Source organism: Aquila chrysaetos, chromosome 1 (genome assembly GCF_900496995.4).
Source record: "Aquila chrysaetos chrysaetos chromosome 1, bAquChr1.4, whole genome shotgun sequence".
Lineage (NCBI taxonomy): Eukaryota > Metazoa > Chordata > Aves > Accipitriformes > Accipitridae > Aquila > Aquila chrysaetos.
In genome coordinates, this window is record NC_044004.1 from 65,904,165 (window position 1) to 65,969,877 (window position 65,713).

The window sequence follows — 65,713 nt, forward strand, 5'->3', positions numbered from 1 at the left end:
TAACATCAGTTATTGCAATAACTCAGTACTTGGAGTGAATAATTTTACAGTAATTTGCTGTTTTCTTCCCCCCAAATCCACACAAGACTGTTTCAAACTTTGGAGGAACACCACCAAGCACCAATAAACCTTTAGAGCAACTGGTTAGGCCTTACAGGCATCACTAAAATTTTCCTGCATGCATGCTACATAAACTGATTAGATACGTACTCACATTTATGCTGGAGTGAGCATCATGTGTCTTTTGAAGGTAATGCAAATAAACTGATAGAGAATTTATTAGCTATCATTTGATCAAAAATATATCTCAATTAAAAGGGCAAGGCATTAAGAGACATGCTTGGATAACCTCAAGTCATGTCAAATATTGCTTCTGCACTTGAGGGCAAATTATACGTTATTGTTAGAGTCAACTTAACATGTTCTCATGTTTCCAAAACCATTTGTGCCTTAAGCACTTGAGTATCAGTAACAAGATTCCCCTGCAGGCACTGAATCTAGCAGTGGAAATGAATCATGCTGCCTCTGAAAACTGCTGTTTTTAAATTCTTGACCTGGTTTAATACTGAATGCACTCCAGTATTTCACTTATCCAAACTTTGTAAGCCACTATGAAGTATCACAAGTATGATATCAGAGACATGTTTCTGCTAAGTGAAGGCTTATAAAGAATTAAATTGCTACCTATGATTTCTCTAATGCAACAACAAAATGAGCATTAAAATACTAACCTTTTCATCAGTTTTTCACCATAACCCCTTTCAAGTGTTCAACCTCTAGCAACACCACTGGATTTAAAAATATTCCTGTTTGTCTCTAGAATCCCAACACAATTAACCTAAGTTGAATAAAAAAAAAAAAGACAGCTTAAGTAAGGTTTATTTTACTTTTCCTTTACTGAGAAGGGACACCTGATTTTACATAGAAATGCCATATTTAAGTGTGCCAGTATACTGGCTGCCATGATTTAACCCAGCAGTCTGTCACAGCTTTCAAGTCTTTCTTAATGTGCAGTGCTCTAACATTGTCATGTACTACATACCAGCTTTGAAAAAGGAGTTTACTGTATCACAACTGGAGAAGTTGCAGGCATCTTCAAAACTACTTTCATGAAGCCTAAATTTTTGCTGGAGCAAATCTGGTTCAGATACCTTTTAAAGTCCTACCTAGTGTGACTGACACATGCCCATGGAGTCTCAGAACTTGATCTTGCTTTTCAAAAATCAGTTCTTTAACCCTTCGTCTGTATTAGTCTTCACATTTAAGCAAGAAATTTAAAAACGTTCAAAAAAAAAAGTAAACTTTCTGTTTGGAAGACTGCTACAGGAACATCCTGAAATAATTCTCTCAGGTAATTGCCAGAGGCTGAAGATGAATTTGATATTCACACCTTTTAACAAGTCTTAAACTAGGCATCATTTACAATTTCTTACGCAACTCTGGGACAACTTTTGTTATGAATTGCAATTCTGTTTCTCTCCTTCCATTAGCTACACCTAGAATACAGAGATTCCTGCAAGTAGGAATTTTGGAGCAGCTCACTCACATACATGTCCTAAAGGTAATATCCAATGTAAAGGCATTATTTAAGTCAGCTATCATCCTAAGCTCTAGACAGAAGTACACACCAGAGAGTTAGTCCAGTCCCCAAAGCACTCCTAGGGCTATGTCTAAAACCAGGAATGAATTAAGATTACATCTTTTGATTCTAGCCCATTGCTCAAGAAGTTCATAATCAAAAGCTTCAAATGAAGTCAACTTTCCAAGAAATTCTTAACTCAGAACTTGCACAAAATTGAGGTATAAAAAAAGACATTAAATATTTATTATAATTTTACATTACATACATTACATAATAATATTACAGCAGCTTTACACAGGAAAGTTAAAAATTAAAAAATATCCCAGTTTTTGGATTCATGATTTTTCTTTAGGACAGTTGGTCAGCAGGTCCCTGGGATATCTGCAGGCACCTTTAATAGTTCTTCAACTTCTTCTTGTAAAGCCTCAGCTTTTTCACTCAGCAGCATCTATAATGGAAAAAGAAAAACTATTAGAAAATGAATAGAGGCATTAGCTGTTTAACCTAATAGGTTAAAACACCAATATTTCTTTCCAAACTTGCATCTGATCTATAAAAAACTGCTGCTGCTGCTCACAGGACCACAGTACCTTTGCCTCAAAGGACTAACACCTACTACTACCAATACTTTTTACTGTTTAGTGTATACCCACATGAAAAACACTAACACAAAAATTTATACAGTACACAGCTTGTTTTCTCAGCTCTGCCATCACATAATACACAAAATTTAACAGAACATAAACAGTTTGTCTAGAACTTAACAAGAGCATTTTTAACCTTAAATATTTATTATTAAACATTTATTTTCTATGTCGGAATACACATTTGTAAGTTGTGCCTGCCAAGTTGCCAATTTCTTGCTTTATACAAAATTTCTTTCTACAGCATTTTACATCAGACATATAGGACCCCCAATATTAGCAACCGTTTAATCTACCTGAACTGTTTGCTGCTGGCAGTTGGAGTATAACAGTCCCCCAGCAGCATGTGTAACAACATGCAAGCATCCTTTTAACTTCCCAGTTAGGGAAAACTCCATCAGTTTAACATCTGAGCATGACAGCAAGCTAGGCTGCTGGATTTGGCACTGATGTAGATGAGGAATCTGCATATATCCCCTTCTTCTGGCTCACAGAGCAGCAAAAAAGCAGTAAGGAGCCTACAACAACATTAAACGGCCATGACCTTTTAAGTGCATAAACTCCAAAGTCAGTAGTTTTACTCCACGAGAATATACAAACCAAGACTTTTGTTATTGACTGCATAATTTTTATACCAACCACCTATTCATTTATTATAGGCATTCCGTCACTTTACTGAATGCTTTCTATTTTAGCAGAATCAAACATGAAGCTGATGCCATTGCAACAGCAGATTAATAAAGATTGAGGAGAGAAAATACTACTACTTGATAAATAAAATACTTTCCGTATTTTTTGTTTAGGCACAACTCAATGTTTATTACAGATCCTTTCCCTTGGATTATTTGTATGCTTAAGGTCCTAAGTGTGCCTTAGAGGCAGATATTAAGTGAAGGCCCTTCTCATGATGCATATTCAAAATGGAAAACAATTTGAAAGGAAAGAATAACAGGGCACAACAAAAGCAGCCTAAATAGGTGAGTTTAACCCTATACCTTGTTGGTTTCCATTTCTGCAGTCCTGAAAATCCTGTTCTGTAATCACAACTACCACTAGAATTTCTGTAAGGTAAGGTAAGTCCTGAGGTATTGGCAGAATTGAGCATTTTCAGTTACAATGACTCAGCACAGAGATCAAGGTAGTCATTTAATTCCCACATTTCATCAGACAAGCTGTCCAACATTTTTGCTCTTTGTTTCCTCTCTGAAAAAGAGCACAACTTCCCATTATCCTGTATGTAACAAATTGTTTTAAGAAAAGTTTAAGTTTGCCTGTCATTCAGGAGCATGAAGGTCAGCAATTGCTCAATTCATTACTCTTAACCATCTTAGATAAATGATATCATCAAGAAAATATTTCAATATATTCTTAATACCGACCAGTATTTGGATCACAAACATCCACTAATGCCTTCACTAGTAAACTGAATCCTTCACTTTTAATGTCATTCAAACATCCGCTTTTGACATATTGAAGTTCTGAAGTGGTTTTTATAACTTTGTTTCTAACTTACCTTCGCAGATGAAACAATTTGTTTGGCTTGACGTCGTGACAAGTGCTCAATCATCTTGACCAGAGTTTCTGGATTTGCATTAGCCAAGTGTGCTAAAGTTTTATACCCTGCATTATAAAGCTGTTTTGCTCGTGCCTGCAAGTTCAAAATTGTGTTAGATTATCAGAACAGGCAATAAGAATTACCATTAAGTGCCAATCTCTACACCAATATCAAACATTTCATCTTCGCATTATTAATCCAATTTTTTGACTTGTCTTTCTAAGAACATGAATACTGAGGATCTTTACTCCCCAAAAATAAAGCTTTACCGCTAAGATATACCTCCCCATACAACCTTACCCAGTATTTAGGAACCCATTCCTCATTATTTTCTGAGCCTAGATGATACTGACTCTGCCATCCTCTTTTGTTATCTTGTTTTCTGCATTCACTATCACTGACAGGAATGACTGTCTCACATTCTTTGGAGGTGTCTAAGTAAAAGAAGGGCTGAATTTATCCAATTGTTTTTTTCCCCCCACAATTTTCACAGAACAGAGCTTTTACAAAATTCCAGAGAAGACTGCACTTTGTTGTTTCAAGCTTATAATTTTTCCTTTAGTATCACAGTATCTTTTTTATTTCTCTAGTTTTGCATGAAGTCTTGGCTGTGAGCTCACATCACAGGAGAGATTCTCTGGAATTTGATTATCACCAATGTAAGGGGGTGTGTATTATCTGCTTCTCTTAACTTGGTTTGATCCTGTTGCTATGTGAGGTAGCCAAGCAGTATTTGCTTAACAGAGGGTCTCCAGGCAAATATTTCTTTTGCAAAACAAATACTGCTAGAACTTTACAAAGCTTAAATTAAAATGCATTTCTACAGTAGTTGTGGAATAATTTAGTATACCACAGGCTTTAGTATCTTGAGTTATGAAATAATACTCATTTGATGAACAAGTGTTACCCCTCCAAACATTTGGTCAATTACCTTTTGGTTTTTTCCCCTCATTTCTTGTAAAGACAAGGAATAGAAAGATATTTATTTGATGGCATATATGGGTTTTTTTTTTTTAGCATTCAACAGGTAACAGCTTACAATGTATTATCTTCCTCCATAGTAACTGAGGACTATGCATGTTCATTGACATGAAGTAAGTGTCATTAATTTCACCAGAAATAACCACTAACTACCAGCAAATATTTTCTGTGCTCCATTTGGCTGTTATATGCACAGTATGACCAATGATGCAGAATCTTTCCCCACTAATGACTTAAATCGCATGAAAAGGTTTTAGATTGCTCTTTGAAAACTGTGCAACTAAATGTGCAGAAAATAATTTTCTTTTGCTACAGTAACCTTAAGAGTGATTTTATCATTTCTTCCACAGAAATCTAAGCAAACCACACCTGTTCAAGATACAAGTCTACCTGCTTCAAATATCAGCTGTCAGTATAGTTTTAACTCCAGAGCAGAAGTACCTTGGTTATAGCAATAATTTTGAAGAATCATCTTTAAAATACAACTTCAGCAGAATCACGCTGTCTGGGCTGTTTTTGCCCTTCCACTAAAATGCTCCCATATGAAGTGAGCCATGAAAAAAAAAAACTGTTTACCTTTTACATCCAATTCAGAAGATTTGATATATACAAAAAAACCCCATTAGACTCCAAGTCTTCATCATTGTTTAGCTTGTCAGAATAAAACCTTACTGCCACTAAATTCAATGGTTTGCTGACAAACTGATTCTACAACAGGCTTGACAGGCAAGTTAAATCATCATGCAAAGAGGTCCAGTGATTACTTATAACCTTGCACTGAAGCCCCAAAAGATTTTCTACTTTAATAGGAGTCTTCCTCATCAGAGACCAGTTAAGTTTCATTTAAAATACATGCAGCACTGCAAGTGATTGTAAAACCTAAGTTCCCAATAGGACTTCACATATTTTTTGTGAGTGTCTTCTGACTTAAATACGTAAATTCTTTTTCTTCTTTACTCCCATGAACTGACGAATCCTTACCACAAAAGAAACTTGGACTCTGTTTTCCAACTGAATATACAGCTAAATTATTGTCCAAATACAGCATTTTCACTGTTGCTGTGGTAGCAGCCAAAAGGAAAACATTATTGGCTCCAGCTTACATTTCCTCAACCAACCACTTTTCCCTAACCTCCAGGACTGTTGGGGGATATCTGCACTATGCTGAATTCTCAATAAAAAAAACTAGCTTGGTCTTCCAGATATAATTGAAAGGCACAGCAACATTTAACATACAACTTGACATTGAAAAATCTCACAAAGCCAGGTTTACTAACCTCTAGAACCCCTGCTACCTCCATCAGAGGGATGAGTTCTGTCTTAACACAGTATGTCAACTTCTTGGTAAGTTCTGTCAGCAAGGCTTTATAAACCCAGAATTCTTCCAATTCCTGCAGAGACAAAGATCACTAAAAATCAGATCCTAAGTTCTGTATTTGGGGAGTATGACTGATAAGAGCTCTGCTACAGCAACAAGCATATATTTGGCATTTAGTCAGGGGAAGCACTATTATTTATAGTTTTTCTTTCAGCTAGTTGCAGAATTGCATTCAGCGCTCTTCAGCTGAACTGCCCAGAGTTGGGGCAGTTCTGAAGGATAAGCAGTGCATTATTTCAACAGAGGAAAAGAACAAGAGAACAAGCCAACTCAGCTATTTTCCCTGAGATGACATTCCACAACCAGATGGCCTTCTTTCCAAGAGAAAGGTAAAGTTGTCAATTATTTCACCAACAGTGCTGACACTGATCAATGGCCTGTACAGTTCATATATTTTCACATTCTTAGTGCATAAAGCTTAGTTTTAATATAAGAAATATAACTGTACAAGAATGCTTTTCTGAACAGGAAAAATAATTTTGCACAAGAAAGGTGAAATACAACACCTGTGTTCAGTTCTAACCTAAGAGAACAAAACTCCAGATTTTGCAAAATCAATCCCAAAGATTTTATTGAATTCATTTAAACACACTACCTCACTGAAATGTAGAACACAGGAGGCGAACGAGGCAGCAGAATTAAGGAGATTTTGCACATATCCTCGGGACATATTAAATTTCTCTGAAACACTCCATATATTGGTCTCTTTCAGTAGGGTATAAAGGACAAAAGACAGGTAGAGCCTGTTTACCACAGCACTGTCCACATTCTAGGAATAAAGCAAGTTAGAATTCAGAGCCAATATCACATTCAAGATATTCTGTTATTGCTATGAGGAAATTCTTGGCATCTGTACTCCTTCACATCTCTAAAACATGTCTATATTATACCCAAAGACATTAAACATTAAGAAAACCAACTGTCCTGGTTTCAGCTGGGATAGAGTTAACTGTCTTCCTAGTAGCTGGTACAGTGCTATGTTTTGAGTTCCGTATGCAAAGAATGTTGATAACACACCAATGTTTTCAGTTGTTGCTAAGTAGTGTTTAGTCTAAAGTCAAGGATTTTTCAGCTTCTCATGTCCAGCCAGCAAGAAAGCTGGAGGGGCACAAGAAGTTGGCACAGGACACAGCCAGGGCAGCCGACCCAAACTGGCCAACGGGGTATTCCATACCATGTGATGTCACATCTAGTATAGGAACTGGGGGGAGTTGGGTCAGGGGATCGCCACTCGGGGACTAACTGGGTGTCGATCGGCAGGTGATGAGCACTGTGCATCATTTGTACATTCCAATCCTTTTATTATTACTGTTGTCATTTTATTAGTGTTATCATTATCATTATTAGTTTCTTCTTTTCTGTTCTATTAAACCGTTCTTATCTCAACCCATGAGTTTTACTTCTTTTCCCGATTTTCTCCCCCATCCCACTGGGAGGGGGGGAGTGAGTGAGTGGCTGCATGGTGCTTAGTTGCTGGCTGGAGTTAAACCACGACACCAACCAATGAGGTTAAAAGAACCTTAATAAGTAGAACAGTAATAAAGAACACTAGCAGAAGAATAATCTAGAATTTGTAAATAATCAAATGAAATGACTAAACTGTCATCTTAGTTATGAGAAATCTCCAACCTACCTTTCTGATGGCTTGACCAGAAGCCTTTTTTGTAATAAAGCTTTCAGGTACTCCCACAATATCCACTACTTTTTGCTCTGCTGCACTTAGCTGATTGAACTAAAATAAGATTTTATAAATACTATATTCAGATATTTAGTTCTCTTAATGTTATAGAAAACACAAGTCTATTACTCAAAGCAAAACAATGTTTTTCAAGATCTCTATATAGTACTTAGTCACTAGACTAGTGCTATAGTCACTAGACAGATCTGCAGCTTCTTTGCCTACTTGTTTGAATTATCCGGAACTGTCCATCTCTGAATGCCACATTTTAACAAAACTAAATAGATTTTAGTGCTACCCCTAGTATACAACACTTTACAGAAAAGGGAGTAGTTGAATTATGGGTTGATCTTACAGAGTGTGCAAGACTAGGATAAAGGTTGTGCTGCTAAGGCTGACATAAGTATAGTAGTCTGTAGGAAGGTATTGGTCACAGTGTAATAGTTACAATCATGGCTGGAGTTAAGCATTAGACTCAGCAATCAAACAAAGATTAAGATTTGACATTCTCTAGCGGATTTTGCTCCAATCATTACCCCACCATCTACATTTCCTATCTGTATAAATTTATGTAAAATTTATTAAGCAGGATTACTATATGCCCCAATGCATGTTTGCTAGTAAATTCTCACCTGTTTCAAGTATATCATCCAATCTGGGCTACAGTTAGAAGTCATATCATATGGAGTTACCAGATATAGAAGATGAAGATTGCTCTCAAGAATCAGCCCTTCCAAACCTTTCTTCAGTTCTCTGTAAAGAAGATTGCAGTATGCCAAGTCTATAGACCCTATAATAAACACACAATTTTAAACATACAGAGTTAAGTATAATAGATTTTAACATAGAGTCAGTATTTCCTTCATTTTCCATAAAAGCTTGTTATGCCATCTGAATTGAAGAGAAATGACTGTAACCTGAATAATTGCTCCAACCTAACATGAGCAGTGAAACAGAACTGAGGAAAGGCAGTCACCTATTTCCATATATGTCCATTCTGCACGTGGTTTTGGAGTGTTTGTGAATTGCCTTGGCTTTAATGAAAGGCTGGAACAATCTTGTAGATTGAAGGAATTTTTCAGAGATTCATACTATTCCAATTGCATTCCATACCCTGTATCTTTATGCTATGACAGGAAAACAGAACTTCCTGATATACTCTGTTACATTTGATCTACACGTTATATACTTCCTTTCCCTCTTAAGCTTCCCTCTAGGTCAAGAAATCCCGCTGTTCACAATATCTGTTCATAACAATTATAAAACGAGGTCATGAGCCATTTTGATTACAATCACTAAATCAAATCTTTAAATCACTTTTTTGGTGGTATGTTTCTGGTTTCACTCCCATTGTGAACAATGTTATTACATTTAATTCCCATCATGTTCAGTCATGCATTACTTGTTCATTCCCATTTTCAGTCCAGCACATCATTTAGTAATTGAAACTGTCTCTCTACAACTTATTTTTCATTGCAGTTTCAGACTGAAGACAGGAAAACATATCAAACTGAGGTAAGGCTGAGATGAAAGGGTTTGTTGAAATAAAGATTATAATAAGAATAAAAAAATCTTACCTTTGTATGTAGCTTTACCCAATGGTGTGATTGTCAGTGTACATTTGGAATTGTGGTCCTTCTCACATATTCTTCCTTTTAGAAGTCCTTTTTCTATTAGATTTTCTAGCCCATCTTTAATTATCTCTGCAAGGCTCTTCTCCTTAGACAGCAGCTGCTGCTGAATACCCAGCAATGTACTGCACATAAAATTGTTGACTTCCTCATGGGTAACTGCTATCTGCATCAATTTTGCAAGTGATCAGCTTGTTTAAAGGTGTAATTTCACGTAACACATTTCATAAGCTATATGAAAAAAATTTACTGACTAGAGAAGCAGTTTGATATCCTGTTAATGTGTTCCTATAGAAATATATGAGAACAAATAGAATGATAGACAGTCTATGATGAATCTGATGGGACTACTCTCCATCTGTTCTATTATTCTAACTACTGCATCATGTTAATGTTTCCACTGTTTCTATTTGTATTTTGAATCAAGGATCAGAAATTGAAATATTATTAATACTGTAATTTATCATAAGGTAAATATAATTTTGACTTTTACACAGAATGAAATTATCATGTTATGTGATTACTTGATAGCTGAGTTAAATAAAAAGACTAATCAAATCTTTGTCCTTATCTGATTAGAAGCTGTTCTGAACTGTAAGCCAATCTGTTTAAAAAGTCTGTTTTTTCTATAGAATCAACAGATAAGTTTTTCTTTGCATTCCCAAGCACTTAAGTTACTCACAGAGAAGAGTTAACTGATACCTTCAGCCCAACCAAAGATAACAACAGGCTCTGCATTCCCTTGGTCAACTCCAGCAGAAGACTGCTGTAACAGTTCTCCAAAGGACTGTTAACTAAATCCTGAACCTAAAAAGAGCAAGAAATATATTAGTTCAGGGAAAATATTTATGGACTAGTTTTACACTTTTAAAAATACTGATATGCATGATTCAGCTTATAAAGAAAGTAAGTGTAGACATTTAAAGTTTACAGGTCACGTCTGAAAACAAACCACAAAAAGGTAGTTTATAGGTATTATTACATATGTCAAATACCTGAAAATTTAAGAAGCAAGTAAAAATTAAGCTAGGCAGCTCAGCTCCTCCTGGTTATCCCACCAGCCTAATCCAGAAATTTAAAATTACCAAAAGGTTTGTAAAAATTACCAAGTGTTTGTCTTTTTCTTGCACTATGAGAATACTTTCTCCAGCACTATCAATACCAGCTCGACCAGCTCTGCCAATCATTTGTTTATACTGGTTCTTCTTCAGGAAGTCATTAGCAACATAAGGAGCTCTGAGAATAACCCTGTAAAAAAGTTTTTAGTAAGTTATGCTTTATATTAAAATTATTAAAGTAGCAGTAAAATTTTACAAATGCATTCTTTATATATGCCCTTTCTTAGTAACTAATAAAAATCAAATGCACCTGTTTGAACAGATGTGTAAATCAACCAGGGAAACATTTAACAACTTAAAGTTTATTGAAAGATAAGCCATGTTTATTATGTTTTGCAGAACCTTTGGAACTACTCTTTACATCTGCTCAAAGGCCTGAATTTAAGAGTGAAAACCACTGAGATATAAAATAAACCTTTCTAAAGAACATAAGCAACACTGACCATACATCAGTTATGCTAGAAAGACAACATTTGTCTGTATGAATTTTTTTTCTCCCCTCAGGTGCATAATTCCAACATACATGGCACACAAAACTGGATTCTTAGCAAACAGTCTTTGGTCATACAGAGTATGGCAGCCATATCATCAGCACTTATAAGAAAAGATAACACATTTTTGTGTTAAAACATATTCAAACTATATCTCCTTAGAAGAGATTTATTTTATAGTTTAAACACTGTTCTTAGGAAAATATCTAAAGAAACCACCATGAATTCCTTATTATTCTGGATAACATTACTAAAATACTGAAGCATTTCCTCAATTTATTAAAATTTCCTTAATCCGTTTAGCTAAGTGCTCTTCAGCTATGCATTCTGAGGGACTTGCTACTGATTCACATTTCCTATGTAAAAACTTCGCAGTCTTGTGTCCTGAGTTGAACACAAAATCCCTTATGCTTCCAGTTTGCTAGTAATAAGAGAAACATACTTTAAATAGCAACAATATTTCCAACTTATTAAAGAAGTTTTTTTTACAAAGCAAAAAAATCAATGCAACAATGAAATATGTTTCAGTTACTAACCTTCTAGCTGGCAGGTTGACTCCAGCAGCTAAAGTAGCTGTGCAAGCAAGTAGACACAGGACACCTGTAGAATATGCTTCCTCTATACTTTTTCTTTCATCATTTGTAAGGCCACTATGGTGATAGGCAATACCAAAAGGGATTGTTTGCTTCAGAATAGGACAAACACTTCCATTTCCAATATTCTCTAGGTTCTTGATGAGATCTTGTTTCTCTTTCTCCCTGTGAGCTCTGAATTCTCTTGGAAGAGGAAAAGCATTTCTTTAGATTTTGATCAATCATTTAACTACTTAAAAAAAAATAAAAAAATCAAGAGACATGCTTACTATCTATTTCTGTTCATTATCCATTCCTTTCTTTAACATCTAGGTTGGAGAAATAGTTATTTCCAGTAACATTAAAATACCAATACACAGGAGATCGATTAAGTTGCAATAGAACTCTTTTCTTGTTTGTAAGCACAGGCACAGAAGGGATCAAATACTGACTGGGTGTGGGTATTGAGTGCACTGAAGAAAGGAAATAGGGCCAGTATCAGCTGGTAGTGAAGATTATAGGTACCTCAAAAATGGTTTCAATTTTGATAGCAAGGGAGGGTTTGTTTATTTTAAGATAATTTCTTCCTACATAAAATTTAACTTTGCCAGAGTTGATTGAATCACATTTAAATGAAACCAAATGTAAGTCTTACTTTTCTTCATTAACGAAGCCTGGTTTAGATTTTACAACTTATATTCACAAAGTAGGTATGGAACAGAGATACTCGATCAACTAGTAACATACATGACTAAATACCAGGCTATAGAGAAAATATTTGCTTTCTAAGCTTGCAGAGATCAGTGCCAAAGGGACACAAGGTTAGATTAATTTAGTATGCTTTTCCTTCTTTCTTTATTATTTGTCCTCTAATAACCATTTTTTTCAACTAGTTTGTTTAAAAAATAAGATTTTTTTTTGGTAAAACATTTGTTTAATGAGCCTTGAGCAGTTTACTATCATTTATGCAGTTAGCAACTTTACTTTGAATATGGAATCATGTATTTACTTCTGATCACCAGGTAAAGTCACTTGCAAACTAGTAAAGATAAATACTAAGTTCTGACCAATTATTCTATATATAATTAAAAAAACTCATAACAGAAACTTACTTTTTGAGGTACTTGCATAACATTGAAGCCACATTTTCACAGTTCTTTTTAGTGGGACAAAAGATGAGGCAGGAATATTTAGGAATAACTTCAGTAACCAGTGCAATGATGTGGTCAGGATCTGCCTTCTCCAGATTACTAGAATACTATCAAAAACACAGATTGACAAACATTTAAACTTAGAAATTAAGTCATAAACTAAGTATTCAATACTTGTCCTCAACCTTTGCTAGAATAATCCCATTTGCTTGAATCCCTACAAGGCAGTAATAAGCTGAGAAAAAACCAACAAAGATGTCTTCTTTCAGTATTGTCTAAGAGTGATCAACTGTTGAGAAAAATCTACCCAAACCCACAAACTATTGGGTATCTGGAATAATCAAATCCACTGCTCTTCACAGAAAGTACTCAAGAAATGTCTACCCTAAAGAGCAGTGAAGAAGCGAAAAATCAAATTAAGCGTTCAGCATTTTAAAGGCCCTTTTCCTCCCCAAAGCCTATAATTTTCCTTTCTCATAGGTATTACAAATGAACAGTCATATTTAAGTAATTTCTTTGGTAAAAGCTCTGTAAACAAATCAGTGTAAAATAATACATTTCATAACTATAGTTCAAAGAAACTGTAAGCATTTTGGTTTTACCTTGAAATTAAGGAGACGTGAAAAAGTAAAGCCATTTTCTGTTTTGCTGTCAACTGCATAAATGCTGTCTCGTATCTTCACGTATTCCTTTAATTCTACCTAGGGAGATACAAGCCATAAACAGAAACTTTAGTTAAATTACCAAGTCTTCTCTAAATATTAAACAATTATTGATGTACAGCTAATGTTTGTTTCTAAACCATTATTGATGTACAGCTAATGTTTTTTTCTAAGCATCAGATTTCATATACATACTTGCATGCATACAAGCACACATCCCACCCCATCAAGAATTTTTTAAAAAGTTAATTGTTTTAATTATCTGCCTTAAGAAAGTGTCTCATTATAATGAAGAACATGACAAATGTTGTATCCCATGAGCTATTCATAAACCATTGCCATGACAGCATTCAAGCACTAGTAGTACAGATTCTAGTTATATCAAATGAACTGTAATGATTGATCACAGTAGCTGTAATTTAGAAATTGGTTTAGCTGAAACGACACAAATGGCTTAACACAACAACATAAAGGTACTTGTCTTTGTGCATTTACAAGTGCATAGTGCTATTTATCGTATTGATAAAATTGCAAGCTGTAGCAGGCATTATATTACGTTACACCATGAAATTCAGCATAAAAGCTGTGATATGATCCTAAACAGATTTGCTATAATTTTAAAGCCAAATATCTTCTCTACTAGTTTATGGTATCTTGTATACAGACCGGTCTAAAATTATTAGTATAGTACTCCGCTTGTAGGAACTTCTGCAGGTCTCCAACATTATTTAAAGTTGCACTCATTCCAATGATTTGAGTGTTTTCTGTAAAACAGAAATTGAGATTAATTTACTTCACATTTGCAATTTTTAACACTTTTCCTCAGTATTTAATCCATAAGCCTGCTTCTTCATCATTAGTCTTTTTAAATGCCAAAGTAGCAGGTTTTAAGGGGGATGTAGATAAGAAATACTACCTGAGACATAAATATAAAAAAGGAATCCTTCTCTATAAAGCATTTAATTGGAATATCTAAGGGGCTCCTATGAAGAAATGGAAGACATTTGACAATACTCAAGATTTCTCAGAGAAGTATCAAAAAAGCTTCAAAGCCTCCCAGCCCATCATTACAGGGTGTCCTGGTTTCAGCTGAGATAGAGTTAATGTTCTTTCTAGTAGCTGGTATAGTGCTATGTTTTGGATTCAGCATGAAGATAATGTTGATAACACTGATGTTTTCAGTTGTTGCTAAGTAGTGTTTAGATTAAGTCAAGGATTTTTCAGCTTCTCATGCCTAGCCAGCAAGAAGGCTGGAGGGGCACAAGAAGTTGGGAGGGGACACAGCCAGGAGAGCTGACCCAAACTGGCCAAAGGGATATTCCATACCATGTGACATCATGTCCAGTATATAAACTGGGAGGAGTTGGCCTGGGGGGGATCACTGCTCGGTAACTAACTGGGCATTGGTTGGCAACTGGTGAGCAATTGCACCGTACATCACTTGTTTTGTATATTCCAATTCTTTTATTATTTTTATCATTATTATCATTATTAGTTTCTCCCTTTCTGTTTTATTAAACTGTTCTTATCTCAACCCATGAGGTTTACTTTTTCTTTTTTCCCCGATTCTCTCCCCCATCCCACTGGGTCGGGGGGAAGTGAGTGAGCAGCCGCATGGTACTTAGGCATCGGCTCAGGTTAAACCACGACACAGGCTCAACTGACTAACACTTAGATGGGTAAACACTGTTAATGCATGGAGTTACACCATGTTTTTCAAAAGCGGCCAGAACACCATAAATCGAGAAAGCAAAAGTGTGACTTCTTTCTAGAGATGCCATCACTACAATATTTTAACATTAACTGCAGTCATGACTTACTACTAGTATAAAGAATTTTTGCAAGAGTAATTTCCAGTGTTGCTCCACGACTTCCTTCACCAAGCATATGCAACTGTGCACAGAAGGGAAAAAGAAAACGTAAGAATATTATTGAGTTAAGAGTATTTCTACAAGAAAACCAAATTATGTAGTCAGAAACAAATATTACAGGAATGTCTTTGCTGGACTTCCTCATGATATCCCTCTGGTATATTTTGACTGCTAAGCTCCCTTCCAGAAGTATAGCCTCACTGAAACAACATTTAAGAACCACAGAAAAACTGACCCAAGAGCAAACATAGATAACAAGATTTACCTTCCAGTTAACTAGACCATAACTAACAGAAAGAGTTAACTCCTGACAGTAAACAGTGTGGAGTTCTTTGTATTCACCAGCCTAAAGCAATTTTAAACAAACTGTGTTTTAAGCAACACTTACCGTGGAAGTTCATATAAAAAAATTTCTAGCAGCCAGCTACTTCCAGAAAAAGAAGTTAATTCTTAAGCTGCCTTCTGTTTAGAAGCTACTGTGTTAAAGTAAGGTCAGTCAGCCTGAAGCATTCCATGAATTAAACATCCCTGTTAGGTGTTACAACACAATCAACCCTTAGCAGCACAACTCAGCCACACCACTAAAAAGCAGAATAAGGGGCAACTCTCAGTTAAATGTTACTTGATTTTTTTTTTTTAATGTTTCATTTAATCATTATTAATACCAAACACAAAGTCTCATGGTTTCACATTTAGGATTTCAGTTCTGGGATTGATAAGATACATGCCATATGATTAAAATTATTTATGTTTTTTCTAATCATTAGGGATGTCTAACTGACAAACAGTTATTAAGTAATTCACCATCAACCACTAATACAGCAGTTCTCTCAATATAGAAACTATTGTCCTGATATAACAACAAATGCTTCAGTTAAAGAAAAATAACTTTCAGTATTACAGAATTATGTACCCATGCAGAAAAAACTTAGTTAAGTAGTAATAATTTCATGATAAACACTCAAAGCAAAACCGAGTAATCAAAAAATATGCTCTTTGCTAATAATTGTGTATTATAGACACAAAAAATTGCATATTATAGATGAGTAAATCTTGTAGCATACCTCATCCACTACAACGAGACCAAGGTCATAAATTCTTTCTGTTTCAATTAAGGAATTCACTAGAGCATGTCCTTTTTCTATAGTAGCAATATAAAGAGACTTTTTTATTCTCCTCTTGATTGGTGGAAATCTTCCTTTACTTCCTGCATATTCTTCAACCAGGAAACCCAATTCTATCCCAAAACTCGATAAACCCCTAAACTGTAAAAAAAGAGATCAACTAGAGAACAAACTCATGCTCATTTTGGATTTCAGAGCTGCCTCAACAATTCAACATGCATATAATCAAACCACACCACAATCAACTGTTTGAATTGGTGAAAACATATTAGCTATGACTACCTTTTCCATTTGCAAAGCTGAAGTGTTTACAAATATTATCAAGCTTGGGTTACGTCTGTTCTCTAAAATTAACTTCTCCTTTACATCAAAAAAATACTAGCTTTTATTTCAAGACCATTTCTTTAGCAAGTCAGGCAGTACAGCTCTAAGACTGCAGAACTATACATAACATTGCAAAAAGCTATTATTTCAAAGTTCAGCACACTTTATAACTCAGCATCTTCAGCTCATAATTTAGGTCTGTTTTATTATGAAATTACTGACTCTCATAGCAGCATTTAGGAGAGAAGTCACTCACTTCCCACCATATATTTATAAAAATCATGGGCTTTGCTAAAATTAGTGTTAAAATCAGCCAAGTAACAAGGCATATCAGAAAAGATAAGCAGTATCAAAAACACTGTATCCAGACCTTTTCTTGAACAATGGCAACATACGGCAGGATCATCAGAACATCTTTCTGCCTGCAGAGTAATTCCTGGAGAATTATTATTTCAGCTACGAGTGTTTTCCCACCGCTGGTTGGCAATGAGTATATTAAATTCTTCCTTTGCTGTAGAGATTCTAACATTAAGCAATCATGCTGCCATTCTGCAAAATTAAAAAGCAATTATTAGCAACCCCCAGGGGCATGTTAATCAATATCAAAATGCCTATGTTTCATATAGAATACTTTAAGCCTAGTGTTTGAGAGCTTTTCTTTAATAAACCACTAAAAGCTTTCAGTGATTGAGCCTTCCAAAGTATTCTATAAGCCATATCAACCTCTCCCACCCATCCAAAAAACAACTTAATAAACAAAACAATCACTTTCCAACATGGTTTAAATTAATTATTACCTGGGCAACACTTTACTAGCAATTTTTTTTTTTTTCAACAAACCATTAGTTACATTACCATAAAGCGTTTCAATCCCTCGAAATTGTCTGAATAGATCTTTAACTTTGCTAGGTAATCCATAAAAAGGGCCTATATCAACAGAAGAAGATTCAATAGTTTTCCTAGCAACACAAATCTCTTCAGATAAAACAGCTTCTTTAAGCTGCTTGGTCTTAGAAACCTGCAGAGTCTGGGCTTTAGCATTTCCAGTCATAGCACTTTTCAGATGATCTTTAAGACTCTCAGTTTTAAATAAATCACACTTAGACTCTGAGGAAAAGTCAGTAGGTCTGTTCCTGTGTTCAGTATCAGGACAAAAAGATGGACTCCTGATTTTGTCCAAGGAAAAATTCACACATTTATTCCTCCTTTCTGAGACTGGAGATATTCTAGAACCAGAAGAAAGTTCACCAATTTTCTCAAAATACAAAAGTTGTGATGATGGCAAGTCATCTAAAATAGATTCAGTCAGTTCTTGATTGCTATCCACCGGGTCATTTTCATTCATTTGGAAAGCATCCTCTTTGTCAGCTTTAAGAACAACCATATTTTCTGAATTAGAAAAATTATCTTTTTTTTCCTGGTGAATTCCTGACTGATTCCCAATTATGATTTCTCCAGCTACTTTAATATTTGTATTTTTATCCTGCAGGTATTTCTTCTCTATATCATCAACTTCAGCTAGCAAAGAATCATTTCCATAAAAGCTGTCATGGTCACCAAACATATCTTCTTCGCTCTCATTACTACACTGTAAAAAAAATAACAAGAGTATTAATACTCCAAAGTAACAACAAAAAAGGCAGCATAACTTGTACAGCACACACATTAGATGCAAGTCATTTAAGTCTTCCCCAACTTAACAAGAAAGTTAAGTGTGTTTGTGAGGAAAATCTAGCTTGACTTCTAAAGGAACACATGCTTTAACTCAATGAAACTTAACCTACAAGTAGACCTGATGCCTGCATAGCTACTTAGTAGCGATGATTTTTTTTTTTTTTAAAGTTAAAGCCAAAATGCATCGCCCCCTCACACAAAGCAAGGCCTTTCCCGATCAACATCACGCAGGCTCAGTCTGGGGCCAAACCACCCTCCCAGACGGAGTCTCCCCACCTCGATACCCAGCCCCAGAAGCCTGCCCGCACCCCGCCACCGCCAACCCCGTACCGGGGTCTCTGCCGGGGGTCCCTCGCCACCGGAGCTCATTCTCTTGCGAGCCACCGGCGAGCAGACGGCGCTAGGCTGCACCGGGGCGCGGCTCCGCTTGCTGACAGAGCCAGGGCGGCTCTTCCTCCGCACCGCGAGACTGGGCTCGGCCATCACCGCTGCCCGTGGAGTTGGGGGGGGGGGGTTGAGTGACAGTCTCCGCCCTGAAACCGGGGCTGCGAGAAAGCGGTGCAGAGACCGTCACGGTCACGGTCACGGTCACGGTCACGGCCGCGGCAGGGTGCGGCGAGGGACGGCCGACCTGCTGGAGGAAGACGCGACTGCCATGAGGGAGCAGCGACCCAGCAACGCCACCTCCGTCAATGAGCCTCTAACGTACAGAAACCATAACCAGGCAGCAGCCAATCGCCTGCCTCAAGTAGGGCAGGCCGCGGCCCCATTGGCCAGCGAATGGCGTTTGTACCGGCGGTAGGGTCAGGGAGGCAGCTGTAGTCGGAAGGTAGAGATGCATAGGCGGAAGTGGCGTTGCTTGTAGGTGGCGTGCAATATGGCGGGGCAGGCCGTGGCGGCGCGAGGACCCTGGCGGAGGCTGGTGCCTGGTGCGTTCCTCCTACTTTCCCCTTTCCGGCAAGACGGCCGTGCTGGCGCGTGGGGCCGTCGCCTGGCCGGTCTCTTCTCCTCTATCGTCACTAATCCCGTCGCTTTTTCCCTTGCAGTGCCGCTGTGGGAGCAGCCGCGCCGTCTGCAGCATGAATGGCGGCCCAGCCCGTCCGACCAGGTGAGGCTGCCCCCGGGCGTAGCCCGCGGTGAGCTCTATGCTTCCTACTGCCTCTGGGGCCGCTGCCGCCCTTACTGGGAGGGGCTCCGGTCAGGCAGTGGGGGCGTCTGAGAACCCTTTGCTGGGGCCTTTACGTAGCTCGGGCTCCTGGAAAACCGGAATTCCGTTATGTGGCGTGTTGCAAGAGCAGGAAGGCAGCGCCGAAGGAGATGACCCGGTGTTGAAGTTAAGGCACTGTTGATGTACGGTATCTTAAGCGCTGTCACCTCAACCAGCCGTCTCAGCAGCTCGAATGTGGCGCAAAACCTTTGGCAGCGCTGACTGATTTCCTGTATATAGCTGAGAGAATGCACTAGGTCTGGTGGTTAGATCATAAAAATGTGTTGTCCGGCACCAGCAAAAACTTCTAAAAATAGTCTCTCTGCCCAAATTCTACCGATGTCTGCAAAAAGGAAACTTCTTCCACTTGTATCTTGCAATGATTTGGTGCAGGGTGTGTTCTGAAGCTTAAGGAGCCTTTCAGGGCTTGGGAGATATTTGGCAATCTCTCAGTTAAAGCCTGTGAGCAGACAGGAGCTCCCTCAGGCTACTTGCTTTGAAATTACTTTCAAAAAAGGTCTCTTGTGACTTATCAGACAACTGCCTTACTACCAGCTTTTGTAGATATTGCCTTCTAAGTAAAGGGTGTAAGCACTCTCTTCTTGATTGCTTTAAGTGACTTGTTATATTGTCATTAAGACATAAAGGCTGTGTAGCTGTGAGAAGTTTTTTAGATTGCTAGGTACCAATCTGTGTGTTAGAGAAACAGAGATAAGAAAGTTACTGAAAAACTTCAGTGATGTACCAAATACCTCTTTTGGCTTCAAGGCATATTTTGCCCAAAGGATAAAAGTAACAAACGTTCCCTATTTCTTGTGAAGATTACAGATGTTAATAATTCTCTAATTTCAGCCCATACAAATGGAGAACCCCTATAAAGAGCCTCCTAAAAAATGTGTCTTGTGTGGAATAAGTGTGGACTACAAGAACGTGCAGGTGAGTTGGAAAATTCCTGTCCTTAGATGAAGGTAACTGGTTTGCTATTTTTAAATGTGTGCGTAGGAAGTCCACAAGGATAAAAAATGAAAAAATCATTCACATGTTAGGGGCTTAAAACTTAAGAGTAAGAATGTGTGCAGGCAAGGGCCAAATAATGCAGTTGTGATAAGCTGTTCAATCTACTAGTCCTATGTGCAGGTGTTACAACTTTGTTATTTACCAAGTAGAGTCCTCAATTCTAATTCCACTGTCATACAGCTTAAATATTATGGCATATAAAATACTGTCTAACTCCAAGCTATACTTTTTCTTGTCTCCAGGTAGAACTGAGTTTTTTGTAAAAACAGACCAAAAAATGAAAAATAGAATGCAAGTAGTAAAATAAAGCTCTCTAAAAAGTTCTTAAACTGACTTTGGATTTCTTAAATAGCTTCTTTCCCAGTTTGTTTCTCCACATACTGGCTGCATTTATGGCCGGCATATAACAGGTATGTGAAGTATCAAATTAAATAATTTACTGGTTAATATTAATGTTCTTGTGAGTCCAAGTAAGTGTGTATGAGCTATCTTTCCAAAAGTAACTACTGCCAACTCTATACATTTTTGTAATAGTATTCCTCTGACTTAGTAGCCTTCATCAAGGAGTGAATATATCCCTTAATTATATGGCGTTTTTTTGTATTTAACAGTGTAACCAGACATGCATTTTTCTAGGAAGACTTAGACAAAGCTAGAGGGAATTGACAGTAATGGCACTTCTACCCTTTAATGATTTGGTTATTGTTGACTTAGGAGACTGAAAATGATTTCTCTCTTCAGGCTTGTGCAACAAGAAGCAGAAGGAAATTACAAAAGCCATTAAAAGAGCTCATGTATTTGGTAAGTATGATTATGCTTTTGAGTTTAAGTCAAGCCTACTTTCCTACTAAAAAAAACCCTCCATCTTATCTTTTTACAGGATTTATGCCAGTTATGTTTAAGGACCCATCGTTTCTCACAGACCCCAAGATATGTAATGTCAAGTATCCAGAGTAATATACTATGAAGAAATAAACAATAAAACTGCTTTTCATGTTTATATACTTGTTTACTGCAAGTGTGGTTGGCTAGCATAATGCATCACTGACTGAAGGGTGGATGTCAGTTGCTTTTTTATGGTCAAGTCTCTAAAATTGTGTGAAGGAAGTATGAAAGATGAAAGCAATAGTAGATATGGGCAACTGTATGGATCACTTCCTCTGCTCCCAGGTCTTGCTAAAGTTCAGGTGTCTGTTTTTGCTTTGCTGGGTTGGAAGGGGGGAACAAAGAAACAAGTTGATAGGTAAGGATAAATGGAAGTATTTAAACTGGCAATTTATGTAGACAGCTAATTCTGTTAAGCATGTTACTTGTGTTCGTTTGATGCTCCCTGCCTCAGCTTCTGCTGAGGAAAGGGTAGTGCTGCTTCTTCAACAGTACTACAACAGGAAGTTGCATTACTCTGAGGCAGTATGTGACGTGGTTATGACTGCTAACATCCTGCTAGCATAGTCTTTAAACCCTGAGAGAGCGAATACAGATTTAACTCTGGAAGGCAAAATGAGGGAATGTCATCTGGACTTGTCTCTATGCCAAACGGGATTCCTGCATTAAAACCCCCCAAAACTAAAAAACCCTAAACCTGTATGTCTTTCAAAAATGCACTGTTTTTTTATCCCTGCAGTGCTATAGATTGTTGTGTCACTTGAATATGCTGGCAGTAACTTTTGGTGCAAGGTCATCTGGACAAATTGCTAACAGATCAGAAAGTAGGAGAGTGTGGGTATTCATTTGTGTCTCTAATTTTTTCCAACACGTCCTCATCTGTTTCAGTGCTACTCAGCATAAGCTTCCTTTCCTGGTCACTGTTGTCTTGGTCTTGAAGTAATTTTTGGTGAAGCTGCAGTGATCTGGATTTCTTGAATGACTTTGATCCTGTTGTGGTCCCTCTGACTTTACGCTTGGTTAGGTGTCTTGTTTCAGCTTCAGTGAAGTCTCTTTCCTCTACCATGAGAGTCAGTTTGTCCATAACATTAATATTATGGTCAATGTTACAGCAGTTCTTGGATATCTGTTGGCCTTTGAAGGAAACAATACATGTCTGAAGTCCAGAATTGGGGAAGAATGTTTGCATTGCCTGGCAAAGGAGAACATTCTCCTTTGGCTCTTCTGTGTAGTCTCTGTCTTCTGGAAAAAAAAAAAAAAAAGCTAGAGTTGTAGTCCCTCTTGCACACTTCTACCACTACTGTTTTGGCTGCCTCAAGTTCAGAAGTGTTTTGTGCTTCTGCCAAGTCAATCAACTTTGGAAGTCAGTAAGACTGGCATTGCATTTATTTAACTTACCCGAACAACTTTGTTGCTTTTTCCTCTTTATTTCTTCTTTTAATTGGCTCACCTCTGCTAAAAGCTTCTCTACAGATCGTTCACTGGCTTCTACTGTAGAGCATATTTTCTGCAAGGAAAAGAACATTTGATGGGATTAACAGTATTTACAGAAGCTGACTTTAACCTTGTTACAAAATCCTTAAAGTTACTCATGACTTTTAAAGTTGGACACAAAGTATTAAAATGCTTAAGTAATGAGGTTGAGGTAGATTTTAGAGATAACTTCAACCTTGTGTTGAATGAGGTGTAAAATGCAAATTTATCAGTGGAATTCAGGATTTATCAGTGTATTTTTTTTATCAAATAGAAACTTAAGTCTTCACCTTGAGAACTTAGTGTACAGCTATGAACAGTAAATGGAACTCCCTGATCTTTCAACATGTGCTTCCAAGGCACAGCTTTGTTTCTTATTTAGTGCAAGATGGTGTACCCTTTACTCAACTTGGTTTTGTAGTACTGCTGAAAGTAACTGTATCGGCAGGTATGCCTGACTTACCTTCAGTTCCTCCTGCAAGGTGGCATACATCTCATTTATCTTATGAACCTCTTGTAAGGATCCATCTTCGTAAAAGAATTCTGACCTGTCAACCAAGAATATAATTGCAAGTTAATGATCCCAGTGCTTACTTAGTAGGAGTATAGTGCGTAAAGAAGCATTCTAAGCTTCAACACCAGGTGCCTATGTTGAGAGAGACAGCTGCTCTCATGGCAAAGTATGGGACTTCACTAATTTCTGAGTACCTTGGAAAGGTAAATAGTTGTAGGAGACAGGTCAACAAGTGGGCAGGGTATGGCTGTAGCATTTGCAAAAGCACTTAAAAAGTTTTATAGAAAGATAACTATACTTAACTGAAAGCTAGAGCTATCAGGAAATATGGCATGTATTGTACCTGTGTTGTCTTACTGCTCTCACAAAACCGGAAGATATGCAGGAACCGGACACTGTTCTGTAACCTTGCTGTTCTGCCATGCCCAAGTTGGTAACAACCAAAGGAACTTTCTGGAAAAGACTTAAAAAGCAGAAGTATGAGAACTGATTTATTAACATCCAAAGGCCTCTCTTTAGTTAAAGGTTCTTGACCATTAAGCATCCCAGATGGAGGTTTACAGTATAGTTAGTTCTTGCTAAATGTATCCTATCACCCATAGACAACTTCTTATGGCTAAAGGCAAACTGCAAGAGCAAAAAGACTGAGCAATGCCTCTAGTATTTTCCCACTTCTGAGTATGAGTTGCAATAAATCAATACCTGCTTGTTATGCCTAGCCTATGGGCAGCATGTCTCTGAAGATAACTGAAAATTACCACCAATTTAAGTATTTCTATATGTGAAGATGAACACCATGCATAGTTGAAGTCCTAGACACAAACCCAACTTGATCAAGAACAGCTTATGTGCATAAATGAACTGACAGTGTCTGCCTGTTGATGCTGGCACTAAAGATAGTTATAAAGGCAAATTCCCTGAACAGAATTCCAGGGTAAGATTGCAACGAGGCTCCAGCAATATAAGAAATGATCTTATTTAATGTGTAAGTTTCAAGGGTAAAATACGCAGTGTCAACAATAGTTCAATTGCAACAAAAAAACCCCAAACTGTTCCAACTTACAGCACATGCTATGCTATTGCTTTATTAAAAGTAGAGAACAAACCAATTACCCTTCTTGTGGCCGATGTAAGGCGTGCTCCAGTCTGTAAGTAGAACAACTTTCTGTCATCACACTAGAGGTTAACAAAAGGAATACAAGGCCCTGATTTGATAGGTGAGACTGTAAATTCTTATGAAGAAGTCTTTCCCGGAATGTCATGGTCTGGTCTGTGTTACGCCTGAATTTGTACCATCCTATTACACTCTGCAGGCAGAAGAAAATTCATTATTACTTTTGATTCATGCTGTCCCTGTGTGTCATATTGAAGCAAGCTAGAGGATTTCAGTACAAAGTCATGAATCTGAATTGTTCAGTAATGTGTACATATTCAAGTAGTTAGTTAACTTGAAACCCTTAAAGCATCTAAGTCTAATTCGAGTATGATGACTTCTCTCTTTCCTTCAAAACCATGTGTTGAACTGGCCCGTTTTCTGATGTTGTGCTCAAGGTGAAACTCTGCAAACTTGGTGCTGCCATTTTGCTGGTTGGCTCTTTCCAGCGTCTACTTCCCCTTGTGAAACTTTCTTCTGTGGAGAAGACTGTAAGTTTTTTTGGTCAAGTGGCACTTAACCACTTGAGTGAGCTGACATCAACTGATCTTAAGCTAGAAATCAGTAGAATCCCTTGGGGATATTTGAACTGTTTGGCTGAGAAATGAATAAGAAAAAATAAAGTTGTGACATATATGTAGGGAAACCCAGTCAAAAATAACGTAAACTGTTCTTTCAGGGGGAGAAGATGATGCAGCTGCCTTGACCGGCAGTGTGAGGAACTAGATAAAAGATAAAAAAAGATGAAAGAGAATCTGAGTGAGCTCCTTGGTATGGTTTAGGTTTGAAAATAAAGTACCTTCTTACAGCCTGATAGTATTTTCTTCAAGGCAAGTTCATTCAGTTCTCCTGCAGAATTATAAAAGCTAGAAGAAAATTAGGACAATTAGAGGAAAAAAAAATGCTACTGTAGAAATAACTATTCCCTAGTAGTCTGGCAGTCATCCCACTTTAATAGCTATTTTTCCCCCTGGTAAGCATAAAGATATGCTGATACAGCTGCTCTGCTAGGACAGTGCAGATAATTTCATTACTCAAATAGATATGTAGGTGGTCTTGTACAGCTCAGATGCTGTTCTGGCATCAGTGCTATTGGGACACAAGTTAAAGGTAGCATCTATATCCTTTTGACTACAAAATAGAAAGATGCCTTCAATTTGATATGAAATGCCTTTCTAATAACATCTGGGTTTATTAGTTTTCAGAACATTTTGAGAAGGAAATTTATGTTGTGATTCTCCCCTTCTCGGGGTACAAACCCGTGCAGCTGTGTTCCCGTCTATGATGGAACTCTAAATGCTAGTCCTTGAAATTACTCCTGCCATGAGGCTAACAAGTGTTTGTGACCCACTTAGAAGCCTATGGCCGATACTACCTTTTTATTTCTTTCTTTTTTTTTGAGGGTGAGGGGTTGGGATGTATGCTTTAAAAAAGCAATGTTGTTTGTTCAGTATGTTGACATTATTCTGTAGTTCATATGGTATCATAGCTCATCAGAAGGTACAGTATGCCATATTTCTATTTTTATATACACAGACAAACACTAAAAAAGGACATGAAGAACCAAAATAGGAATAACATAAGGCATTTTGTATCTGTTATTCCAAGGGGTTGATATGGCTGCTGTAGTTACAGCCAGGTGATTTTCTCAGTAATGTAATATAAGCTTAACTCTTGAAGAGTTCAAGTTAGGGTTAATTTTAACTTCTTCATATCTGTTTACATAAGATTCTTACCTGAACAACTGGTAGCATGGAACATGCTTCTGTATATCTGGAAAGAGAAGGTAATATTACTCTGGGTTCATCAGTTCAATATGTATATTCTTCTGTCTGCTATGATCAGAATTAAACTGGTAGAAGAACTGAGAAGGAATTCTAAAAATCAAATGCATTAACATCTAATTAAATAAGATTAAGAAAGGAAATATTTTTTAAAAAAGATTCTAATTCATTTTTCAAATGTAAAGGGAACCACTGATATAAACTATTTTTTACACATTTTTCTGTTTTGTCAAGTGAAAAATCAAATTGGACACTTAATTTTTCCCTCCCTTCTGTTGAGTACAGGAGTACTATGTAATATGAAAGACTTCACTTGAGTTACTCTGCAGCAAGGCATGGATCCTGTTAGAAAGATGAGGCTGGAGAACAGAAACACATAGGGTAGTAGATGATGAGAGCTGGAAGACTGACTACTAGAAAAAAAACTGTAGGTGATCTAATGGCATTCTACATCCTTTTTTTTTCCCCCTAAATTCTTCACTACTTTAATTTTCACAAGTTAACTAAAAAAAACCACCCCAAACTTTGGAGCAACTAACTCTGCCTATAAGCATGTGATGACAAGACTGGGTAACTTGATCGCCACCACAAAAAATGCCTCATATTTTTGGTTCAGCTGTGAGACTCAGTGGAGGAAAGTGTTACACCTTAACTGTATCCTAGAGTAAAACTAGAAAATGGGATGCAATTTCTCCCTACCATATTGTCAGGAAGATTGGAAAGAAGACACATACTGGATTATCTTCTTTCTTTTTGTGTAACTGCATTTTAAAGGGAGTTAAATGTGTGTGCATGTGCACATATACATATGTTCCTGTTAAGGGCTAGTATAAAATGCACATCCACTTCAATCCCATGAAGACTATAAAGAAAAATACATCTGGCATCTGCTCAATGAAATACATAAATAGCTTGCAGCCTTCACACACTGTATTTTATAAGCTCCAAATTAGGTAATAGATGCTAACACGTTAGTGTTAGTTCACATCACTGAAATAGGCCAAGTTTTTCCAGCACAACTCTAGTCCAGGAGAGTTTGTGACGTGGCCGAGACAAAGGAGTCTAAGCCCTAAATTACCTTTAATGTGACAAAATACTTGGCAAAGAGGAGCTATTCAAGGAACTAAGAACTAGTATTTCTGTTAAATTATTATATTTTCTACAGTAAAACTGTAATTTTTTAAATCAATTAAAATGTTACAAAATAACCCTTCCATGTGGTGGGTTTTGGTTTTTTTTTTTACACCAAGGTGGTCCCCAGGATCTAGCAGCTTTGATCTTGCTGTAAGGTGTTGACCGCCCTCATTCAAAACTGTAAGCAGTTGTATATTGCCTGAAACCAAGCATGGTATTAAAAACGTGGATAGACTAACCGATTGTATAAACAACTTCAACATCATCCATTTGTGAGTCAGTAATGCTGTTCTTGGCTTCACCTTTCACATCTCCAAGGAGAAAACCTTCCTTTATGGGGGAAGAGAAAAAAAGAAGTTCACATTAACAGCAGCATTGAACAAGACTTTGTCCAATATTAACAGTGTAAATGCTGTCTTCAGGAGAGGAAAGAGGTGTCAAAATGAACTTTTTTTTTTTTAAACAGAGTAGGTTCTCACTGATTTTTCAATACCTGTCTATTTAAGGAAAAAAGAAGTTGGAATGTGTACACAGCTGTTTTCCATTCCTCATGTTTTCATTCACAAGTGGACAGTTTGTGGCTGTACAGGTGATGCTCACCTCCAAGGCTTAGGCCAGAAGGCCTGACCAGCATTTTGGTCAGTCCTTGGCAGGCACGGTGCTGCTGTTGCCACACCAGGCGTTCGGTAGCCCACACATCCTCGTTTTAAAAGAAAAAACCCACAATTTCCCGCCATTAGTGAGCACGGAAAGAAACTACTATTGCAGCAGGGTGCAGCGGGGAGGGAATGCACTGCAAAACCGTGCTCCAGCACAGCACGCAGTCAGGCCCTGGATGTGCGTGGGGCCCTCCCCGGCAGCGGGGTGCCGGCGGGCCTGCGGTGGGAGGCAGCGCGCCCTCCTGACGGGGCCGGGGGGCAGCGGCGGCGGGCTCCGCCATGGCGGTGGCTGGCTGCCCGCGCGACCAACGGCCGCCCCTCCCTCCCTCCGCTTCTCCCGCTCCCCCCGCCCGTTCCCTCCGCCCCGCCCCGCCCCGTCCCGTCCCGTCCCGTCCCCTCCCGGCGGCGGGGCCCGCGGCACCCACCGTGTCCGAGTCGGTGCTGAGGTGCTGGAAGGCGAGGGCGCCGAAGACGAAGCCCGAGAGCAGAGCCGACGTGCTCTCGCCCTCCATGCCCTCGACAATGGCGGGCCGCGCCGCGGCGGCGGGAGCCCCCAGCGGCCGCCGACGGCAGGGCAGGGCAGGGCCCGGTCGGGCACATGGCCTTCCCGTGAGGAAGCAGCGGGGGAGAGAGGAGGAGGCGTCTGGGGCCCGGGCAGCGGCCTGTCCCGTCTCTTCAGCCGCCTGTCCTCCTCGCGCTGCGTCAGCCCTCGCCCCCTCCGCGCCCGCTTCAATCCTCCCTCGCTCTCCAGGCCTCTTCCCGCCTCCTGCCCGGCGAGGCTCAGTCCAAAACCAGCCCTTTTGGTTTGCCTTTAATGGTGTAATTCTTAAGTCTAAATCCCTATTTTGTTTTTAGCTTTAAGGTGAAACAATGCTCCGATTTAGGAAGGCTGTTCGGGTCCCCCACATCTCATGGGTGGCTTCTGGAGCAAAGGACTGCAGGTCCCACAGCAAGGGCTTGTTCCCGAGGGCAAGGTGAGATGTCCTGGCCTCAGTGATGCCTGCCTGCGCGGTTTGGGACCTGACATAGCTCCAGGCCAAAAGTCAGGATTTGTGCTTATAGAAGCACCTCATTGATCGTACTAAGAGCTTTAGTAAAGCATCAAAACAGCATTTGAACCGAGCTGGCTGGCCCACATCATCCAGCTAGCAGTGTGGGTGGAGCAAGCTGTATTCATGTCTTCGGAGTGGGAGGGGTGTGTCATGCCAGCCTGCAATGTGAAAAGGCAGAGGGCGCTGGCTGAGCTCCGATGTATAACAAGGTTGTACCTTTTGAAACAGGACGTGCAGCTGTGAGTATGTCTGGACCTGCACTGTACTGTTTAGGATCGTGGTGAGAATCTTCTGAGTTAATAACGTAATAAATTGTGATAAGGAAGTAATAAAATGATAATGCTAAACAGTGATCTGACAGTAGTTTTACCACGTCTTCCTAAGCTATAGACTGAGTTTGCGGAATGTATGTTTTGTCTTTTTCAGTAGTCACATATTACTTCTTTTAAATATTTGTAGTAACATATTTTTTCACATTCTAACAGTGTTCCTCACCATATCAGCCAGAAGAACGCTCTAGAAAAAAATTTCAGGAAGGGAGAGTTAAAAGTGACAGCATTCTTTGAAATGTGGTCAGTGATCCGGTCTAAAGGCCACAGGAGTTTTTCCCCTTCACTTCAGGAGAGCAAATGTTTGATTTCATCCCTCACCAGCACTATAGGTAAGCGTATTTTTAGCCTTAGACATTAATTTCCTGACGCTTGAAATAGGATCTATGCTCCTGTGGTCTTTCAAGAGGTGTTTCCATGATTTTGGGATCTCACACATATATTTTTAGGTTGCATATAAAATTAACGTTTTTAGTGCAATTTCTTTTTCCTTAAAACTTGTTGGCAAGATTTAGAAGGAGAATTGTTAGTTCTGACATATTTAAATAAAATTCCTTATGGATTATTTAAAATATGTGAATGGTGCCAATATTTAGAAGAGGAAGATTGTTGTGATTCTTACCTGTTGTCACAGTGGAGAGAGGGAGCAGCTAAGACTTTTATTTCTCAACACACTCATAAATAATCTAGATCTCTCAATAAGGGGGTGACAAGTCTCCAGATGATACAGAATGATTGACAAGATTAATGGGAAAGAGGTAGTATGCATTTCTTGCAATGCAGGCCACATGGTACTACACGCATGAGTAGTAAGTACAACACAACTGAAGTGATACATTGCAACAAATTGCTCCATATGGACCACCTTGCCATGGTGGAGGCAACAAGAACAAATGGATATGACCAGCTTCCATAGCTGTTTGTGGAGAAAATTATGAAAGCAGACATGAGTACTGACATCTTTCAGAAATTCCCCCAAAGGACCCAGTGCTGTGATTGCAGTCACTCCTAAGCCAGAACTGTGAGAAAATTTTATGCATTTAATCAATGCAATAAATGTTGGGCATTGACAAATTATTCTATTGCATTCAGCATTGATGACACGCAAACCATATACAAGATTTATATTGACAATATATGAGATATGTATTGACAGTCATGTAATGTGTACACATCTGATGGGTATCTATACATTGGTGAGGCAAAAAAATGTAGTCAGAACGTATAGTGGACTTCCTGCTTTTGTGATACAAAGACACAAGCCTGTTGTAAGCTACAGGATATGATAAATAAGGTTCTGTAATTGTTGTATTTATCTTGTGTGGAAACAACAGTGCTTGTGTGGTCAGAGCTAAATGTGTTACAGTTATCCTAATGAGGGATACAATACTTAAACGTGCTTCTGCAATGTTTTCATAATTCAACTGTTGATGGCCAAAGATAAACTCTAAATAGGAAAATCTTACTGCGGTCAGATATAAACACAGATCTGTTTAGTCAAGTAGATGGAATCTGTGGAGACCTAAAGAGCGGCAGACAGATCAGTTAGCGTATGAATGCAGAGAAGTGGATATTTGCACTTTAGTGCATAAAGACAGTGTGGTTTCCATAAATAAATATTGCACCTGACATTGCTTACCATGCAATAGGTTATCTTTAAGGTTATTCTGGCCTTTGGAGGATTTTTCACAAATGAAGCGTGAACCTCGGTCTTGATAAAAATTGAAACAAAACTACCAGAGATTATTTCACCCTTGAGTAGCAATCAGGTGAGGACTTTGCTGAATGTGAGGTTGAGAATTGAGAAGATATAAGCAAAAAGCAAAAGGGCGCTTTTTTGGTTATAGCTGGCAAAAGTTTAATTGAAAAAGAGGTATTCTTAGTAGTTTTCATGTGTGAGTGCACACATCAGAATTACTGGAGTGCAGAATGCTCTGGTCAGTCCTGTTTGAAAGACTTTCTTATCCTGCAAAACATAATCCCGGTACCCCTGGATGTTAAGAGATGCTGGGAAATCAGCCCAGGTTTGCTCTCTTGATTTTGTGTTATTGACTTTTCTAAGTAGAACAGTCTGTTTTGCTGTCTTTGTAGCATGGCAAAACTTGCATAGAAATACCAGGGAGCCCTACAACTGGAGTCAGAGGAACAATTCTAGCAATAGTAACACCTTCATGTGCCTAGTGACAATGCTAGGGTGTGCTTCTAGATGTAAGCAGCTTTTGAGCATGTTGCAGCTCAAAACAGGTAAACAATGTACCCTGTATATTTATTGTAAAAAAGAAGATCAACTGATAGAAGATTGACCATGATTGATAGTCATGGAGCCTCCTGTCATTTGCCTCAGGTAGAAATAACTCTTTGTTAACTTGGAGGGAACGTATTCAACATCTGAAGCACCACCAGGCTGAAGTTGATGTGTCAGTGCTCTTTTGGAACAGTATCTGCTAGGGACATATGATGTTCTGGTAGTCTGATAAGAAAGATGTTACAAGAAAGGCAGGCCGGTATTGGCTGCAAACTCTCCTCTATGACATCCCTCTAGGTATGTTTTGGAGTCACTGGAATAGTTAGTATTGGACAGGAAGGAGGCTGTCCTGGTTTCAGCTGGGATAGAGTTAACTGTCTTCCTAGTAGCTGGTACAGTGCTATGTTTTGAGTTCAGTATGTGAAGAATGTTGATAACACTGATGTTTTCAGTTGTTGCTAAGTAGTGTTTAGACTAAAGTCAAGGATTTTTCAGCTTCTCATGCCCAGCCAGCGAGAAAGCTGGAGGGGCACAAGAAGCTGGCACAGGACACAGCCAGGGCACCTGACCCAAACTGGTCAACAGGGTATTCCATACCATGCGACGTCCCATTTAGTATAGGAACTGGGAAGTGGGGGCGGGGAATCGCCGCTCGGGGACTAGCTGGGTGCCGGTCGGCGGGTGGTGAGCAATTGCACTGCGCATCATTTGTACATTCCAATCCTTTTATTATTGCTGTTGTCATTTTATTAGTGTTATCATTATCATTATTAGTTTCTTCTTTTCTGTTCTATTAAACCATTCTTATCTCAACCCACGAGTTTTACTTTTCCCGATTTTCTCCTCCATCCCACTTGGTGGGGGGGCAGTGAGTGAGTGGCTGCATGGTGCTTAGTTGCTGGCTGGGGTTAAACCACGACAGAGGCATACCTGGAAAGAATGGTTCCCAAAATTTCTGCATGATTCCTTCTCTTTAGAGGCCATACAAATTGTTCTTTCTAGTCTATGTCCATGGTAGGTAATATATCAAAGGGAGGGCAAAACCACAGTGGTGCTCTTTGAAAGCTGTTATGTGCTATTGCAATTTTTATCTGTTCACAGTGTATATGCATCTGCTTGAAAGATGACTGCTGTATAGCCACTCCTGTGCAGGAAAAGGCTGTTTATACCTGATTTGATCCTTCCATATAAGGTGCTACAGGTAGGCAGAAGTCAGTGATCTGCTTGCTTCTCCTTGCAGTGAAAAAACAAATAGGTCATAATCCCGGTTCCCTCAGGCAATTGCAAAACTTTACCTAATAATAAGAAATTAGTAGAATGACCATAAGGATCGAGAGCCAAGAGTAGGCAGCTGACAGCCACTCCATCTCCTTCTCATTTCCCCTAGAAGACCAGGAATATCTTCATTGTTTCAAGTGAATTTCTTATGCTTGCAGGTGTCAATTTGAGATTTGTTGCATTAAAGAGAGCTTAGCCTTTGAATTCCTTGTGTGTCACCAGCATGCCTTTCTTCTAAGTTGGATTTCATTCTTCCAAATGAAGAGAGAGTTTTGCACATTAAGTGTCTTGCAACTTTTCCTGACATGTAGGGTACTTCATCATAAGAAAGTGCTTGTAGTTATTTGGTATAAATTCATCAGCTGTTATTTACTGGACCTTACAAATGAGTGAAACTACATTCTATTGCTGCATGTTTATTTGAATTATTTGCAATACCTTCACACTTCTGGATAAAGTATCTCTTCCAGCTTCAAAATAGACATGATTGCAGCAGACTTGATATTGGTAAGAGGGATAAACACGAGAAGGGCAGAGGAATGACATGCAGAAGCTCTGTTTAGTCGGTGGATGGCAGAGCTAATTCTTAAAGAAATTGTTGTGCCAAGGAATTTTGTGTAGCCCCATCACAAACTGTAGTTATTCAGCTCATAGTGTTGGATGCATGGCTATTCATACTGGAATTTGACAAACATGTACATTTCAGTGGTTCTTTTGAAATAATTAAAAAAAACAATTATTGTGATGGGAGTGTAATAAGCTATGCCAACTTTCTGATTGGAAAATAGGAAGCTGTGTTATGAATTGCCTGGAGAAATACAGAATTTCCTTTCTTCTTCACATCACGAGCAAGTGCATCACCTACATACAGGGCAGAGATACAACTGAAGTCCAGATTTACTCCTATAGCAATTTTGAGTTAAGAAGTAGACCTGCTTTGACCACCATGTCTCAGCTGTTTCCATGTTCATGATCCCAAGAACAGAAAGATGCTTTAGAAGCTTTGCTAGCCACTTTTGGCAGAAAATTAACCAACACTGAACTCCTTGGTCATGATTGGACCAATTCCATTACTCAAGCTCATTCTTTAGTGCTTTTTGGGACAATTTTCCATTGCATTAGAATTTTTATTCCATGCTGTTAATAGGTAGACATAGATGCTCTTCTTCATTTTGGTGTTGTTCCCAGTTTGGGTGTTTTGGTGTTTGGTTTGTGGTTTGTTTTTTTTACCTTCCAACCATGTGATGTTAAAGGTTTGCAGTGGAATGGTAAGAACACTGAAATGTTTTGCAACATTTCAGGAGGTACAAACCAGATAAAGCAAAGAATAAAGATAAGAAGAGACCTGGCCATATGGATCTTGTAGTGCCTTTAGGCTAGATAGTTTGACCACCTCAATAGAGGGGCTACTATCAACTCTTCCTCTTCTTTCACTTTATGTGGGAATGCCATCCCTATGGCCTCCCCTTTCACAACCCTGCAAGGGGCTGGGGCTCCCAGGCTGGCCCATGAATTCAAGGTGATGCTTTTACCACAGTGGGTTGTTGTAGTGCTGCGTGTCCAGGAGAAAACTGGGTGGAATGTGTATAGTAATTGTCTTTTGCTGTGTGGCAAATGTGACATGTTGGGAGAAAAGCAATAGACTGCCAGAGCCTCTCTGTTTCATTTGTTCCCCCTCCAAACCTGTTCTGCTTTTTTTGGCATATGCCTGTGATAGCTCTCAGCAGCCCCCAGAAAATGTCAGATATCTTGGACTGACTAGTTTGCCAGGGAAAATTATAGCTGACGAAGGGCTGCAGTCCCATCATTCAGCATGATGGAGGGGTTCACTCGCTCTCTGTTTTTTTAGAAGGTGGCAGGGAAGAATTACAGTGTCTGCCTGTGCTCCTAGAGTGGCAGGCAATATGACTTTGTAAGGGTTAGACAGGCAGTGCAAATGACAAGGTCTTGCAGGATGGAAAACAATTCTCCCTCATTCAGGAGAGGAAACCTCTTCTTAGTCCCCCTAGGGTAGGGAAGTCTGTCTTTCCCTCTCTTCTTTTAAGAAATGATTCCTCTTCTATGTGCCTAGGCTTATTGCTGTGGCATCCTATTAAAAGAGTCACCACACCTTCCTGTTACTTCCTGGTGTGCTATCAATACTTCATTTGGCCCACCTTTCCTGCCTCAAATCAGGTCCCAGAAACTACCTCCGCCCTCCTGCCCACAAAGTTTTTAGCACCCAGATGACATGCATGCCAATCCCCTGTGCCAAGGCTGAAGGCAACTGTTCAGACATGTGCTGCATTGTGCCAGAGGATCAATGACTGCTCATCCAGCTGCCTACCATATGCCACCTTAGGGAACGTGTATTAGCAGGGCAAGCCATTCAAGGAAGAGACCAGAAATGAGAACGTAAGGAACAGTAGTTAAATAGAAATGGGTGAGCAAAGCTGTTTTACAAACAATGAAACATTATTCCTGGAGAAGCCTAGAGCAAGAGCCTTTTGGTGAGGCAGGTGAGAAATAGTGGGTAATGGTGTGCCTGGCAGCAGCAGCGTAATGAGGGAGTGAGGGGGCTTGAGGCTGCCATTGAAAGAAAGAGTAATGGGAAAGCAGAAACAATTAAAAAACAAACCAGCAAGGCTTTGTAGAAGGCACAGAAGGCTCAGAAAGAGCAAGGGGAGAGAAGGTAAAGCAGGTAAATAATGAAAAGAAGGTGCAAAAGAAAAGTTAGATTGCTGAAGAAGATGCGATATAGTTACAAAGGCCTGAGGGATGGCATTCAGCAGTAAATCTGAAGATACAAAAGCTACTTGACTCATGGCACAATAAGCATGTCATGGTGTCACATGAGTGTTATGGATGCACGACTAACCAAATCCAACAGGAGTTAACACTCAGATTTATTCTTCAGCAAAAGTTAGTTAGAAGTCCGGTAACATTTTATAAAACCACAGGCTCAATGATGTAAAGAGAATTAATACTACACGGCCGACTTAAGAATCCCCAAGATTTAAAGTGATGGCTCAAAATGTGCATATCACTCACCTAAAAGCTGAGGGCTCTCTCCCTCAAGGAGTTACCTCGGGCGGTGCCCCGACCCGAGGGGGAGTCCCCGACTGCAGACCCGCTGCTCCGAGGAGGACTGCCCACGTGTCCTCTGGCAGGACCCCGTTTATAGCCCTGTCGAATCTGACCTGTGGGCATTTAATTCTATTGGCTAGGAGGGTCACCTCAGTGTACCTGGCGCATCTCAATTGGCCAGTTCAAATTTCAACCTGCAGCCTCCAGGGTTTCCTTCCCCTTCTCCCTTCCTGGAGAAGTTTTTTTTCCTGCTGGCAGGAGGAGGAGGGGGGAATGCACTGTCACAATCCACCCCGTGACCACAGTTATGATTTGACTGGTTTCTTTGGAGTGGTGGTACAGTCACCTCTTGCCTCCAAAGTTAAAAGGGGGTGCAGTCTGGTGAGTTTGATGCTCATTGTGGGTCATCATTCCCTTCTGGTCTAGAATTGAAGTGGAATATCGAACACAGGAATATTCAGTGTATGGACAGTTTTAAGGGAGTATACTTAATCGTTAGTACAGGCTTCACTACCAAGCGTTTGATAGAACTTATTGCAATATAGATTACAGTAATCATAACTACAAGCATTATTAAAGATTGGAGAAGGCTGGTTGCCGACCCCATGAAAGAAAATCCAAACATACCAAAACTTTTCTCAACCAGTTGGTCTCTGGTGCAGAAGCAATTGCCTCCGGGTCTCTTGCCGTATTCTCTTGTTGATTTAGTCTTGAAGCCACATTGACACATTTGGAGTGAACACAGCAGTTGTCTATTGACATGTTCAAAACTTTACATATACCCTTCTCTTTCTTTGGCATTTAATCCAATACAGCCCAATTTTTGGTAGTCATTTTACCAATATGTTATAACCGATTGTTTGAGAGTCCCCAAATTGTTAGACATAGCGTTGGCTAAGGTTGATAGCTGTAAACTCAGCTCTAGGGTGCTCTATCGATGTTCCTCGAGTACGATACACAGTTGCCCCCATGGAATTTCAGGGCATAGCGTAGTACCATTCCAACTCCACCCCATGATCCCATGGGTTAGTTGGAGGATATAGTCACATCTGGTGTTTCATACTGAGCTAGCATTTACTGCACCTGGTGACCAACTATAAACAACATGAGTATAACCTCCTCCCCCATCCAATCTGAACCTCCAACTATAATTGTTACATTGCTCTCATGCGAGCTCAAGGAGTCGCGATATATTAATGTCCATCATTTTGCCACGACATTATCATCCAGATCTTCACCATCCACGCCTGTCACCGTCATCACTGTCAGCAAAAGAACTGGAATGACTCGTTCCTTCATGGTCCTGTAAAAAAGCACAAACTAGGCCTCGGTCTTAAAACTGGGTCACAGGGTTAGAAGTCTGGTATTATCCACCGGGCACTGATGTGGTGAGTCTTTCCACTCCTGTGAGATGGTCTCAGAAGACCAAAGTCAACCTGCCATGTGCTCCAAAGAGCCTTGCCTTGTCTGATATGCTGGGCCGGAGCTTGGTTTGGGTGATTAGCTTTAAGCCTTATTCAGCATTGCGGGCAAGCTGTAAGAATTGCTTCACAGGTTTTCATAGACACTGGCCAACCCCAAGATCGGCATTCATAATAGAGATCTGCTTTCCCTGAGTGGCTTCGTTTGGTATGCAACCATTCTGCTAGTCTGTCCGAATCTTCCTTCTCACTGGTGACCATCCTGATTTGGGCCAGGTGGTCCACCTGCTGATTCCATTTCGCAGCTGGGGTTCCATCCCGAGCATGTCCCTTCACCCATCCCACCTTTAAAGGTCGGGATCTCCCTATTGCTAGGAGACGCTGCCAGTCCTCTGTCCTCCACACTTTCGCATGACCTACTTCCCACTTACTAGATTCCCACTGACATATCCACTCTGTAGCACCCTTAAAGGTTGCGTAAGAGTCAGTATAGACGATGGTAGCACCATCCTCTACGGCCAGTAATAAAGCCTGTAGTTCTCCTACTTGTGCACTACCTTCACCCTCTTCTTCGACTTTCTTCCCAGTACCAATCTCCAATGCCACTGCTTTATATTGCCATTTTGATCCCACTCGATGGGCAGATGCATCTGTGAACCACACTCCTTGCATATCTGAGCCTGCCATGAATTCAGGTGCCTCCTCAATCAGAGAAGGTTGACCCAGCAAGGTTGGGTCAGGGTTTACAGGTTGCCGTAGTTTGAAAACCTTAGTCGGACCCTTCCTTAGTGGGAGCAGTTGGCTTATTCCTTCTAGCTATGCATACCATTTCCTAACTGTGGCCTTTTGGGCTACTCCCTCCGGAGGAGGTGACCCACTGAGGACTGAATTTAAGAGAGGGAAAGGACCCTGTACTCTAACATCCTGTGAGGTATGCAGCTTTTCAGCCTCTTTAACTGCTCTAGTGAGGGAAAGAGTCCCCTTCTCCCAATCTGAATATTTGCCTCTGTCTCTTGAAGCTTGCTGGATTCTGCACTACAGATGAGCATATATTCTCAGAAAGGCAGTGGGTTGGCATTTTGAAGGAGCAAGCATGGAAGAAAATAGAGAGGGCTCTGGCATTGCAGAGGGCAATATTTTGTCTATCTGGACAATTTCGTTTGTGGTGTTAGTTTTGTTGCCTTCAATGTTTAGAGTGTCATTGGGGATTTCTCATTTCTATGTGAAAATTGTAATAAAAATGTTAGAGGTAAGTTGAGAATTGGATTAAAAAGGTATGTGTTTATTACAGGATGTGTTTAATAAAAATCTGTGCGTTTGATATAGATGCCATAAAAGTCAGCAGAAAAAATTCCATTAACTTGGATGTGTTGTTCGCAGCTTTAACTTACGTGATAGTTCTTTTGAATGGTGTATTTAATGATCCCTAGTTATGTGCTGGGTTATAGTCTGGTACCAGTTTGAGGTTTTCTTGGGTTAAAGTAGAGATTCCATGATTTATTGCTTCTAGTTCAAGATGGTTAGAATACTTCATGCTATATTTGTGACAAGTCAATATAAATAAAAAGATGTACTAGTTTATGGGGGTTGGTAACTAACAAGAACGTGTATTTTAGATGTACATAAGTTTCAGTGGTTTTATTTGGATTATTTTAATTACATGTTATTAATGAGTACTGTTCTAGGTAAGAATACTGACTCTATGTGTTTGCTTCTTCCACTTGTGAATCTGGGAGCTCCAGCAGTCACAAGTTCTGCCATACGAGACTTGAGGAATCCATGCGACCTTCTAAAAGTGTAATTTTTCTAGAGATGAACAGGTCATAGCTAAGATCCCAATTCTGCTGATATCAATAAAAGTTTTCTGGGGCTTTTAATAAGCCAGAATTGCATTTAATTTTTCAGGTCTGACTTTTCATATCCATCAGTGGCCAAAAGTAGGTGCTGTGAATTCATCATATTGAACAGTGAAGCATTTCCGTTTTCCACTAGATTAACTTTGTCTTTCTGGCATAAACCTGCTTTTCATTAATATACTTTCTTCTTGTGGCAGAGACCTTATTACTAGTATCGTTACTATTGTTATTATTAAGCTGTTAGAGTCATCTATTTGTGCAGTAGAACATGTCCGTAACAATGTGATACAGTTAATATAACCATCTTACCTTGCTAATTCTGTCTTATTTCTGTCTTATAATTCTTCTGTTTCTCTCTCTCTCTCTCTCTCTTTTTTTTTTTTTTTTTTTTTTGAGTACTGATTAGGAGCTCTTGGGCAGGGACTGTCTTCAGCGGTATGAACATCATTTAGCATAGTGGACATGACTGCAAACTTTAGGGGTTACGTTTTTTTCAGATACTGATGTCAATGGGAAATGACTGCCTGCAGTGGCTACATGTAATATTAGCTTTTATATGTGATACTTTTTTTTTTTTATCAGCCAGTGGTATGCTAATTAAATTCTTATTGGTACCCTAAGAGGCTTGTGGCACTTGTATGTGGAATTGATTTCATCAGGCTCTCTCATATCAGACACAAACCTGAGGAGGTCTTTGGACAGCTTTGCTGCTGTAGTTGGCAGACATTAAAACAATTTCTGAATTTTTTTTTCCCCTGTGCATTTCCCAACTTTGAAGGACATTTGACCCACTCAGTGGGTGCTTAATATAGGAAGGTACTTCTCTTTTGAAAAGCACGTTAAATGTTTTTCTTTCCACAGTTTTCGTAACAGGTTATGAGCATGACAATTTTGTGTTCACAATGTGGCAGATTAATTTATCAAAAAAGAAGTAATTAAGTTACTGCAATCAGATATAGCCTTTTATGTCTAGTTCCCCATTGCCATGGCAGCTAATAACAGGAAGAGCACAGCTCCAGGTACTGAAGTTTGGGCTAGCTTGTTTTGTTCTTTAGTTGAAAGTTGTTCCCTAACTGTCCTGTGGGCAAAAAAGGAGTTTCCTCTCTTTTCATCTTATGATTAATTTCAGCTGTTTTCTTTGAAGTATTGTTCAAATGCTTCTCATCGTGCCAAAAGAGTAACTAAAAGCTGTCTTGGCGGGAAATGGGAGGGATAGAGGATGGAAGGAATGTTAGGTTCCCTTTGCTTGAGCTGTGGCTCACTTGGCTCTTCGGAAGTAAGGATAGGGCTGGGAAATGCTGGATTAAAGCTTGTGCATGCAATTGCTGGGCCTCTTCTGGGAGTCCTGGGGCTCAATCACCAGAATATGGCTGAAATTGCTGCTTGGAATACAGTTAGCTTTAAGGCAGGCTTATGTGCCCTACGTTCAAAAAAGTGAACAGCTTGACATTGATAGCCTACTGAAGTGTTGATTTGTTTCTAGCCGTGACATTATCTACCTGAGATCTTGCTAACAGGATAACGCACAAAGACCATCCTTGGTTCCTGTTGCTAGCCTGAACAGTGAAATAGGATGCCTTACCAGACAGCTATGCTGAAAATGCTAAGAGCAAATGCTTAGTCATGTATTAGCACAATACTGACCATGTTGCAGGAATATCAGCACTCTAGGAAGTACCAAACTGGTTGATGTTTCACCAAAAATCCAACCTTGAGCGCTATGATTGGATTCTCCATTGTGTTGCATTTGATTTAGTCTGTTATGTAGACCAGCAAAATTAATAGAAAAATTCTCACCTGAAAACAGTTTATATTTGCTTCTTACAGCTTTAAATGACTACGCAAATTGGGAGGCAGAGAGAAAACATGTTTTATTTTCCTCCATGTTTTGTCAATTTGAGAAAAATAAGAGTAGACACTGAAATCAAGGACTTTAAAGTCAAAAGATATTTTTTTCAAAGTTGTGTTTTCAAAGAAAGCATATCTGTAGCCCTTACTGAATTTGCTGGGAGCTCTAGGTGTTTTAGGATAAAGCCCAAGTTTGCAGATCTATTACTAAGTAATGAGTAATGGTGGCATATGATGAGAGAAGTAATTTTGTTTTCCTGACTTCACTGAAGTGTTTTAGCAGTGTGAACAGTGACCGGAACAAATGGGCAAGATGTAATCTATGTATGGAAGGAATTCATACCCTTTGCTGCTTCTCCATCAAGGAATTTAGATACTTGTTTTTTAGAAATAAAACAAACCTTTTTACAAAAGCGAGATTCAAGGTTTGAAAATTTTTGTGGGATTCTTTTTGTTTGTGGCTTTTTTGGTTTTTTGTTTTTTGTTTTTGTTTTCTTGTTTTGGTGGTTTTTGGTGTGGTGTGATTTTTTGAGGGGGTGGGGGTTTGAGGCCATCTGGATAGTATAATAGTAAAAGATCTCCGAGGCAGTAATTTCTCAGTTGCATAACTGTTAGCCCATAATGGCTATTATTACCATTAATTTATCATTAAAATATTTCTAGAAATGATAAAGATTAATTTGGTTTGGTTTCTGATAGGGTTGTTCTTTCCCATGTGCTTGTAAGTTTTTATTTATGAGAAAATGTGTTTTCTCTAAGCTTTGTATTTGCTTGTCTGTAATAGGGTTTGATGGAAATGACAATACTAGCAAAGCAGTGCTAGGGATGTTATTCCAGCTCTTCAGTGTTGCAGCTGCAAAAGAAAATGCATTTGCTAGAATGAAATCTACACCATGCTCTCGCAGGCCTGTGGAGAGTCAAATAAACATGTTAAACAACTGTAGCTCCATTTGCCAAGAATCTTCTGGAATTTTACAAGATCTGAGTTTCTGAATGAAATTGGAGTGTTGTTGTTTCTTGAGGAATACTCGCGTGTAGGAAAGACATCAGCCAGCTAATAATCATGGATATTTTTTGAATTGATAGCTCACTTGTACATTGAGGTAGCTAATATGCTGTAAACTCCCACTGGAGTGTGGGCAGATGTTGCAGACACTTAAGCTAGTGGAAGAAGCTCACTGCTGTGCTTTCAAATATATCGTTATCCTGAGCTAGCCACTGCATCAAAAAACAAAGAAATTATACTTGCGCTTTTATCCCAAACAAATGTTTGGGACCCTTCTCAACCTATTTCATCTGCCCTCACTAGAGCAGCCAGGAGATTTGTGACTGCTTTTCACCATCCAATTGTGGACAGTCACTTCTTGCACATCCTCTCAGACATGCAATATAATACACAGATCATTTGATCTGGGTTCTTGTTTGGGACGTGAAAGGGGAAATGAAGCCAAACAGAAAGGACTGTTGGATGAAAAGGTCATAGGTGCTTGATCTTAGATGGTGATTCTTAGCTTGCACTAAAAACCTACTGACCTTCTCTTTGTAATTGTATCAGAAGACTTTACATGGAGTAATTGCCCCAAGGCCTTTGTCACATATGAGAATGAAGCCAAGAAGAGGATCGAAAAAAGCCAGTGTAATGAGTGATTAGAAAAGGCTTTTGTGAGAACATGAGAGATGAGGTAGTACAGAAAAATGGAGTACTGAACAACACACCAAGCTGTACTTAAAGGAAAAAGGGAGGAAAAACCAAAAGTAGTGAGATTTTTAAAAATGAACGTTCCATATTGTATAGCTTTTCATGTCATGTACTGTGAAGAAAGTAGTTAATATAATGAAGTATTAGGCACCCTTATTTTGTTCAGATGTAATTATATGAAGCTTTAAACAAATGAGCTGTTGGAGTTAAGCTGTCAAGTCTTCAGTCTTCCAGATGGGATCACCTGCTGGATGTTTGGAGTCCTTGTGTTCTCATCACTTCAGAAATGGGAGGGAGGAAAGCACAGCACCTGAGTTCTCATTCAGTCAGCAAACTTAGCAATGAAGTTGATCCATTTAAAACTTAAATTCTGTGTTAGTTGCAACATCTGTGTTTTTGTAAGGTATTTAATACATCCTTTCATTACTGTTTTGCAACAAAGACCAGCATGACAGCTCTGTCTCAATACTGTGCAAAACAAAGGTGATCACAAAGCCTTATTTCATATTTTAAAAACAAATTAAACATACAGATGCCACCAAATGCAGAAGAACATAGAAACTACTCTGCTGGGTCCATCCAGAGTTTGACCTAGACAGGTAGCCTGGCTTTGACAGTCGTCAACTCAATTGTTTGATGAAAAACCTAAGAGCTGGGTGATCGTATGGCTGTATTGCCAGGAATATCCTCCCAGCTGCTTGTTGCTTCAGCCTTCCATGCTGACTCCTGAGTTAGGAAAGTTTTGTGTCCCATGATGATTTTCATTCATGTTTTTATGTAACTGCTCCCATTTCAGTTAATCTCTGGCAATATGTCCTGGACAATGAACTCTACAACTTAACTATGTTTTATGGAAATGTATTACCTTTTTCTTGCTCATACACGCTGCCCAACACTTTCATATGATGCTTCCCAGTTCTTGTATTAGAAGAGAAAATAGATAACTGTTCCTTATGCACCAGCTCTGTCCAGACTTTGTCGACCTCTGTCATCCACTGTCTCAGCCAGCTCTTTTCCAAGTTAACAAGCCCTGTGTAACCATTTGCCTATTGAAAGCTCTTCCTCATCTGCCTTGTCCTCTGCCTTTGTAGCCTTGGCTGACTATTTAATTACAGGCTGCCACTTTTGTCCCACTGTTTCTCTGTGCTATGAGGCACTAGGTAATAGCCTGGCAGGACTTTATACTTTACTAGTCAACTTTATGAATTGTTTTGCTCGTTTGAACTAGTTAACTTTTTTGTGAGTCAGGTTGGTCAGTGAATATCGCCCTTTTTCTACCTGGGATTCAAAAGCCAGCCTCCCTGAGGTATTCCAAATCCCTCAAGACAGTATGAGCAAGCTCATTTCTGATCGTGCTTGACAATTGGCAGGTGCCTGTTCATGTAGGAGGACAGTGATGGGCAAGATAAGGGTGGTAGGCAGGAAAGCAGAGAGTAAGGCAAAGGGCTTTATTTGCCAAGCTAGGTGACACTTATTTTTTTTCCTCCCTCATGCCATACAACTATCCTAAAGGATATTGGGGAAAAGGTGAGGACCAGCAGTGCATTATAAAGAGGTTAGGTTTGGCACATGTCTGCATTTACTCTCTTTTGCAAGATTCTTGCTCCTGTGCTGTATATTCTTTCATTTCTCAGTGTGTGGACTGCTATTTTCATGACATCCCTGGGCTCCCCACTTCTGAAGGACTCTCCATGTATTGCAAAAGATTGAGACAGATGAGGTACCAGTCTACCTTTCCTAGGGAATAACTGGAAAGTATAGACAAGGTGAAGGTCTGTATTTTTTTTCGTGGTATTATAACAGATAGTTTGCATGGAGTTTAAAATATCACATCACTGTCAATTCTGCTTTTTTCCTTTTTCGTTTCTTTCCTTTTAAGATGGCTGGTAAAAAAAGTCAACTAAGGGTAACTAAAATATCCTAACTATGCTATGATAAATTGTCCCTTTTTTGTTAGTGACTTAAACTTCAATAGCTACAGAAGGAGCTGGTAGAGAGAATGCAAAACTTAAGGATGGCAAAAAGCTAGTCAATGTTGCTGGCACTTGCAACATGTTGTAACGTGGTGAAGACTATTTGAGATCAAGCATCGAGGTGACTTAAATGGCCGTATGTGTCAGTAAGAGGGAAATAAGCTGTTTAGCAAGAGTTTATCCTGAAGCAGAAGGATGTATCCTTATCCATTGTAGGTGGGAAGCCTTAATAGGAGGTGAGGGCCTAAGTTGAGTGGGTCACTGATTCCTTAATAATAAGCAGACCCTACATCCAAGCATCCTGTGTCCTTTGTTAGGGCAGATATCTTGATGTAAATAAGGGAAGATCTAGTCCTCATGAGAGCTATTATTTATATGTCTATATATATGTATGATGAAAACATTAAAAAACATGAAAACTTAAAAAATTAGGCATATTGGTATATTTGGTTTTGCTAATGGAGGAGTTTTATGTTGCTCTGCACAGGGAGGAGAAACTTCGTTTAGCTCAAAAAGGTAAAGACAGGGAAGGGTGAAAGCTTATTACCAAAACTACTACTTCCAAAATGCCATAGATATGAAACAGTCCCTCCTCTGTCTTCTTTTAACAAAAACTGCATGAATGCCCTAAAGCTGAGGTAATCTCTTATTCTTTAAAATCCATTTCAGATCTATCTTTTTCTAGCATGTCTCTAATGTCAGTGATAGTATTTTGAATCATTCTGTTGTCTGAAGCTAACTGGGGAAGAGAGAGCTTTGGACCCATGGACCTTATAGAGTCTCTTAGGTAGCTCAGTAATTTGTGGGGGTCTGGGGTGGGGGTTGTTTGTTTTTAAAAAAACAAACAAACAAGCAAACAAACAAACAACCAAAGCAACAAAAAGCCCCAGGAAAAAACCAACTGCCTGTGTCCTGAAAAGAAGTTTGAGCCAAACTATTTTTCCTGACAATGGCAAAAGGTAATCTGTGTAACAAATGAAACAGGCATGCGGGACAGCATTCAGGCTGAATTTGAAAAATTAAAATCTAAGACCTGGCTTCAATAAAAGAGGCTCAGACAGTTCACCTAAGATGATTACAGAATCCCTGGAAATGACAAAATGAAAACCATCAACATCTACTTTTCTTGTTTTGGGAACAGTGGGCAACCCTGCAGATTGAGGAGGGAGTAAAAACACAGAAGGTAATATCCACTGGTAAAATCTCTGAATGAAGGTGACACAGCACTATTTGTCTTGTAAAAAGGCAACTGTTTTAATATCTTATCTAGAAAAGAGTAAACAGAAACATAAATTGCATCTGATGTTAAGAAAACCAGAATGGCCAAAATGGAGTTTGATAGGCAAATAACTGCTGAAGTTACAAACCTGCAAAAGAGACCTTAAGTATGTTATAAGCAAGATAATCTGTGAATGATTGAGTCTTCTGAATAAAAGGTGTTAGAGACTAGTGTGGGTAGAGAATGACATAGCTGATAAGCATTTGGCAAACTGTCCCTCTTTTAATGAATATTTTGTACTTTCTGACTCCATTAGCTCTCTCTTCACAAGATAAAGAGGAATGAGTATTCTTTGCCCTTCACATTGGTCTGTATGGAATCTCTCTTGCTTCTTGTAACTCCTAGCATGCAAAAAGCCAGGGTCTCTCAAGTAAAGGAGCTACACCATCCCATTGATCACAGTTACAATTTGGACTCTTCTCTAGGCATGGGGATAAAATGTGAAAGATTAATTTTTTTTTTTTCTCTTCCCAACTATTTTTCCTTTCTTCTTTGACCAAAAGGTGTTGTGGGAACATTTTTAGCTAACGGTCACAAGAGCATTCCAGACGCCTTTAGAAGGCCTTGAACAGAATAAACAGAAGACAAAAATAAGAAAGATACCAATTAGAAAAACACAGGTGCGCATTCCACGATAAAGAGAACTTGGCACAAACAACCTCAATTCGGCAGTTTATGTTGACCAATTAGACTGAGACAAGTCTCGTATGTTTTAGTTAGTATAACCAATTATGTTTTATGTTTATGCGCCTGTACAGTGTTGATATAACCAATCATTAAGTGTAACTGGACGCGTGGACAGTGCGTGAATAATGTGTGTAACCAATAGTAAAATAGCTAAACGCATGTACAGATGTAACCAATGTATAAAATGATGTCTGATGCTCTAGTAAAGGGGGCTTCACCTGATCACATTGGTCTGTGTGTGTTGTCCTGTGCCTCCGCAAGAAGGGACTGGGTTAAGTTCTCATAATAATCCTTTTATTTGTAGTGTGATTTTTAGTCATTAGTCATATAGACTGTTTGGTTTGTCAGCTAATGAATTTCAGGTCTGTTGATCTCCTGGACATTGAAGGCTTGACTGAAGTGCAGCTGTTGTCCCACAAATGGGGTCGTTTACCCGGTGTGTGAAATGCCAATATACACACAGAGCAGAGGTATTTTATTCCAATTCATGTTTGCGCAAGGATGGGGGCTAGGTGGTAATCCACAAAGTTAGCACACCTCACGCCTAAATGGGCAAGCAGTTTATACAGTTCAGTTATACATATTCAATTTCCAAAGTTCTTCCCCCAAACTATTACTGGTAGTCGCTTATCTAGTACAGTTTCTATTGGGTTAAAGTTTCCCTGCTTCGAATTAAAGGTACAGTGTTCTTTTATTCTACAGCGCATGCTCAAGGAGAGTAGGGGGGTAAGTCTTTTGGTCTTGAATTGAGTCGGTGGTTGTGATCTCCCCCTGCCGCCTTTACCTTTCCTCCGGTTATCAAAGATTTTTGCTGACTTCATGCCTATTAGCAATTTTTCAACTTTTCGGTGCCTCCTGGGGTAGGATGTTCCCTTCTTATCAGTCTTTTATTTCTTCTTGAGGGGCACAGTCGTTAGCAAGGCATGCCTTGTGTATAACAAAGGATATCTTATTTCACAAGACCTTTGTGGTCTTCTTAAGTACATCATTCCTTAAGTACATCACAGCTAGAGGAAAGTTTTGTGATTTTGCTCAGGGGGTAGTATGTTGGTTAAGATTAAATATGCATTATTAAAAATATGTTTAATTTATGTTATCCAATACCTGCCCTCATGTGTCGTTCTCCACTCCCCCCCCCCCCCCAAAAAAAAAGGCAAACAAAAAGCCAAGTGTTAGCTGGTATGAATCAATACAATTTTAGTCACTGTAAACAGCCAGATAAGAATCTGGTCTCAGAGTGACTTCAGCAGACATCACTGAGACTTGCTGTGTGGCCGTCCTATGAGGCGTAATTTTACAGGTAGGGAGCATGAATGTGTTGTCATTCTTCCTGCACAATGCTTCTGTGTTATGCTATGTATATCTCAGGGAAAAATCTAGACACTTTGAAGTTTCTTGGTAGTGAAGTGACCCTTAAATGAGAAGGGATCGGGGAAGAGAGAAGAGTCTGAGAAAAAATACCAGAGGAAGGTGTTCGTTACAGCTGGGAAAAAGTAAAACTAATCAACAGCAGCAAGAACAACAACTATACAAACACTGCCTCAATTTGAGTCAAGGCACCAGGAGGGGTCTGCAATCTTGGCAGTGCACTGTTGACTTTTCTAGGTGTGTGTACATATGTTGTTTGGTAAATGACAATGAAGGAGGTGTTGTGCTCAAGGTTTTATTTGCAACTTACTCTGAATGCTTTTCTCCTTTCTTCAACAATTTAGTGGTGTTATATGGCAAAGGGTTAGAGAAATAACTTGTGGAACTAAATGCCAGTACGTAAATGAGGCATAACAATGTAATTATGGTGCTTGGAGTAGGAGGAGAGCTATTTCTAAAAAGCATGTGTATTTTACTCTTTTTGGAATCCATATTGTCCATTCCACTCTGTGGAAGGAAGACTCATTTCCTCCTGCAGGGATCATCCAGAGAGAGAAAACCTCCATGGAAGAGGACATTGCTGACTAGTGCTGGGGACGCGTCAACCTTGCTGATGTTATGTACTTCTCCAAGAAGGGATGTGAGGCAGTTGCAGAAGACGAAGTCACCCAATGGTTCTCCTCTGAGGAGCTGGTGTCGGAATTCTCACCAGAACCAATGCCAACTTGCACCATGTCAGCTGGCAACTGAGCGTTGTGTGGGTCATTGGGATCCTAATTTGGTATTGTCTCCTGATGCCTTTTCGGTGAGCCAGAAGTAATTTGCTGGGATCAGTTTTTCATATTACTTTTTAGAAAAGATGTGAAATAATATGCTATTGACTAGTACAGCAAGGAGAGCCTGGCATGACTTTGTTTTATAAGTGTCATGTCCCAATTTCTCAGGATGATGACTCAGGTGTGCCAATTCCCAGGTCAGGATTAAGATGAAATGACACCAGGGATCCTTTAATTCACAAAACTCAATTTTTATTTGCTCACAAGAATTGGCATGCTCACCACCAAAATTGGTATGCTCACAACAAAAACTGGCATGAAACTATATCAGTAAACAGTGCAACATGTGCTAACCATACATCACCAAACATATACTACAGGCCTTGCTTATTTGGGGATCAGTTCAGGGAAGACAATAAGGAGAGCCCTCCCATTGAGTCACGAGGTTCAGAGTGGACCCCCTTGCTTTCGAGACTTCTTCTCAGTGAGGAGCCTAGGGGTGGCTGAATCCACTCCTAGTCCCAGACTTGGTCAACAGTTTATGTCTAAAGGGATGAGGTGCAGGGATTACGGAAAAGGGAAAGAGAGACAGAGAAAAGAGAAAGATGTCACCGGCTCTGGATCTAGCATTGGTTCAGTCAGCCAAGGGGTCCGGTTCCAGTGGGCTTGCATCCAAGGGTCTTCAGTTTGTGTCCTTTTATCATCCTTGCCCTTCCTTTGGGCAGGCACTCGAACTCATTAGGCTAATTAGGTAGCCTTTGGGCCGTGGGCTTGGGGAGTAGCTTCCCCTTCCCTGCAGACGTGATCTTTAGCCATACATGGTGAGCTGCCCTGTTCAGCATATTAGAACAGCAGAACAGAACAGGGAGCTGTGCACCCTCCAGCACACGCTCCCCCTCCTGTTGCTGATGAGCGCTGATGGGCTTCTTTTCACCTGTGGTTCTTGCTAGACTGAGTTAGTTGTTAAGTAGAACTTGCCCCTCCACAATGTTTGAGACATTAACTCCTTCAGTTTCTCACAATAAGATGCCATTAAAACTCAAATATCCCCAAAAGGAAAAAAAAGAGGTGCTGAAGATGTACATTTCTCATGTTCCATATGTTTTATTAGTAATTAAGTTGTTTGTAAAATCCAGCAAAAATTTATAGAAATGATCTGCAGATCTTTTTGTTATGTAAAGTAACAACTGTTTCAACTGAAAGGATCAGGCTCTGCCTGTCTGAATAAGAGACAGGGAGACTGTATGCTGAACACTTGGGATCTGAAGCAGAGCCAATGTTCTGGGAGCACAGGGCTGGAAGTAAAAAAGAGACATCCACTTGGAATGTATTAAATTTTCAGACTTTTAAACTTTTCTTTTAAGCAAAACCAGCCTTTTATCATATTGACCAAACAGTTACAAATATTTATGTGTTTTTGTAAAGAGCAGGAGCTTTTAAAATTTCTTATTCCTTTGATGGGAGTACTGTATATTCAAAACATAGCTGCAGTGCATAGAGGGATTTCATACCAGTCAGTCACATAGGAGAGCACATATGCCTGCGTGTAAACTTAGATATGCAGCTTAAGAAGACAACGTTTATGTAGAAATGGCTTCAATATTGGTTTTGCTCAGCCATTAGTAACCAATGATGTTTAATTCTCATGATTATATAGTAGCTTACTGCTTGGGGTGGAAATACATACTGAAATTTCTAGATACATTTTTAAAAATGAAATGATGGGTCCCTTTTGGCACTGAGAAATCTCACCTGCATTGAAGAACCCTAGCCACTACTTGCCATCTTCTTTGAACACGGTGGCTTCTTTACCATGTGATAGCTTCAGATCAAGGCATGGTGCTTTTTGGAAGATAGGCTCCAGGCAGCACAAGGTTTTGTACTCAGTGCAGGATTGATTGAGTAAAAACATGCTCATATTATCCTGTTGGCCTTAACTGGTTTGTATTGCTAATTAGATGCTATTAATTGTAGAGGGAAGCATTGTGAAATGGATCAAAGGGTTAAATGAAAGATTTTCTTGCTTGCTCTTCCGGTTTTGCTTTTTAGCATTTAATTAAGATTATTTTACTTTGTAGTGTCTGCTTGGCTGTTTTCAGCATCCTCTTGCTGGTCTTGGCCACTACAGTAGTAGGACAGTTTCCAAATGGCAGGTAGGTGTTTGCTGAAGGCTCTTTCCATTTCCTTTTTATTTCTTTAAGGATTTGAATTAGTGGGTTGGAATATAAATCTGCTCGAGTCTGGAGGATTAATGTGAACTATTGGGTGATTTTTTTTTTTTTTTTCTCTACTGTAAACTCATAGAGCACTATGAGAGAGTATGGCAATGGCATCTGAAAGTGGACATGCAAGGTAAGCCAGATAGATACTGATGGAAGCATGTCTTAGAGTGGAAAATAAAGAGCATGCTCTACTTGAGTCAAAATAGGGCAAGTAAATCATGTGTCCTGAGCAATTCCGTATTAATACAGTGAGATAGTTATGTCCTGCCAGTGCAAAAAAGCCTCAAACATGATTCACCAGCAAAAAATTTTATATTTAATTAATATTAATGAATGAGTCAATAGCAGCTGCTTCCAGAGAAAATCTATAAAACAAAACCCTGACTATTACCTTCTCTGCTTTGAATCTGGTGGGTTTAGAATACGTAACAGTAGAAGAATGCACCAAGAATATCTTTGATACCCGATAAGCTCCTCCTGCATGGTATTGTTAGTGCAATTGAATCTTCTTAGTATGGTCTTTGTAATAACAGCTATTGGGAGTAATGTCGAGAGTTGACATTACATTGTTCTGTGAGTGACTACACAGAACTGGAAATGTATCTATGGCTCCATTTATTTTAGAGTTAAATGCTGGCTGAGCAACCAGGATCAGATGATATGTGCCACATTAGGTGTCCGATGTCTGTGTGGTCTTGTTCATTTCCACAACAGGTGAGTGGTGCCACCCTGCTCTCATTGGTTTGGTGTTGATTTCTTACAGTACTCAATGTCTCAAGTTTCAGAGCGAGATTCTTATTCCATTACTGCATGGAGACTATGATGGTGCAATTTGATCCAAGAGGCTGTTTAGATCATCTAGACTCCGTCAAGATGTTGGCATGCCCTACTGTGTTTTCTGTTGTGTATTGGCAGCGTATGCGAAGGTGGAGTAGTACTGTGTTCTTGATTAAATATACATTTAGATATTTTTCTCAATGTTTGCTATGAACGTGTGATAATCATACACAAGAACATCACCATAAAATGTTCAACTGTTCTATTAGCCAATTTGTTTGGTAACTAGTTCTTCACAATCTCTCCTAAAGTAAGTTATGGACGGTATTTCAGTAAGTTTTCGTAATATCTTGCTTGCTTACTGGTGGAGATTTATGTAATGGAGGTTTCTGAAATTTTGTGTGTGTGTGTGCTTTAGAAAACAAACAAAATCATGCTATAGTGTCTTTGCTTTTAGAGTTTTAGTGTCCAAGTAGTCTTTGATATATACCTCTATGAATGGTAATGTCTGCAGCTAAAATGCCTACTCCAGTGAAGTCTTGTATTCTCAGCTGGAAGGAAATTGGTTTTGGTGAAATGCCAAAACTACTGAAATGTGAAGGGACTCTTGAAAGTATGAGGAAAGATGACTTACCTGCTGTAATATACTGCGAGAAGTTTTAACTTGTATCATAGTAATATTAGTATTTTAAAATGTTTTGTGGTGTTCTACTCTCTGCGGATCTGCAGATGAGCTGTGTGCCCGAAATGCTTTTGTCACTGAAAGTCTCAGTTGTGGATGTATGCTCACTGGATGGGTGACCTGTTGGGGCCTGTAGTCTGGAAAATAAACATTAAGTAATTACTTTTATGGTTGTCACTGCAGAGAAAACAGACCGCAGGAAGGAGGCATCTGTGTAGCCAACTACACATCTCCATTAGATGTTCTAATCCTGGCCAGTGATGGATGCTATTCCTTGGTATGAACAAGAGAGTTGGTAAATATTGGTAATGTTGAGATGCCTGTAAATGTAGTGTTGGGTAAGAGGATAAACTTACTGGTAGAAAAAGTGGGATTTGATAGCATTCAAACTCGTGTTTAGGACTGCAAAATAATAGATAGAGGCAGGTGTGTGCACACTTTTGACCAAGAGGATTGGTATAATTTGTGAATGAGCTTAGAAACAGATGTGTCTGTGTTCAGAATTGTTGTGGTTTAACCCCAGCCAGCAACTAAGCACCACGCAGCCGCTCACTCCCTCCCCCCCACCCAGTGGGATGGGGGAGAAAATCGGGAAAAGAAGCAAAACCCGTGGGTTGAGATAAGAACGGTTTAATAGAACAGAAAAGAAGAAACTAATAATATAACACTAATAAAATGACAACAGCAATAATAAAAGGATTGGAATGTACAAATGATGCGCAGTGCAATTGCTCACCACCCGCCGACCGGCACCCAGCTAGTCCCCGAGCGGCGATTCCCCGCCCCCACTTCCCAGTTCCTAAACTAGATGGGACGTCACATGGTATGGAATAATTTGTTGGCCAGTTTGGGTCAGGTGCCCTGGCTGTGCCCTGTGCCAACTTCTTGTGCCCCTCCAGCTTTCTCGCTGGCTGGGCATGAGAAGCTGAAAAATCCTTGACTTTAGTCTAAACACTACTTAGCAACAACTGAAAACATCAGTGTTATCAACATTCTTCACATACTGAACTCAAAACAGCACTGTACCAGCTACTAGGAAGACAGTTAACTCTATCCAGCTGAAACCAGGACAAGAATGTTATCATTTAAGTGTGGGTGTCTGTTTGCATAGTAACTAGTTTCTTTTGGGCTTGCAGGTTGGCCAAGCACACGGAGGGCTTTTGGGGCTTATTCAAAAATCTTGCATGCACACCAGTCAGCGTGTTTTGTTTGAATGCTCAGAAATTAAAGACCGTCATCTGGTGAGGAAAAAGTAAGGTGGTGAGGTGTTTGCTTAATTGTCCTTCAGGTCTAGTAATTGTGAGGTCCAGTTGTGGGTTGAGACTGTTCTCACTCTGCATCTCTCTTTGGTGGGCAGCTGTAGGTTGTCATCAGTGTAAGGTTTGGAACTGCTCCGTCAATGAAGGTGCAGGGTGTAGCAATCATCTACTGGACTTTTGATCATTTGCCCTGTAACCTCTGGGAACTTCCGCATTGCCACAATCACCCTGCCTGCCACAGGCAGGAGCCGGTTCATTCAGTTTTGAGGCTGATGATTCGGGGATGTCAGGACAGAAATCGGAGTTCTGTCAGCACATCTGCTTTCCAGATCATGCCTTCCCCTGGTACAGTTTTCATTGGCACCAAACATTGAAGCTGGTTATATCTGTTGTAAGTACAGGATAAAGGCAGGCTGATAGTAGGGAAAAAAAAAAAAATTACCAAAGTACCACCTAGCTGCTAGAAGCTGAAAGAGCATCCTGGAGAAGTGTCCTGTTTGCTTAATGCCTATAGTGCTCTCCAGGCCTGCAGTATTGATTGCTGGCAGAGGCAGCATGTTGGACTTTAGGGACATGAACAGGATTGACTCAGTATGGCAGTTCTTATATTCTCAGGTGTTTACAGCGACTGTTCTTAGTCATCCTAAATCTTCATGAAATAGGGTGCAATGCAGCTAACATTAAGTAAGTGTCTATGACAGTTTGTCCTTAGAAAAATGGAGAAGGTCCCCCCGTACTGGATCATTCTCTCCTTTTTTTGATATCTGATGTTTTGTTTTTGTTCTTTAATGCAGACTGGAGAGGAACTGCATGCTCTTGAGTCATAGGAAAGACAAGTGTCTCATGAAACAACAGATTTTGTGTGTCAGTAATCTGCTTAGTGGTAATACATTTGTTTTTAAGTGATACAGCAAATGTAATAAAATAGTGCCCTATCTCTTAACTAGGTGCGGAGAATCATTAGATACGTATAAAACTGATATTATGAACCCAGAAGGCATGAAAACTTGAAATATGGAAGATACTTCAGTCAAAAGTTTGACTGTGTTCATAGCTGGAACCTGCCAAAGATAAATGGGAAGTGATTTTTACATGATTCAAGTACCACTGTTCTCTGGCTTTGTGTTAATTGGGTTAAAATGGTGAAATAAAACTGTATACCAATTTGTAGAAAACCTACTTTTGCAATTAGCAAGAGATAACCTCTGAGATAAAGGCCTGAAACTAGCACATACCCTGTCTGAGGCTACTGACTGGCAAAGGGCAATTGGGCAAGCGCTTTTCTTGTCCTATGTAAGAGGTAATGGATGTTTAGATTCTTGGTCAAATACAAATATGAGTCTTCTATGAAAATGAAGTATACACTGAAGTTTTATTTTCTCTCCACAGAATTAGAGAAGACATTGCAGATAAGGCCAAATTACCCATTTTAATTTTCCTGGAACGTAGGAAACAACTATATTGATTTTATTGCTCTTCTCACTTCTTGCCACTGAGTGCAGTTTATTATACCCAGTCTTTACAAGTGAGGTGTTTGTTTCTACTCTGTAGAATTAATTAGCTCTTGTGAGATATTAAAAGTCAGATTCTAATATTTTACAACAGTTTTATGACAGTCTGTTTGCTTTAGCATATAGCATAATGGAAGAGAGAACAGGCTCTGCGATTGTTTCAGAACTATAGCTTACTTTCTCCCTTAGCAACTTAAGTCTCCTTAAGACAGTTTAGGATCCATTTGGTGATACTTAGAGTGGATTAAACTCTTCATCTGTTTTAATTCTGGCCAGGTACCTGCATAAACAACACATCAGTAATGATGTTTGAGAAGGGAAGCTTTGAGGTAGGAGGGACCATCCATCCAGTAGCAATCAAGGTAATGTATCTGCAGTTTTCCAAATGCGGAAGGATTATTTGCAGAAGCTTCTCATGTCAGAGAAGCTATTCATATGTAAACCTTAAAAAGGGGTTTGTTCTGTGTGAATAAGGTACTGAATAAGCCCTGAGAAAATGGAATCTTTTCATGGTGCACAGTGTCTTGCAGTTCAGTACAGTATGGGCAGTGTTTCACTGAGTGTCTTTACAACTGGTTAGGAGCAACCTGAAGAGCACAGTTGGCAATTGCTATGCTGGGTGTTCAGTCCTGCCTGCTCTTTCTGTCCTAGGGATCCTGGCTCTTGTGTGCTCTGGGGATAAAGGCACTTTTCTTGGCACTGCCAAAGCTTTCTGAGTAGCTTTAGCCAAGTCACCCTAGCTCTAGATATGTTAGTTACTTTTTCTGGAACTATAATGTTGCCTAATCTTACGGAAGTTAGAACTGGTGTGAGCGTTTTCAAGGAAACCTTTGTAGTCAGCACATCTGTAGATGACAAGTCTTTACATTTTGAGTAGATCTATCTGATTATAGTAGAGATGTCACAGTTTGGGGTCCTGCATTGATTGTAAAGGTTAACTGTTATAAACTTCTAATAAATGTTGAAATGTGGAGCTTTACTCTGAATTTACTGCTGCTTTTAGGAGGTGTGATTAGATTTGACCTTGATTTAACAAGTTGAACTGTGACTTTGTGGCCAAAAAAAGAGCAGCTTACGTGATTTAAACTAAAGTAGCAGATCATGCCCTTTCACTTATTCTTCTGGTCTTCCAGTATGACCCCTGCTTTGAAGATGTGTTCTGGAACAGCACAAAGTATTCCATGATGACCTATATTTTTAACATGATGACCAGCTGGGCTATTGTCTGTAATCTGTGGTACCTGCCACCAATGGTCAAAGAGGTATTTGCACTTTCATGTTTTGCAAATGCTCATAAAACATTGTCTGGGAGGAAGTGTGCGTTACTGCGCACGGCGTGTTGCCATTACATTTGTGAATCTTTATTGACAACTTAATGGACAAAGGCCAGAAAGCAATACTGTAGCCTCAAAATTAATTGAGCATGGATTTATGTGGGTTAGTTATCTTCAAGTAAAAACTACACTTGCAGAGGTTCAGACATTTCTGCACCATGTTCCCTGTTGTTCCCAAACAGCTTCTTTACTTGGGTGCAGCTGCTTTGCTTTCCTCTGGTCCCGGAGACTAGAAGAGATGTTAAAATGTGGCTTTATGCTGCAGGATTCCTGCCTCTCAGCCTGGCACTGACCTCCCTTTTTTACTCCAGAAGTGATATATAGATTTAGGCCTTCTCTTCACTCCATACTGGGGTGCTTCTGCCTTCTGTGTCCCCCCTTTACCTCCATCTGCACAGCTTCCACCCACCTCCTTGTTTCTCAGCCCTGCAGAATATCCAGCTAATCCTTTGCCCAGCAGCTTTACCCCACAACTTGGCACAGCCTCTCAGCCCACTGCCCCTGGATACTGACCTGATGCTGGCAAAGTGGTCAAGGCCTTTGCTCCAGCAATGCCCCAGTTTGGTACTGCCTACCCCAGTCTTTGCTCAGCCCTAGTCTTGGCAGGGAAGCTGCTGTAGTGTGTGTATCTTTAGTCCTCTGCAGTTCAGGCAGTCTTCTGTGAACTCACAATAATTCACCGATCCTAAATACACCAGGCCCCAACCCTGCTCAAGGCACCCCATCTCCTCCAAGGTGATCCTGTTAGTGTGTTCCCAGCCTCAGACTGATACTGAAGTACTGGGAGCAGATGCATCCCCTGCTCTGGCCAGACCTGTGACCTCACGCTGCATGTTGTCTGAGATGATTGCCCCAGAAACCACAGAGCCTCCCACATAGTTCTTTTTGGCACTGAATGGTGGCAAACCAGGCGGCATTCCCCAGGACCAGCTGGAACTGCCCTGCAGGTCACATTTGGCTTGTGGGCCTGGCATAAACCCAAGTGCCTGCTGTCTGACAAAAAGTACGTCTTTAAGTGAGACATGGAGAAAATGTTTAAGTTGTAAAGCAAATGATTCATATATTTTTTTCAGGAAGAGGAAGATGCTGTTCACTTTGCCAACAGAGTCAAGGCTGTCATTGCTGCTCGGGGAGGAATGTCTGTGCTTCCTTGGTGAGAAGCAACACCTTTGAGGTTAAGTTTAAAGCATGTTTAGGTGTTCTGTATTCTGAGACGTTAGCCTGGAATCTTTTAAAACTTCTTCGAGATCTGCTTTGCTTGGGTTGTAGTCCATCACCCTTACTGACTCTGAGTCAGAAAATACTACTTTATTCCTTGGACAGTTCTACTAGAATAAATAGACTAATATAGTATAAAAAGAGAAATGGAGCTGACAGGTGGATCTAGCCAGCAGGTATTATTTGGTGAAAATAAATTATTTGCCTGTTAAATGCTGGATTAAAGGAGAGGCATTACTTGTGTTGTGTGGTAAGTCTTGGCAGTACAGATCATTTAGCATTGTATTGCAAAAGCCAGCATTTAGGGTGAAAACTGCTTTGACTATGTAGTCTAAATATTGTAATGTTTTTCTGCCTTGACCCTGAAGTGAGCTCAAGGCTGTTTCTTTTCTGTGTCTTTCAGGGATGGGGGACTGAAAAGGAAAAAGATCAAAGAGTCTTTCAAGGAAGAGCAACAGAATAAATATTGCCAGATAGTAATAGAAAGTGGAACTGTGGGAAATGGAAATGTTTGTTAAATGGTATTTATTTTATCTCATTTTTCCATGACGTATCTCCACCAGAAAATGGGCTATTTTTTATACTAAACCCAACATATTTTCCTTCTGTCCCTGTAAGATATTTTGCATATGACACAGCAGGGAAACTATAAAGAGATAATATTTTTTATTAAATAAGGATATCATTTTATAAATAGGAAGATTTACAATATGCTAGTAAAATTCTCTCTGATGTTGAGTGAGAAGAATCTGCAATAAAAATACTTAGGCTCATTAAAGCACTGTTTTTTTAAATCTTTGAGTTACCCTGAAGACTTAAATGGTAACTTCTTAACTCATAATAAAACAATTCTGTACTCCTAGCCTCTGTCAATGACTTGGACTAGCAGTTTTCCTGTGAGCCACAGTCACTGTGTTGCTGTAGAGATAGATCTGATGTCAGCAGACATTAAGCAGTTCACCAAAATACATTTTCCAAATTGCAAGTTGGAGAGGAAGTATTGGATGTCAGAGGGAAAGAGGCAGTTGCTGACTTTCCTCTCCATGTCAGAAGACCAGGGATGGCAATATAGGAAGTTTTCCAGGGTCCCACTGACAAACAGCAGAACAGTGTCCAGGGCAGCACATCCCTGATGCCTGAGCATATGATGCTGGGATAAATTAGTTACAGCCAAGGACAATGTCATAGAAAAACATATTGTATTTTTAAATTATGTTGTGTCTTCTGATTTTGCTATATCCCTTCCTGTGTCTGTTTGAATGCGTTACAGAAATTAAAGAAAACCTATGACACGACCTCTGTTATCCTCTGTTGCAACTATTTCTGGATAGCCACCTGCTTGTGTTACCACTTGATGTGAAGGCTACTGATTTGCCCTCTTGACAAGCCCACCCTCCAAAAATAAATAGAGCAAGTGCACTTAAAGAATCTAAGATGGCAATATTTCTGTCACCTATGGTATTTCTTTGTATAAAACATTTGCGGTCCTGTTAAGTAGCTCGCACATGGAAGAATCTGGCTCCTTTAATGATCTGAATGTCACTAATGAAGCACACACAAATAGTTGTTATTTTGCCCAAGTTGCTTTAAGACAGATGAGTCTGTTAGGACAGTTAATAAGGTTTACATGTGTTTTGGGTTGGGGGGCGGGGGTGGTAGTGGGGGAGGGGACTGCAGGGGTGGCTCCTGTGAGAAGCTGCTAGAAGCTTCCCCAGCTCCGAGTCGGACCCACCTCTGGCCCAGGCTGAGCCCATCAGTGACAGTGGTAGCGTCTCTGGGAGAACAGATTTAAGAAGGGGAACCTGCAGTGAGTAGCAGGATTGGAATGTGAGGAGCACTTATGCAGATACCAAAGTCAGTGAAGAAGTCGGGGGGAGGGGGGAGGAGGTGCGCATGAGGTGATGCCCCTGCAGCCCATGGTGAGACAGCAGGCTGTCCGCCCCCAGCCCATGGAGGTGAATGATGGAGCAGATGCTCACCTGCAGCCTGTGGAGGACCCCATGCCAGAGCAGGTGGATGCCCCCGAAGATGGCCGTGACTCCATGGGAAAGCCTGAGCTGGAGCAGTCAGTCTGTGCCTGAAGCTTGGCCCGCAGAAAGGACCCATGCCAGGGAATTTTGTGAAGAACTGCAGCCCGCGGAAAGGACTCATGTTGGAGAAGTTCGTGAAGGACTGTCTGCTGTGGGAGGAACCCCACGGTGGAGCAGGGGAGGAGTGAGGAGTCCTCCCCCTGAGGAGGAAGGAGCGGCAGAGACAAGGTGTGGGGAGCTGACCCCAACCCCCATCCCCTGTTCTCCTGTGCTGCCAGGGGGAGAGGAGGTAGAGAAAAATCGAGAGTGGAGTTGAGCCTGGGAAGGAGGGAGGGGTGGGGGAAGGTGTTTTAAGGTTTGGTTTTACTTCCTAATATCCTTGTTTTGTTTTGATTTGTAGTAAATTAAATTGATTTTTGTTTCTTCCCCAAGTTGAGCCTGTCTCTTGCCCGTGACTATAAGTGGTGAGTGATCCTTCCCAGTCCTTGTCTTGACCCACGAGCCTTTCTTTGTATTTTCTCCTCATCCCACCGTTGCCAGGGATGAGGTGTGAGTGAGCGGCTGCGTGGTGCTTTGTTACTGGCTAGGTTTAAACCACGACAACATGACAGCAGCCCATTGACTGAGTTCTCAGCAGAGACGGAGGACCTGTCGTGGTGAGCACAGATACACCGTGCAGAAAGACACATGCGCAGATATAACACTGCCTAGCCTGGAGAGTCTAAAAAACTAATATTCAGGAGAAGGGCTAACAGAAGTGATAACTGCCCTGAGGCTGCATGGGACAGAAGTAGCATAGAACTGAGCTCTCCTCTTCTGTGGCCTGGCCTGGTGTATCATCCCTTGGTTTAGTTGCTACAGGTATGTGAATTCTCTTGGTGGATCAGTCAGTCCAAATTTTGGTGTCATAGGTAAGCAGTAGGAGAAACTGCCCTTTTAAAAAGCTATTAGCCACCCAGGTGGGGAGAGTGCTAGCAGTATGTCTACAGAGGAAAATTGCTTCAGGCTCTCCTATTGTGAAAGAGGTCTGCTTGCTCCTGACTGTCGGAAGCTGTACTTCCATGTCTGTTGAAGCTGTTGATGTGGTTTCTCAGTATAAAAATCTGACGAATGTGACAGACTATCCTGATAACTGTTAAATCTCTTCAGTGTGCCAGAGTTTAAAATTGGGAGTTTTTCTTTTTGTGTGACTGATGTCTGAGAGTTGCTAATGGAGACTGCAGTTGTATGCAAGGGGTTAAGACAAGTGTTGGAAGCATCCTTCCCACACTACTGTGTGCCGCCTTCCTGCTCAGTGGTAAAAGGGGAGACAGAACAGGCGAGGAGAAGGGCCAGAGACAGGAAAAGATGGGAAGATGAAGAACTGTTGGAACAGAAATTTTCTCATTTGGGCTCTGCTTCTGTAAGAGATTAGGAGATGATATGCCTTTTTTCCTGTCCTGCAACAGTTCCCCAGCTCACCAAGAGAAGAGCCCTTGGATGCATGATCCTCGTCATAGTTATGACTCCAAGTCTTGTAAAAGTATATAGCTCAGACCTCTGAATGTATGAGTATTACATGTCACCTGTTGAGCTGTGGGGGGAATGGTTGTCTATATTTTATCTGCCGTTTTTTGGCTGTTTTGACAAAAGCTAAAAACTGTGAAGTAAGTAGTTACATGTATGGAATAGGGAAATTTAAAGCAAATGATGAACCCACAAACTTGTCAATGACAAGAGTGAGGTGTGCTTTGTTAGCTGCTGGTAAAAATGCCAACCTGACTTGAAGTAGAGACTACTTTGTCTTGCTTTGCTTTGAAGAAATGTTTCTGGTTTTTGGTGGTGCTTTCTTTACCTACCTTCCATCTCCCCCTTTCTCTTGATATTCTGTATTTTGTTTGCATTTATCAGCAGTGGCCTTGGCAATTGCTTTTAACTGAAATTGTATATTGCCCTTAGAGTGCTGAGGTTGTGGAGAAATGTATTGTTTTCCAAAAGGACACCACAGATAAGTGTGTCTTCCTCCTCCAGCAGGAGGGCATGGTAACAGTGAAAAGAACACATTCTCATGATAACATGTGAGTGGGAAGCTGGTAAACTACAGCTTATTTTTCACAATCAAAGAACTCACACTTGTGTTACTCTTCCTCTTTGCTTATCTTCCACTGGTCTTGCAGGAACCAGGCTTCTAAACTGTTTGAGCTCTTTTTTCATTCCATACCTTTGCAGGATCAAATGCAGCACAGTCTTGTGCTAGCTTGTGCCAATAGGTAGGCTTAGATGGAAAAGAAGTAATATTTCAGTGGACCAGGCACTCAAAAAAACCAAACCAAAAAACTACCCCAACAAAAAACCAAAAACTTAAAAAAAAAAAAAAAAAAATCTGTCAGTGTAAGTAATGTTTTTTCTTTTTCAATTTTTCTTACTTGCTAGCTGTGCAAGCTACACAGACAAGATAAATCATCATCTTGGAGAAGCCTGCAGCTCTGTCTTCCTCAAGAGCACAAACTTCCTCTATTGTTTACTATTTAATGTATTTGCCCTTCAGCTCCTTACCCAATGAGCCTTGCACTTTTAATTGACTGGGTGGCCTCTTCTCCAAATAAAATATGAGGGCCTTCTGGTACAGCTAATCAGCATCGGGAAGACCTACATTGTAAATCATAGCCTTGCTTTGTAATTTGGTGCTGCTGGCTAATACCTATGTATGAAGCATCTAAGTTGATGCTAACTGTTGCTGTTGCACTACTGTGTCATGTTGATGAAACTGAAACAAACCAAAGCAGTCCTAGGTGCATTCATCCCAAACTTCTCCGATACCTAAGGCAGTGAGTGGGCCATGAGTTGAAAATAAGTGTATAGTGGAATGAGTGAATAAAATCAGGCCCTCTTGCTATGTGGGTGAGTCAGAGACAGAGAGGCAAAACAGCTGCTTATGCTAACTTGAAGACATCACTGTTTGATCAGCTGTGTGGATGGAAAACCAGATATATTTAATAAATTCCACCTTTAGGTCCTTAATAAAACTCACACAGCATGTCCAAGGTGCAATGCAGAAGCTTTGTGCACAGCATGGGTCCTGGGGTGGTCCAGGACCTTAAGCCACTTGGGCACTATCCTGCTTCTGCACTGGGCTGAAGGCTGGAGCCATGTCCCCTGTATTTAGAGTCCTGAAGCCTTGAATAAGTGAGGGCAGCTCTCAGAATCCCATAAAGACTGGGTCACTCTGTCTAATGTGCCTCTCCTTCCTCAGGCAGGCTTCCAAAATCAGAGCTTGAGAAGGAGTCCTCTGAAAGCACGTTTTTGGATGTTCGCATTACTATTACCTAAGTTTTCCTTGGCTGGTAGTAGAACTTGTAAAGATGATTTATGCTTTGACCCCTTTAAACTAAATGCGCAGGCTGAAATAGCTTCAACATCTGGCTCATATTTCTGGATTTTCATCTCTGGCCTAAGAGGAGGTTATTTGGACATTATCACTATTCATGTTTAAAGTATATTGTGCTGCTCTGCTAAAAGGGTAAAGTAACCTGAAACAGGTTGTAACTATACAGTGTTAAAGCAGCGTAAGGTGAATTTCTGTGTAGATGGCTGTCACTGCCTTAATGTTTTTGAGCCAGTTTTTTAGACAGGTTCTCTAAATTTCCTGGGCCTCCAAGAACTTATTTGACTCAAATACAAGATGGGACCAAAAGTTTTGAGGTCTCTTTTTATATATATAAATATATATATCTTTTTCTCTCGGAGTGTGTGTATATATACACACACACACTTTGTATGTTTATAAAGGGATGCCCGAGTGCCTACCATCTATTAGGAGCATAGCACAGACATCAGAAAGGAGTTAATTATCACAATAGAAACGTTACAGATTATTAGAAGATTTAGTGATAAGCAACATAGTGACCTCTTGCACTCTGTGAGAACTGAATTGGAGTTTGCTAAAACATCTAAGAATCTTTCACTGTAATGTACCTGCATGTTAAGACAGATGTAGCTAGAGTCCTTTATTCTCTTGACTCCAAATGTCTTTTTCTACAGCTGTGTCTTATCTTTGGGAACGTCTGAAATGCTCTTCTCTCTCCGACTTCTGCTGACCTGCTCTGCGTTCTTGGGAGGCGCCTCTTTTTTCCGGACTAGCTGTTGTTTTAAGATGTGTTGCAGTAATTGTATAGCCATGTACTGAGAGCTGTGCAAAGAATGCCATCTAGTGGCGTCTAGTTAGTGGTAGCAAACTCTTCCTTGCACAGCTGCCTCAACGTTTCATTTAACGCAGGGTTGCCCTGAATTCCGATGAATGAACCTGTTATTTCTCCTACATTTCTAGGAAACCATGAAAACGTAGAAATAACTCTGCACACCCCAAACACCGATCTTTGATTATCAGTCATGGCGTACTTACCAGCAAAGCTTGTGTTTAAGTTTCAGCAGCCTGTGTTGTGTGGGGTTTCTCTAGGCTGTCTCTTCCCTGTGACAAACCAAAATCAGAAATACTTCTGTCCTTTAGTTGCTTCAAAATCAGGTATGAGTCCAACCCCTGAGCTTTTATTTGTATTTTAAAATTCGGTAGAGGCAGCAAGCCTGGGATGTTTCTGAAGGCAGTATGACTCTTGCATTTGCTGTGATGAGTTTCTTCAGTACCTTGATACTCTTTGCTCCTGATCTGGGACTGGGGACACTTTCAGAAGAAAATATATTTTCAGAAGATAAGGGAGATGTTCTGAACTTGTCTTCTACTAACACGTGTTTCCTTGAGCTGTAGTAAGATCAACGAGCAGTTAGTGCTGAGTTCGATGACCCAGCATTTTACTCAAACTCTTCCTTGTGCAGCCTGCCCTGAATGAAAGTGAGGAAAACAGCTTGGACAGCTCTTCACCTGATGTTTTGTTTTAGCCTCAAGGCACTCTAAGGAACATATTTTGGTTATGTGTTCAGTTTGAGGCCTGATTTCAAGCAGGCCAATGGAGACAAGTCACAGATGTGTTACAGATGGCACCTCTGGGCTTTCTAGCCTCTCTGTGGGATTTGCTTTTGGAAATATTTCTGCTGAGGTGAAATACCCATTGCTCAGGCTCTTTTGAGCATGTTCCCCAGCTGTGGCGCAGATTGTGGAGATGACCTGCAAGGGGTTCACAGGTTCATTTGTTTTTGGAAAAATAGGATTAGAAGTTATTGGGCATACAGTAGAGGCAGAGGCCTTCCTGGCTCTTTGCTTTTTTTGTTGTTGTTGTACAGACAGGAAGGTCCTTAGCTTTGTAGCCATTTCTCCTCTCCCCTCCTCCTCCTATATTTATTATTCTATTTAACAATGGCTCCTCAATTAGTGTACCAGACTCCCTTGAGAGCAGGGTTCATCATGATCAATGGCCATCAAGGCTAGCTTTTAGTACATCCAATCAATGATGTTCTATATAATGGCCATGGTATTGACTGATTTCTAATTTTACAGTATGTTGAGCCCTGTTGAACTCTTTTAATATGATAATTGCTTTACTAGTCAGTAGTCATGATTTGTGTGCAGTTGCAGATTATTGACATCAGTTGATATCCCTTGGTATTTGT

General features: G+C 40.0%; 4 protein-coding genes across 9 annotated transcripts; 2 read left to right on the forward strand and 2 right to left on the reverse strand.

Annotated features, from left to right (window-relative positions):
• Nucleotides 1-1,866: 1,866 nt before the first annotated feature.
• Nucleotides 1,867-19,033, reverse strand: HELQ (helicase, POLQ like). 5 transcript variants are annotated; one of them, XM_029996571.1, is made up of 18 exons: nucleotides 18,767-19,033; nucleotides 17,618-18,350; nucleotides 17,133-17,311; nucleotides 16,379-16,579; nucleotides 15,264-15,336; nucleotides 14,110-14,207; nucleotides 13,384-13,482; nucleotides 12,743-12,888; nucleotides 11,595-11,834; nucleotides 10,556-10,697; nucleotides 10,152-10,256; nucleotides 9,396-9,615; nucleotides 8,451-8,608; nucleotides 7,774-7,872; nucleotides 6,736-6,909; nucleotides 6,040-6,153; nucleotides 3,740-3,874; nucleotides 1,867-2,030 (listed from the first exon to the last, which is right to left on the reverse strand). In XM_029996571.1, the coding sequence occupies exons 1-18, from the start codon at nucleotides 18,917-18,919 to the stop codon at nucleotides 1,944-1,946; spliced, it is 3,156 nt and encodes a 1,051-aa protein (XP_029852431.1). In that variant the 5' UTR covers nucleotides 18,920-19,033; the 3' UTR covers nucleotides 1,867-1,943. The 5 variants fall into 5 exon arrangements, 4 of the variants coding, with proteins under 4 accessions (XP_029852431.1, XP_029852520.1, XP_040976143.1 ...); XM_029996660.1 differs by having other exon boundaries at nucleotides 17,618-18,345; nucleotides 18,767-18,871; XM_041120209.1 differs by having other exon boundaries at nucleotides 18,739-18,790.
• A 163-nt stretch (nucleotides 19,034-19,196) lies between these two features.
• MRPS18C (mitochondrial ribosomal protein S18C) lies at nucleotides 19,197-21,660 on the forward strand. The gene is made up of 6 exons (XM_029997012.1): nucleotides 19,197-19,365; nucleotides 19,483-19,544; nucleotides 20,496-20,579; nucleotides 21,013-21,070; nucleotides 21,402-21,461; nucleotides 21,541-21,660. Exons 1-6 carry the CDS (start codon nucleotides 19,314-19,316, stop codon nucleotides 21,615-21,617), a joined length of 393 nt encoding a protein of 130 aa, XP_029852872.1. The 5' UTR covers nucleotides 19,197-19,313; the 3' UTR covers nucleotides 21,618-21,660.
• ABRAXAS1 (abraxas 1, BRCA1 A complex subunit) lies at nucleotides 21,437-29,113 on the reverse strand. Of its 2 annotated transcripts, XM_029996794.2 has the most exons (9): nucleotides 28,688-29,113; nucleotides 27,843-27,933; nucleotides 26,422-26,458; nucleotides 25,485-25,551; nucleotides 24,646-24,839; nucleotides 23,876-23,995; nucleotides 23,482-23,566; nucleotides 22,944-23,052; nucleotides 21,437-22,787 (listed from the first exon to the last, which is right to left on the reverse strand). In XM_029996794.2, exons 1-9 carry the CDS (start codon nucleotides 28,772-28,774, stop codon nucleotides 22,363-22,365), a joined length of 1,215 nt encoding a protein of 404 aa, XP_029852654.1. In that variant the 5' UTR covers nucleotides 28,775-29,113; the 3' UTR covers nucleotides 21,437-22,362. The 2 variants fall into 2 exon arrangements, with proteins under 2 accessions (XP_029852654.1, XP_029852742.1); XM_029996882.2 differs by lacking the exons at nucleotides 27,843-27,933; nucleotides 28,688-29,113 and having other exon boundaries at nucleotides 21,437-22,789; nucleotides 22,943-23,052; nucleotides 26,422-26,474.
• A 19,163-nt stretch (nucleotides 29,114-48,276) lies between these two features.
• On the forward strand, nucleotides 48,277-59,437 carry LOC115333739 (glycerol-3-phosphate acyltransferase 3-like). The gene is given in 12 exon segments (XM_041125993.1): nucleotides 48,277-48,295; nucleotides 48,902-49,060; nucleotides 49,063-49,168; nucleotides 51,218-51,292; nucleotides 51,986-52,075; nucleotides 53,004-53,097; nucleotides 53,957-54,072; nucleotides 55,469-55,524; nucleotides 55,867-55,952; nucleotides 56,724-56,852; nucleotides 57,998-58,077; nucleotides 58,546-59,437. Coding segments are annotated over 12 exon segments (1,125 nt in total). The 3' UTR covers nucleotides 58,661-59,437.
• Nucleotides 59,438-65,713: the final 6,276 nt, after the last annotated feature.

Bases quoted from the DNA above. Each gene is read 5' to 3' on its own strand.
- ABRAXAS1 (XM_029996794.2), bottom strand. From the start codon at position 28,774: ATGGAGGGCGAGAGCACGTCGGCTCTGCTCTCGGGCTTCGTCTTCGGC. The intron at 23,996-24,645 runs GTAATTGGTTTG...CTGCTTTTTAAG, and splicing joins TTACATCGGCCACAAGAAGG to TCTTTTCCAGAAAGTTCCTT. The intron at 22,788-22,943 runs GTAAGTTAAATA...TTTTTTTTCCAG, and splicing joins AAAGCAACAAAGTTGTTCGG to AAGACAGAGACTACACAGAA.
- MRPS18C (XM_029997012.1), top strand. From the start codon at position 19,314: ATGGCGGGGCAGGCCGTGGCGGCGCGAGGACCCTGGCGGAGGCTGGTG. The intron at 19,545-20,495 runs GTGAGGCTGCCC...CTCTAATTTCAG, and splicing joins GGCCCAGCCCGTCCGACCAG to CCCATACAAATGGAGAACCC. The intron at 20,580-21,012 runs GTGAGTTGGAAA...TTTCTTAAATAG, and splicing joins TGGACTACAAGAACGTGCAG to CTTCTTTCCCAGTTTGTTTC.
- HELQ (XM_029996571.1), bottom strand. From the start codon at position 18,919: ATGGCCGAGCCCAGTCTCGCGGTGCGGAGGAAGAGCCGCCCTGGCTCT. The intron at 8,609-9,395 runs GTAAGATTTTTT...TGTTTATTATAG, and splicing joins GGGTAAAGCTACATACAAAG to GGTCTATAGACTTGGCATAC. The intron at 2,031-3,739 runs GTAAGTTAGAAA...TTTCCATTATAG, and splicing joins AAATTGTTTCATCTGCGAAG to ATGCTGCTGAGTGAAAAAGC.